This window comes from Oenanthe melanoleuca, chromosome Z (genome assembly GCF_029582105.1).
Source record: "Oenanthe melanoleuca isolate GR-GAL-2019-014 chromosome Z, OMel1.0, whole genome shotgun sequence".
Taxonomy (NCBI): domain Eukaryota; kingdom Metazoa; phylum Chordata; class Aves; order Passeriformes; family Muscicapidae; genus Oenanthe; species Oenanthe melanoleuca.
Window position 1 is genome coordinate 10,327,210 of NC_079362.1, and position 72,089 is coordinate 10,399,298.

General features: G+C 37.7%; 1 protein-coding gene across 1 annotated transcript; it reads right to left on the bottom strand.

Annotated features, from left to right (window-relative positions):
- Positions 1-392: 392 nt before the first annotated feature.
- On the bottom strand, positions 393-31,791 carry RORB (RAR related orphan receptor B). The gene is made up of 9 exons (XM_056513731.1): positions 31,712-31,791; positions 27,314-27,455; positions 23,931-24,332; positions 9,441-9,562; positions 8,066-8,198; positions 5,724-5,831; positions 4,525-4,635; positions 2,100-2,212; positions 393-1,581 (listed from the first exon to the last, which is right to left on the bottom strand). Exons 2-9 carry the CDS (start codon positions 27,324-27,326, stop codon positions 1,426-1,428), a joined length of 1,158 nt encoding a protein of 385 aa, XP_056369706.1. The 5' UTR covers positions 27,327-27,455; positions 31,712-31,791; the 3' UTR covers positions 393-1,425.
- Positions 31,792-72,089: the final 40,298 nt, after the last annotated feature.

Consider the following 72,089-nt stretch of genomic DNA (forward strand, 5'->3'; position numbering starts at 1 on the left):
GTTTGCAAGCAAATGCACGTACAGTCAATTCAGAGACAGACAAAAAGAAAGCTCCAATCCTTTGCTCCACTCCTGAAATGCATCCAAAATAAATCCTATATATGTATATATATATATACAGTTATATACATACAGATATATACATACATATATGCATGTGTTTAAAACATACACAGATGTATGAGTGTAATGGAAACCATCAGTGTCATCTAGATGATGACAATTATACTGTTCTTTGCAACCATGGACTTCACTCATTTTTGACTTTTCTCTTCCTTCCCTCCTTTCCTTCTTCTTCAGAGATAATGTTTTACACTTGCTATGGTTTTCACTGAGCTTGCTACCTTTCTAATGAGTTCAGCAAAAATAAACCAAGACTTGAAGCTACTTTTCAGAGAAGTATATATAAAACAAAATCATGTGTGAAATCAGAAAAATGTACATATGAGATTGTCTACATTTTTACTCATGTTTCAGATACTTTACTGAGATCAGGTTCTTCTATGTTCACTTTTATATGTTCTATCCCTATAACAGTGAGAAAATAAAAAAAAAAACCAATCCTATTTTTCTTTTCACTAAAACCATCCAGACAAGGCTTTTGCGCCATTGATACATTCCTGATGTTTGATTTACACACAGCACACATGCACTACATTACACACATCTCAGAAGTGATCCTGTCATTACACATTGGCAGCTGACAATTTAACGCTGGCAAAGCAAATCTTGATTGCTCAAAGTAAATCTAGTACATTACTTGGAGAGTAAGAAATACATGACAGCTGGGTTGAGCATCCTTTAAATGTAGGCATGTGATCTGAAGTTACAGCATGTATGCATATAATGCATACATACATATATACATACATACATACATATATATATATATGTATGTACATATATATGTGAGTGTGTGTGTCTTCCATAAATGCACCATAATTTCCAACACAGCTACAAATTTCCACATGCATTAAACTATCTAAAAACATAGAACTAGGCAGTCTAATAAGTGGAATTTTTCTTAAATTATATTTGAACAATAAACAGCAAGAGTAATACTGCAAAGTACTGCTCTATTATCTTGTATATCTACAATAAAATTCTAGGAACAGTTGTCTCCCAAAACATCCCCCAATAAAAGTAAATTAAAAAAAAAAAAGGTAACACCCAGTGTCCTATATTTGTATATTCATTGTCAGTTCAAAGATAAAAAAAAAAGTAAACAAAAGAGAAAAACGACATCCCCACTCAGAGTTGCATATTTACATTCTTCAAACTGTAGCGGTGAAAAATAATTCTATTAAGTGCAGGACATTCCTAGTGTTGCAGTAATGACATTTTTAATAATTTCTTCATGAAAACATTTCTTTTTGTCTTACTAGTGATGCATTCCATGACTACGTGAAAATTCTATTATCCCCTTCACTTGCAGCCAGTGGTTGAGTCTGGATTGAAAAGCTCCTTGTATAATGGAGGAAACAGTGTGTTCACTATGTCTGGATGAGATTGCTTAAATACCTGCAGTTTCTCTCCGTGCAAGTTGCAAAGTGCAGTAATTGTTGGTATCTTGGCTATTAACTGTAAGACATTGAAACAAAAAAAAAAAAAAAAAAAAAAAAAAAAAAAAAAAAAAAAAAAAAAGGAAGAAGGTGGAAGAAGCATATTGTGTATAAATTACACTTTCCAAAATTAACTATGTTAGTGTCTTGCTGAGTAACTGAAGTGATACTCTAAGCTCCATCAAAACCCATCCAAAGGTCTAGACATTGCTCTTTCTATAAGAGCCTAGGAACAGCTGCCCCCAAAGTTTTAGCTGAGGGCCCAAAATGCATTTAATAAGGAACAGCCTCAACAAGCACTTTTTAAAGGCAGTTGCATTCTTTACAGGGTATGGTTTAAAATTATTAGTAAATTGAACAAAAAAAGGGAGTAAGAGGCAACAGGGACAAGATTCAAATAAGCCTATCTTCTATGCATGGCAATCACATAGTGCATTTCTTTTAGCTTACATTAATGTGGCAATACAGACAAGAATGGCTGCAGAAAGAGAAGAGTCACGCTTGAGGATTGTTTGGTATTTTGTTTAAAGAACTCACCTTTGTCAATGTCTCCTCATCGAGGTGGTTCTTCTGAATAACATGTTGAAGTGCAAAGTAAATCTTTTCCTGAAGCTTCTGGACCTTCCTTGGCTCTATTAACCAGGCTCGATCTGAGAAAAAGGAAAACGAAAGTTAAAGAATACACAGATGTGGGACATGCTCATGGTGCACACAGATTACTGTGCTGGCAAGTATCCACAGGAAACATAATTCTCACAAGGAAGGACTGGATGGCAATTAAAGACGTGGTTTCAGAGTCAAAGTGTCCTAATCCATAAAAGGATCACCTGAGTGCTTAACTAACACATACAAAACATCCAGGAACACAGTGCTGGCTCTGCATCTCTTTGCTTAAAACAGGATGCTAGGCATAAAGATGGGAACAGAAATGAAACACAGCTCAACATTTTATTATTCTCTATTGGTGCAATCAGTGCTCTAATTTCACACTGGTTAGGTGATAATCATGTCATGTTATCTCAGTGTCTTAATACATAAATAATAAACTTGCTGATCAAAACACTTCTTTGAAAATAAGAGAATATAATATTCAAACATTAATATATCTCATTATTTACTAGGCTAAAATTATGAGACAAAATATATTCTAAATAAAAAGGAGTGGCTTTCTTCAAGAGAATTTCTTCAATAATTCAAAAGAATAGCAAAGTGCAAGTTTTTCATTATTAAAAAGTGTTCTCTTTTCAAACAACACAAAATGCAAGATTATCTGGAAGAATAACAGCTACACAGTTGTTTTAAAACCTGTATGGCTTCTACTGGACTCAAACCCCAGGCGCAGGAGGTTGCCCTTATGATCTATTTTTTCACAAGTCATAGATTCTGGAGACAAACACACAGAAAGATAAGCAGCAGACCCCAAGACAATCCAAATCCATTAATGCAGCATGCTTGCAGCACCACTGAACCTTCTGTTTTCCCACACTGCAAATTTTTTTTCCCCCCTTAATCCAGACCAATTCTTGGGTATAGATTTTAGCTTTGATATGGAAAATGAGAAAACTTTTATCACGGGCATGAATCTTCATGTACAAATTGAAAAAACTCAGAATGAACTCCTTTCACTTTTCTTTCACCCATTCCCCATATCTAAAATAAGTCCCAGAAATTATTTAAGTTAACCACTTCAATGAGCACACATGCCACACAGGCTGGGAACGCACAATATTTCATCACAGGAGTAGCACAATTACAATATTTGTCTTTATGTCTCTGGGGACGAGTGTATGAAAAGAGTTGATTGTTAGGTACTGTGACAAAGAGACAAAAACAAACCTCAGCTACTTATCAGATGATCAGGAAAAGAAAACAATATTTTGTAAATGTTAGAGAACTGTGTTCCCTGAAAGAAAGCCAATGGATCCCGTGCCATCAGTGGCCACAGAAATAGAATTAGCTGAGAACACAGTTGCAACACCTCTGAGATGAAAATCACTGTTTGGAGGGTTGTATGTGCAATGTTTTGGTGTAACCTCATGAAGAGTCATTGGCTCAACTGTTTCACTTCTGAGCAGACAATGGCAAGAATTGATCAAAGAGAAAAAAGAAAGGAGTAGAGTCCTTTCAGTAGCTGTTGTTAGAGATGAGAATAATTGTGTTGACACCATCTGTGATAGTCTAATTCTGACTAACATCATCTCCAACACAGATGTGCAAAAAGTGCAAGGTGATCTAGAAGAAGTCTTCAGCAGAAAAAGTTGGAAAAATAATTAATGGTGTGGATTTTTTGAAAGGCTATTCAAGAGGCTACCCTTAGATGAAACGGTGTGTCTACATTCCCTGAAGAATATTTAAAAATCCCACACAAAACTGTGAGCTTGTATACTAGATCCACCTTCTGAGTCAATAACAAAAGTCTCTTCTGTGGTCAGCCAGCCACCAATCCCTGAAATGCATGCTTGTCTGTGTAGAGAGAGCATGTTGTACTTCTAATCATTACCTCTCACCTGGAATGAGGTTCAGACAGGACTGCACACCAAATTTTACTGCTTATGTTCTCATTCCCAAGAAAAAAGCCCATCACAGTTATGGACTATATAACCTACTCAGGGTGGTGAGCTTTATGCTCCCTGAAAAAGCAAGGAGAAACATGCACCTCTTGAGTGACATGCCTCTCTTCATATGGCCTGGAGGAAGGCCAGCCTGCATTTCTTGTCTGTGAGATCCTGCTCCACGTCTGTTACACTTTGGATCTACCTCCAGCATATGTAATTCCTGATGGTATATTTGGGTAGTTCAAGTATTCTTCCACTGCTTAAAAATACATTGCTTCAAATTATTTATTTATTTAAATGACATTACTTAACATTATTATTTATTATTCATTAACAGCTATTTAAGTATGTAGAAACAGATGTGGATAAAGAGGGAAAAAAAATCAGTGTTTGGAATGAAAAATTACCTGGTGATATCAACACAGCAGATGAAAACAAGGCAATCTCCTCCTCAGTCAGCTGTAAGGAACATAAATTCTTTGCAAAGTCAAACGCTTCATTTACCAGATCATCAGAACCTGCAGACCAAAGAGGACAAAACTAATGCTAGAAATCAGCTCTTCAACCTACAGGGATGGTTTTGTGTCAGAAAAAATTGCTCCTGAATTTCTGTACTGCTAAAGCAAGTGCTTTTTCCACCTAAGCTGAAAACAGCACTAAAATGTATGCTGAAGTAAAAAAATTATCAAGAATTAGGGTCAAGTACAAAAATTGCACAAACATTTTAGAAGAGTGTACTCTTTTCCCAATGAGGCAAGAATTGGTATTTCTAAACAGATATTAAGCCTAAGGCTGAGGAAGGACCATCCCTAAATAAATATATATATTCATATAAAATTTTACTAATTAACAGTACAAATGTTTATGAAAATTTGCAAAAGCATCATAGAGATAAAAATAAATCAACCAATACACATTCATAAATGCTTTAAATTTGTAAATAAGTAGTATGCTTATGATAGACTAAGAAAAAGCTATATATGTGATAAATATGTACATTTGAATGCAATATCCGTCTTTGAGTTTGGTTCTGAATCAATTTCTGATAATATCAGTCTGATGGATGCACAAAATAAAAACATTTCACTATTAACATTTCAGGTAGCACTCAACATCATCAGTTGAGAAACTGATGAAAAATTAATTTTTAAGTACATTAATTTAAATGAACTTACTTTTAGGCAAAACAGTATTTTCAGCAAGTCCTTATCTATATTTTGTACCAGTACATTATTTTAGTATCCTCGTTTGCTGGGAGTAAAATTGCCTTCTGCAGGACACAATTAGTGGGAATGATTTGATATATCAAGTGTAATTGAACAGTAAAGATAAACAGCTTGGCTCCTGCCATAAACTCATGGTTCATCAAGACTTCAGAAGGCAAGTAATCTATTTTTAAAAACCCTCTTGCTGCTCTTTTTTTTATTAGATAAAAACACCTAACATTGTTAGCAGCTAATGAAGTCACCTTATTTTTTCTTTTTCTGTTCCAACCTAGTCATTTGGAGACTTGAGGATTCAACATTTACTGGAGATTTCCACTGCATAAAAAATTTCTTGCTTTGCAGCTCAATGCAATTGGTTGGAAAAAAGAAGAGCAACATACCTAAAGCTTTAAACATTTGCATTCCTCCATATTTTCCTTCAAACAGAACAGTATTGTTAAGTGGGTTGAAGGCACGGCACATTCTCACCAAAACCACTTCCAAGCAGCCTAGCAGACAGAAAAAAGGTACCAGGTATTATTGCCTAACAGCAGAGTAGAGGAAATCTCAAGAAGACATTTACAAAACCATCAGTCCTTAAAAACATCAGAAGGGACAGATACTCTCTGGAGACATCTAGATTATACATCTATGAATGTGAGAAAAAATATTTCTGTCTGCCTTGAGTATAGGAAGGGGTCATTTCTGGTCTTTTTCTACAGGTTGACTTTTTCACCCTTTGCAGAAAATTAGCAGCCTGGACTGAATGTGAATTTAGATCTTAAGCAAATAATTTCAGTTGAAAATACTTTATCCTGAAAAATAGGCATTTATTGAAACTCCTTTTAAATAATTAAACTTTTTTTTTTTTTTTTTTTTTTTTTAAGAACAAAAAGCATCCTTGTTCCAGGGATATAAAAATCACAGCTTATTTTGGCTGGAAAGGAAGATCATCACAAAGCATTTTTAGAGAGAAAGTACAAGTTGAAGCGCTGCCAAGAGCACCTGTAAAACAGATTTTACTTCTTGTTTGTTTTCCTTTTTCTTTTTTATTGGTTGTTGAATAGAGACAGAAGCACTTCTTTTTTACTCCTTATCTTTGCATATTATTTCCTAACTGCAAAAATATGAAATTGGAAAAGTGGAAGGAAAAATTTTAAGATTTCCTAACTAAATCCAGATCTTCTGTAAGAGGAACTTGAATCTGAGGATTCTTCCACAGAAATGCTTTTGAAAGAAAAGTTCTCATTTTCTAACTTTTGGTCTGCATTAACAGCAAAAGAGAAAATGAAACCTGACATATTTTTATCTGCTATAGCTTAACAATGTTTTCCAACAGTAGAGTGAAATAAATCCTTTCCTGAAGGTGCAGTTGTGTTGTTAGTTTTGCCAGTCAAATGAAGTTTCCTAGGGGTGCAATGGTACCTGCAGAATTTTCAAAATCAGTACCAGATTAAAAGAATATATTTTGTGGTACAACTCCCTTTATCCAGAAGGTTGCCTGTGTGTTCCCTGTGTCTCTGTCTCACTTCCCTTGGCAGCTGTGCCCATCATCACAGACCAGTTCCTCAACAAGACAGTCATAGTGCCATAATGCCAAGGTTATAGGTTTGATTCTCCTATGGGCCACTTCAGAGCCGGACTCGATGATCCTTGTTGGATCCCCTCCACCTTAGAATAGTCTGTGATTCTGGTTTTGCCACTGAGGTTAGCTCAGTCAGTTGGAGTGTGATGCTAATATTGCCAGGGTTGTGGCATTATTTGATCCCTGTTTGGGCCATTAACTGAAAAACCTGACTCTATGATCCCTGTGGGTCCCTTCCAACTCAGAACAGTTTGTGATTTCTGGGTATGGTGTGCTGAATCATACAGGCTTTCAGCCTCAGTGAAGAGATCTCACTTCAAATAGAAGCACTTCTTAAGTTTTAAAAAGCTGCTTCACATAGCATCCTACCTTTTGCACATGGAGGGAGCAAGAAACTCATAGGACAGGGCAAATGTAGCTAATTACCAGTTGTGGCTCTTGTGGTTCACTTAGTCGTGCCATTTTGTCCTCCTGGGCTTGGCAGTGTTACTGCACAGTCATGATAAATCTTGGTAAGTCAGGATTCTTTTGGAGGACAGAAATTACTGAGTCCCTTGATGAGAAAGGAAAGCCATTTCCCCCTTGCCCTTATGCACATACATGCAAACCCAGCTTGCAGAGAGAGCATGGCTGGAGCACACTGCCATAATCTGCTCTCATTTACTCTGACACCAACTGGCACCAGCAGGAATTTTTCCTCCTGCGCACTGGCTGTAGAGTATTTCTCTAGTCTCATTAAAAAGATTAAAGATGACCAGAGGCAGGCCCCAGTGAGCCTGCCTTCATTTCATTAATGACAAGTGGGGATTTTACAGGGTGGCAGATGACTGATTCAACCAGCTCAATTTGCAGGCTCCTTCCACCACATGTCAGGTTGGAGACAGCAGTTTTTGGAATGGTTGTGTGTGCATATGTGTGTGTGTGTGTGTGTGTGTGTGTGTGTGTGTACTTCATAACTACAACTGACTGTAGAGGGAAGGGGATCAGAAGGCAGTAACATCATTAATGTGGAAAAATACAGAATGGTTAATCCACGTAAAACAACAGACAGAAATTAGGGTTCCTTCAAGATTACAATGATTTGCAGGAAAAGACAGGAGAGCACATTTCTAGGGTGCTGGATGCTAAACCAGTCTCAAGCCTCTGGTGCTTACCTACCTGACTTAAGAAGGAGAATTTGGTCATTCTGGCAGAGCTCCATGAAGCCTGTTATGCGCTTTGCAAACTCCACCACATACTGGATAGCATGAGTGATCTGAATGGCACACTGCTGCCACAGAGCTTCTCTCGTCTTCCAGGAAAACACACATGGAAAAGCAAAGTGGTGAGCGAGCAGGTACACCAGTGCATTAAGTTCTTCAGGTGGCCTTGCAGACAGCAGCACTCCCCACACTCCACACCCATCAGAGCTAGCAGCATCTCTTTTCCTCTAGGTACCAAACACATCTCACCAGAAGGCTGTTTGCACAAGCCATTGCCCCACTCATCTGAACTGTGGCATTGCCTCTTCAAAGGAGCAGAATGCACTGACCAGTGTTAAAATGAAGTTCTAATGTTGGCTCTTGTGCAGGACAGACTAACAGTGGCACAAAAAATGTACATATTCCACAACACTCTTAGGCAAGAACTGGCACTATGCTATTAATTTATTCAAGGGAATACTTTTCCTAGTTTGAAACTTAAAATATATAATTGAAGTTTCTGAACACAGATCACATAAACATTTTGACTTTCTGGTAATAATTTTTTTTGCACACACATGTGTGTAAATGTAAATGGATGTTCTTGGTTTTATGTCACAGCTCAGCAAGCTGTGGCGTGTTTTTGTTCCTGTGAATTCTGCATAGCCTCTCAGATTTCAAACAAGAAGCTGAAGTCTCTCCTGTGTCTTACATGAGCAGCTAATGTGCCAACTGAAGTCTGACTCAAGACTCATTGCTAATGAAGCCAGTGCACGAGGCACAGAGGTTTCTGTTGACTAGACAACATCTGAAGAGGTGACAGTAGAAATAGACTGAACTTGACCTGAGAATCACAGAAGCCGAACAAAAATGTAGTGTAATGAGTGTAATTTTTTCCACCCAATACTGAACAGCTTCAATTTAAGGAGTACTTTCAGTTTGTTATTATCTACTGTCTTAAGTGACAGGTGTTTTTTGTTCACATAAAACACAGATGTGTTTTCAAAATTATAGGGAAAAAAGGTTATGTTGTCTTACTTTCTTAAAATCCTTCAACAGAGGATTCAATCATAATCACATTGAAGTTAACTGAATTTGTGCTTGAGGTTTAGATCTTTAATAAGAAGCACAGAAGGCTGGATTTCATGACCATACCTAAGCTTTAACAAACAGCCCAATATGCTTCTGCTGCTTTTTATGATGTGCCACTGCTTTGTTCTCAGTAACCAATTCCCGATAGATACTGAAAAACTGGATTTTGACCTGTACAAAACTCATCAGTGTATTCTTGTCAAATAAATTACTCTCTTAACAATTTTAAATAGAAGAAAATGTATATTACAGGACAGTACCTTGCTCTGGTAAACTTTTATTTCTTCATATGTGTGGGTCTGCCATGCTAGCTGATGTAATTCCTCCATTGTATATTGACATGTCTCCAAATGAGATTTAATGATATTCTGTGCAATTCGATCTGTGAAAAGGAGAATAAAAAATCGCTTGCATGAAACAGTGAACAGTGAACATCTGCAACAGCAAAATGTTGAAAACACTGAAGTTTCTGGAAAATGTACATTTAAGAAAATTAACATTTTCTTTTCAATGCTACTTTTCTCCTTTGTTTTAAATTCTGAAATTGATTATTGCAAAATGTTTCAGTATTCAGCCCAAAGCCAAATGATCTTGAGAACCAGTGGATCTGTAGATGAAAATAGCAATGATTTTCGTGAAACTATACAGAATTGTTATGCTAAAAATGATTTAATATGTTTAAATAAATATTACTTGAAGACCCTGTTTACCCCAATTTCTTTTGTCTGCCCCAAACCTAAGCAGTAACTGGTAGACTCTTCTAGCCTGGAGAAGAGAAGGAACTCTGTTGTTGATTATCACCCCAGCAGGGCACCTCCTGCTGTGTGTAGGTGTTTGCTTTCTTTCTTCATTGTCCATTTCTTTCTAGTTGTACTAAAATAACTAACCTACTGAACTCAGTGGTCAGCAGGTTTCAGAGCTTCCAGGTCTCTCAGAAATTGACTGACTGCTTGAACTTGCCATGAACATTTGGATTACCTTGGTGTGACTCATAAATAAGAGGAAACAGGTCTCTTTTTTCTCAAGTTAGCTTTAGGCTGGATAATTTTCTGATTGATTTGATGAGCAAGAACATGGAGACTGGTTTTAGCAAGGGGTGAAAGCTAAAAGTAGTATCCTGGGATTTAGAAGGAGAGATGGAGGACATATATCTCACATACAGTACTAAACTACTTTAAAGCTGTCCTGAAACTGCAGTCGTAGAAACTACTTCACAACATGGAATGCAGGATGTTGCCATGGAAACCCACAGAAACTATGAGTTAACTTCTTAGACAAGTATTTTAAAGCAGACTTTTTCCCTTAAAGCCACTTGCATGGATTAAAAAAATTTTCACAAAAGCTTCCAACATTAATTCACTAGCATTAGGAGTTGAAATATTGTGATTAAACATATTACAGAAAATGAATGATTTCCTATTTTGCAGCTTTGGGACCTACACATCTAATGAAGCTCACTGCTTCAGCCTGAAAACTGCTTTAAGCCAAAGGAACAACATAGAAGCTATGGAAGTGAATTGAAGGACTTGCAGCAGAACCAGCATTGAGCAGAAAAAATTTGTGATAAAAGGGAAAAGGACATTGACAAAGTGCTAGCCAAAAGTGAGCATGGGAAATGGAAAGAATTAGGTGCACCAAGTGAACACTTGTTCAGATCCTCAAGTTTGCATAGGGTGTAGGGATTTGGAGCCTGGAATTCCAAAATAAGTCTGCTTCCTTGGCCAAATACTGACTGAATTTAGAAACACCAGAAAGAAGGGAAGCTGGAAAAGGAATGTAGAAGTATATGTTCCCTGTAATGCTAGAGGAGTGCTACTAGAACAACAGATGCCCATGCTACTCTCACAGTTAATAAACTGAGACTCAGTAGAAAGGCGCTATCTGGTATAAGAAGGCGCAAGTTTGTATAGGAAAAATAAAACCTGCTTGATTGAATTTCTGCAGCTATCCTTTTATAGGTCAACATTATCTTTAGGCTTCGCTATGGAAGAACTGACTCCAGCCTAAAGATAACTAAATCTGTATTACTAGAGTGATCTACCCACTGTTCTTTCATGAGAGGTTAGATGAAGTCTTGACCTTTGACAGTAAGGTGTTGCATTTTATAATAAAAATCTTGGAGACAAGTGGGCATCTCTCTTACAACAAACGTCTCACATAACTTCATATTACTGCATAGATAGATTTCTAATCCAATAAAGTGATCTGATGTCAAAAATCTGAAAAGAAGACGTTTTGATTTCACAGACTTCAAAATACATTTGATTAGCAGTTTATACTACTGCAGAGCTCCTCAGCTCTCCTCCTTTTCCTAGCATTTATGTATTTCCCTGAGGAATGAAGAGCTGAGAAACTCTCCAGGGCTTTCTAGGGACAGCATCCTGTGTTTTACCCCATGCACCTTTTCCTTACGTACTTATGCTTATGTTGAGCTAACATTAAAACAAATTTAGATGTGAAAAGGCTGGGGGCAATGGCAGCAAGCAGCAGCACTGAATGCTGACATTCAAAGAGGAATCAGGTGCAAGAGAGACTCGAAACTCTCGTGCCGCAGGCTAGGCAAGGCTGAGTGTGTGACAGAAAGGGTACACTGGGTCTCTGAGGAGAAGGGAACTGCTCATTCAGCAGAGGAGCACTGCCTACATTCCATGCTGGAGTCCCTGGAAGGAGCTTTTTACAAATACAGCCTACAACTGGGTGGCAGAGCTGACAAGAAGCAAAAAGTAAAAGTAGTAGACACTGACTTCCCAGAGGGTCCAGCAACGTAAGATCCAACACAGACAGAGCAAAGAATGCCACTCTTAAAGGGTTTCACAGACCGCAGCCTTTTGTTTCTCCCCTGACATCTCCAGATCTTAGCATCCCTTTAATGAACTTGAAGTCAGTACACATCTTGGCAAATCCCAAGGAAAATAACATTCCTAAACCTAAATTGGCAACAATATAAATGACATCTGATGTAAACCTATCCTATCACAGGTGCAGTCCTGTACTCAAAATATATGAATTTCTGTGAGACCTGGCAGCTCTGAAATATGCTGACCACAAGTACAACAGATTAGTTATTTTAGTAAAACAAGAAAGAAATTGACAATGGGGAGCACAAGAGAATATCTACACACCACAGGAAGAGAGAAAATGCCTTGATGCAGAGGCCTAAAGTCTGTGGAGGTACCCTGCAGGGGTGAAAATCTAATAGATCTGTTCCTCCTATTCTCAGGCTAGAAAGAATCATTAACATTACTTCACATATCATGTCTTGACTTTCAGTTGATTTTGTTTTTGAAAATCTTGGACAACAGATTTCGAGAGTCCCCTATCTGCTTGTAACTGCATGTACACAACTAGAAATTCTGCTTGGATGGACTCCAAGGACCACAAAAGACAATTCTATTGCTGTGACTTCAAAGTGAACTGCATTTGTACTTGAAATATTTTATGTAAGTTACAGCAGGTTTGCTGTATGAAAAGGAAAACAAAAGAGATGATTCTAGCCACATGGGTGTGGGAATCAAAGTCTGCAATGTTTTATTTTCTAAGGACCAGCTGCTTGAACCATTGAGTGAAAATTAGTAATTCTAATGGAAGAATTCCTAAGCCTGGATGACAGTACACCACCAAACTGTAAACTGCAGGATTTGTAAAGCTTATCTGTCTGCCACAGTACATAAACATAAATGTAGACCAGGTGCTTAACTCCTCCCCTTTTGCCTACATACTGGGTTTATTACATTAGAGCTAAATCTCCTATCTTAATCACTTGATACATGAAAATCACTTCAGATCCTGGCAAATCAACTCTGTCTGGGAAACACGGTCCACGGAAAACCATGTTCCCAGTATCCAGACTCTGGTATACACTGGGATGTGCAAGCATTTGCATTAGGCAGTTTCATTCTAAATTTGAGGTTTTCTTAGTGTTGGTACCTTGAATTTTTTTCTTGAAAACCAGTCACCTTTTCTACAAATGCTTTGCTTCATTAAAAAAAAAATAAAAAATTTAGAAAGAAGTGCTTACTTCCAGAGAGAGAACCCAGAAATAATATGCTCAGTCGAGGAAACTGGCAATAATTCTAACAGTGGGTTACAAACAACCAGAAACGCTCAAATAAAGTGTGTCTTGGGGTGTCCACTTACATTTTGCTACTGTCCTGCATGTCTCTGACTGGCTTTCTATAGTGGCCCACTATTCTAGCTATAGAGACTCATCTCTCCTTAGGGGACAAGGAAATCCAGATGGTCTTTGCTGGCATGGCCAGAGAGCAGAAACCTGAGAGGTCAGGCAGGTCCCCACTCCATGCAGCACAGGGTGTGCTGCCCTTCCTGTAGCAGGACCTGGTGAGGCCTTGAGAGGTGCCAGACCAATGGGTAGGTAATTTAACTGGAATTTGCAATGCAGCAGTCAAAAAAATATAAAAGTTTAATGTATAGTAGGAAATGTCCAGAAGAAGCTGAAAATTGTACATCAGGAAGCTGAACAGGACCATGAGAGATCAATGCTGTTTCAGGAAAAGAAATGGGTTTTACATTTGTCCTGCTCTATCTAAAACAGAAGACAGAACCAAGCGACTTGACTCTGTGAGGATTTTCCAGTGAAGTAAGCTATACAGTGAAGTAGTGGAACAAACCTGGATCTCTACATATGCATCAAATATCACTTGCCACTCCCCCTCTGACCTCCCATCCCCAGGGTCTGGGTGGGTCGCAGGCATCATGCATGGGCACGAGGGACCAGTCTGCTCAGCTTGACTGATCATCTGCTGCTGCCTTCAGGGACTGTGGCTGTGGCTTCTGCCTTTCCCTTCTGCCTTTCTTTTGCCTATTGAGTAGTCACTTCTCCAAAACTTGTAGGAACTTAAGTGTCTGAGACTGCTCCTTCATTTCATTGAAGCTGGAGAGTAATTGAGGGGTCATTGCACAGCCCTGACAGAAGGACTGAGAAGACAGAAAGGTTGTAAAAGTCCTATTTCATCAACATAACAGGCCAAAAGCATATGTTGCAAGAGAAGAGCAACAGCACATAAACTTGGGACTACAGCTCATCGCTTCCAGAATGACCTTTTCTGTTTCCAGTTCTGTTTGCCCTGACAGGATCTTGCCCTCTTCCTCCCCTTCCCCCGCTTTCTTTTTCTTTCTCTCCTACTGCAGTTTCTAATTTTAGATTTCAAGAGTTACCTCACAAAAGGCACTCTCCAAAGACTACAATTGCTCAAACATTTATTGCATCAGTAGAGAAGAAATTGCTTAAATACAAGTACATACAGAAAACTGAACATTGCAATCTAGATAGCCATCAAAATCAGTGTACCACAGACCCACAGGGGCCTACCATAAACTGATAAACCAGTCCTGCCTTTTTCAGGCACTTCCTTGCAATATTCAGAGATCTCCAACTACAATAGTTGAGGCAAAACTCCCACTTGAGGTCAAGTGCAATGCTGGTGGGGATGGATGTAATCCACGGAGTGCACACAACATTCACCAGCTGTGAATTTGGCCTGCCAAGTGGAAATTATCCACAGCAGCATTTGTTTCCTACATGCTCCTTAGTTCTTTCAATTGTCTCTCTCTTCTCAGGAGAGACTCCAGTTTTCCTCAGCATTCCCTTCTTTTGCATAGGGAACTGAAAAACTTTGAAGTGTGTCTTCTAAAATACTGATAATCTTAAAATGAATAATGAATCTTTAATTTGCCACTTACCCTTAGGATCCAGCTGGGTAGCTAAGAGCTTATCTCAGCTTATATCCTAAGTTGAGCTCTTGCAGGGATCCACTTTGAATTAGTGCTGCAGTAACATCACAGCTTTGGCTGGCTGCTGTAAACATACATAATAAAACTCCAGCCAGGCATTCTAAATAAAATCTCTGTTCTAGGACCTAAAAACTTGGCAAGATAGCATTGGATCAGCACTTTTTTGTATGCTAATTCAAGGGTATTACGACTACAAAATGAAAATTTTTGAAAATTGAATCACTGAATTCATTGAATTGAGATTGTTCTTAAATTCCTTGACAGTTGTAGAGACAGTGACACAGCTAATAAAGCAAAAATACCTTTGTGGTTGCTGTAAAACACTAATAAATGAATAATAGGTCTCTATTTTTTACATGAACTGGATGAAAAGTCTTTTTTTTTTTTTTTCAGAAGAACAATGTTTCCTGAAAGTGTTCACAAAAAGCTCATTCCATTTTTCATCTGTCTATGGCATTCTCAATGCCATAATGCAAAAAGTATTTCCCTTTTAAAAATATACTAGTTTCATAATGCCTATTTGTTTAATACATTTGTAATACCACACACAATGCAGCCTAGGAAGATAGTATGAAACATAAAAACACTCATATGAAACTAGAAAAGCTAGAATTTAGCTCAGGAATAACTTTTTTTAATGTTTAAGTTATTGAATGCTTAATGTCAAAAACAGAGTGCACAAAGAGTAAATGTTATGTGTATGAATTCTCTGTTTCCTCTCTCTCTCCTTCAAAAGAAATCAGCGCTTCATTTGCCTTTCTAAAAAGTGCTAATAAATTAATAGAAATGGCAGTACAATGGAATGAAGTCCTTATCTTAAGGAACCTAGAGGATGGACCCAGAATACTGTTAGATTCTAGAGGATTTTTATAAATGCTTAATGGTCTCTACTTAGTAATATTTCTCCTGGGACTCAGCCAATTTAGCAAAAATTAGAAATCATTTAACTAGCAGAAAAAGCACTAACCAAGGAAATAGCTAGAATTCAAATGGACTCTAAAGACACCATATAAAATTACAAGAAGTTTATTGAGAGGAGCTGTTTCTTAGCTTTTTCCAGCATAGGCTTCACAAATAGGACTATATAGGAAAATGAGACTTTTCTGAAGCAAGAAAGTAGTTTCAGTTTTTACAATTAAGCATACATTACCTGAAGTGGACATTGTTCTCTATTAAACTGATAAATATATATGGAAGAATTAAAATATTACTTGTTTTAAACTATGTTTGTGAGGGTTTGCCCTGCCGTAGCCTGCAAAAAGCTGGGAGAGATTAACATCTTTTAGCACTTGTTTCACTGTCAAAGTCTTCAAATTAGCTTTCTATAAAGATCTTAAGCAATCTATCTACAGAAACACGTTAAAAAGTTATGATGAAACATTCTAGAATGGTTCTATTTTCCTGTAGTGTGGCAAATGAGTTGGATGAAAGTGATGTTAGTGTATAGTGTCAGAAAGTGGAATAACTTGGTTATCATAAGCGATGACAGAATCTTCACTGATCAAAAGAAAAGTTACCCATGCAGTCACAGGAAAAAGTAACACAAGACAGGACTTCTTGCCTCAATATCTTGTATTAACTATTCCCATTTACATGTGACTTGCATTTCTCAAATGTTATGGCACTATAAAATCTGCGTTCTGGTAATCAGTTTCAGCACTTGTCTGTGAGCCCTAAGTCTTGTCACATTGAATTTTTCCACTGTGCACATCTATGTTCCTCTCAAGCATTTCACTTCAATTCTTTCTCATATTTTTCCACTCTTGTACAAATGGAATTGTGGCTGTTCTGTGAAATAAAATACCAAAATCTGAATGGACTGATGAAAGACATCATTACCTATAAAAGCTGGAAATGGCATCAAAAATGCAAAACAAGCAGAATTACCTTATTCTCAGGAATGAAGTGGAAAGTAGTGAAAGGCATTAAGTGAGTGATGAAAGCTAGCAGACAGAAAGCAAAGAGTGTGAAAAACTGGACAAGTCAAACTTAGGATGCTGCATATGTAACCCCAAACTTCTGATGCCTTCCTTGTGCCTTAGGACTAAGGAATGATCAACCAGTGCAGTCCAGGATGACAAAGAAATATAACTGGGACCCCAGTTAAGCCCTCAGAAAATACAATTACCTTGTAAACAAAAACACTAATAGGAAAGCTGACACTAAGTCCACAAAGGGGTTACGCAGAAGAGGACAAAAGCAACAAGTAACCACTAGTTCAACCCATTGCAATTTTGGCAGATAGTATGTCATTTCCATATACTAAAGTGATTCCTAAAGCATCACTGCCTTGACCTCTCGATTCTCATCTGTAATTTGCCTCTTTGTGGGCTGTGTGTGAGTCACAACCCTGGAAGACAACATTCTTCATTCACACATCCCAGGCCCTCTGTGCTCTAGCACCTGCTTCAGTCTTTTTTTTTGAGCATTACTTGCAGAGCAAGTTTTTTTTAGCATTTCTTCTGCTATTGACATTGCTGCTCCAAAGCATATGACTGGGAACCAGCCAAAAGTAAATTCTTTCAACTGGCAGCAACAGCGTGCCTCAGTACTTACCACACCATTTGATAATCTGACAATATTCACAGCACAGTGTTATTTCTGAAAAGATTGCCATGATATATGGTAATATATGGGATATATGATACGGTATTTTACATATTTTGATTGCTAAAAATGGTTGATTTCTAACTGCTTTTCTTTGGAACCTCTGCAGAATAAACCTATTTTGCCAGGTTTGGACATGGAAGAAAATATTCTCGTCTTTGGAGAAAAGGAGCATTTGTATATTCTTTAAAGGATTAGAAATCTGGTCTCTTTAAATAACTATACTATGATGCGTTAAAAATGTAGGCTACAGATAAGGTTTTTAATACCATTCTACATATATTTATAGCTCATTTGTAAAACAAGCTGAAGTTTTAAGTGTTGTCACTTGAACAGAAATGAGTACAGAATTGAAATAGAAACGTATTCGAATTGTCATCTTTAAACAGGTAATGAAGATACATGCCCTGATGGCATGTGTGTAAAATGCACGTTGCATATTTTAAATGCTCACTAGATGGCAACATTGCTTCTCTTACATACAGCTGCCAGGGTGTAGACAGCAGTCCTGTAAAATTTTGATGTCATGTAGGTAGAAGGAATATTTAAACCATGGCCTGGAAAAAGAAGCTGAAGAACATTACACAGGACTACAAAAACATAATTTCTGTTTCACTGCAGAGTAGGTGGTGGCTATGTAAAGGGAACATAAACAGAGGTGCTATTGCCACCTTAGGTATGGGCTTTAATTAGTGAGCTCACTGCATTTTGAATGTGGTTTGGAGTGTCCCTTTAAATAGCATCTAATTGACCAATATATGTTCAGTAAGCTGTCTGTTAACACTTGATCTGGCACAGGGAACAAACCCTGGAGATAAAGAGAAGGGTGTTAAGGAATGAGAAATGCTTATCAAATTGGAGAAGTGCTTTTGCAAAGAGAATTACTTATCACATGGAGAAGTGCTTCCAAAACCAAAGGATAGTGTCTTTTAAGACAGCAGTCTGATGCTGATATATATTTATATATTGCATATCCAACATTAAGTCTTGTGGACATCCATGAAAAATATAGACATAGAGGAGTAAACTAAATTCTTCTAAAGTTAATGAGAAGATTTCTGCTGAAAGGTGAAAGGTGAGGCACCGGCTTTCAAATACATCTTCAGCAGAGGATTTCACCATGTTTACAGTTGAAGATCTTCCTTCAAGGAGAGAGAGGGAAATAACTCCTGCTTGTACAATACTGCGGCAATGTAAATTAAAGAGCTTTGCAGAATATAAAGCTGTTCACTGTGGTCCTGAGATGAATATATGAACCCAGCTAAATTATGACTAAGTTACAAATGCACAGAACGTCATTTGTGGTCACAAAGAGGACTTTTCTTTTACATACTTATCCTGAGTAAGTTTAAACAAAATGTAGGGTTTTCCTTTACTACCATTTTTCAGTCTATATGTCCAGGTCAAAAGAGTTGTGCCTTACAATATAAGGCAGGTGATGCCTCCAATCCACATTACGCATCTGTCCTAGGGACTTACTGCCCACCCTAAGATATACATAGCAGGGCAGGCTTAGAAGGACTGGGAAAAGGGAAGGTCAAACCTAAGCTCACCAACCTTACTTTAATTTTGTAGGAAGGTAGGCTCTCTAAGCCATTGGGTACCTTCCTAGAGGCCTGATGTTGAAGAAATGTCATGTAAATATATGTAAACAACAACTTCATCTGTAATTGTAGAGGCTGGGCTACATGGTCTCCTGTACACTCTAGAGGTGTCTTACTGACTACCTACATACACACAGCCACAGGGCACCCTTTAGTCTGACCTGCAGTGAATGCTTAACCAATTTGTTTTCTCCTCAACTGTGTTGGATAATAATTTTATCTTGTCCTTAAGGAACCACAGGCTGGCAATCTCAGCTGCAGTTAAGACAGGAAAGCTTTTCCATTAATTATTACTGACCAAGATTGGAGCCACATATTTAGTGACAAAAATGCAACATCCAGCTCAGTGGCAGATAATATAATGCACATATATTTAAACAAGATAGTATTTTAATTTCACCAAGTCTAAAAATAAGCCTTTAATGCCTCCTAATTTAAAATCACACTTGGGAGCAAGCACTGCCACCAGGAACTGAAGCTCCTTTCTCACTTCAGAATTTTCCACCCACCAGCTGTGTGAGGAGAAAGCCATTCTGCAAATGAACAAATCCTTGCTTTTGACATGGCAAGCAGATTTCACCCTATGGTTTGAGCTCCCACAGCATCATTTCTGCCTTCTCAGATGGCAGAGTGGTCATGGAGAAACAGGATCACTCTGCCAAAGTCCCTGGCACCATGAGTACACAGCATATGGGTGTCTCCCATGCTGGCTGATGGAACACATCTGGATCATGACAGAAAGACAGGCAGTGACAGAGCCTGCCTAACTCACCTGGTCACTGCACCCCACCTATTTTGTGTTCTGACCACCCAAATCCATATCAAGTGTCCAACAAGATGCTTTGAGTAAAGGAGAAAAATACATCCCTTTAAAGAAAAGGGATCTGCACTGGAAATGCACTTGATGCCAAGCTGAGGTTCTGATCCCATATGTGTATTTACGAGCTTTGGAGTGATGTCTTTATGCTTTGAGGTTTTCTTTTAAAACAGGAAGTGGAATATTGATGAGGGCTGTGCCTAATGGGGAACTAACTGATTTTGTACAACTTCTCTCCAGCATAAGCTCTGACAACTACATGAGAAATTTGTGGCTGTATCTGAAAAAAAGTACAACTTTTGTTGTACTTAACCCTCTCTTCTATAGGAGGCATTGCCTATCCTGCTTCTCCTAGACATCAGATAATGTGCAGTTGTGTCTTGGTACACTTAACTAATCTGGAGAAATATAATAATACTAAGTATGTGCAACAGAAACCTATATAATTTAATCTGTCAGCATGTTTTTCTCCTACACCTATTTGCTAGCACAGTATACAGATACCAGTAAGCATGCAATACAAGAAAGCTATATTTTCCTTGCCATTCCATTCTAATACTACGTGTCAAAACAGTTGCTATGTAAAAAAATTTTGCATTTCAAAACTGTAAAGTTGGACAATTTCCATTTCCACTACAAAGTCTTCTGTAGATGAATGTATTTTGTGAAAAAGAACACTTTCACATTCAAATGAAAGCATAGAACTGTAAAAGATCAAAGTAACTCTAACAATTTAGATTAGTTTTTGGTGAAACTAGAAAATTAACATGTGAAGAAGAGTATGTAAATGATGTGTAAATTATATCATAGAGTATCTTAGAAAATATTATTTTTATAACTGAATCAAACTGACAAGGAAAGTTACTTGGATTTTATAGAGAACTTACTGCTGAATAGCAAGCCAAATGTAAACACTATAGGAATATATGCAATTGCAGCAAGTATTTTAGTCAGGTGCAGCAGGGCCATTATTACTACTTGTTTTACAAGCATTTACCATTTTCTTAATAATCTGAAAGAGAAGGTTCATAGCATGGTAATTAAGAGATAATTCTAAACTGAAAGAAGTGACAAAGCATCAATGAAGACTGAGACAGAATGTCACAGGACTCCAAAGATTAGAAAACTAAGAAAGAGTAAATGAGATTCCAACTTGGAAATGTACAGTCAATTATATCTTAATAAAAAAATGCCCTACACAGGAGAGAAGTGAGTTTGAAACAAGCAAAAGCATTAACACCAAAGAAGTAAGTGAATTAGATTTCGGTTGACATGTAATGCAGAAACTGCATAGACTACTTTTGTTCTGAGTGCTTGTGATGAAGTCTGCTCCTTGGAGAGCTTACAGCAACTTCTAGGAACACAAGGATGAAAGAAGTTCCCACACATTCATTCATGAGGAAAAAAATAAGATGGCTGCACTCAAGATCAAGTTGAGGTTGTGCTTATATACATATACTTATTCAAAGAATGTAAGGGCAAGAAGAAAGCTAAATTTCTATCTAAATTTCTATCTGGTAGAAAATAATCAGTGCAGAAAAGAGCTAGACACTTAGTGGTTCACTAGATCACTAGACATGTTGGTACAAAGATATTTGTATCAGCCACAAGGATCAATGCAGTACAGCTTGTACAGCTTTTTTATCTCCTATATATTATGTATGATTTCATCTAACAGTTAAAAGCAGTAATGTCTACTTAGCACAAGCTGAGTTTATTCCTAAATGTCACTCGAGTGAGATGCAATTCTGCAATGAAATTTAAGCACGCTATAATACAGAATCAGTATATACCAGGACCGCAAGACTGCAGCTCTACAGATGGTCCAACAATCCACTGCAGCATTAAGAGGCATTTTCTACTTCTTTTTAAACACAGAAAACATAATTTGCCTGTGCACTAATCCAAATATTTTATGGTGCATCTATTCCAGTTGTGTCAGCTGATTTGTTATACTACATTATCTCTCACTCTCACCCTTATCCCTCTGCTGTAGGTGCCACAAATGACAGATGGCAGTACTTGTGTAAAATCATAGCAATTTAGGAGCCCTAGTTTCCATTTGGAAAGGAAGAGAGGTAAATCCCAGAGCCTCTGAATTTTGCTGTCAGGTCAGAGACAGGCCATTTGCTATGTAGCACTCCCTCTGCTCTAGGTTTTTTCCTCCTTTTTGTCAGAAGAAGATGAAAAATCTTGGAAATATGGGGTGCATTTAGGGCTGGATGATTTAGAGCTGGGAGAGAACAAAATGGGTGAAAAACTAAGAATGATGTATTATTTCTAAGGGAACCTGCAAGAGATAAAACAAAAATTGATTTAAGTTAAAAAGATAAAACTTTGATTCTCTGAAGTCAAAAGGTCCCATTGACTTTAGGGGGATTCTCTGCTAAGGATATAGTCTTATGGCCATATTCTGTCTTTGCACTCATTTTCTGCAACTGAGCACAAACCGGAATTCACGGACTATCAGAACTCCTGCATTTCTGGACGTCCTCTGAGTCTCTCTGGTAACACCTCCCTTTAGTACTGGGTCTGCAGGGAAACAGGACTATTTAAATTGCCTCTCAGCTGGTTTGCAGTAGTGTAATCCACTGTTGCAGGACTGAGGTATGCACAAGTCACACGTGAGTAATATTCCTATGGCCGTGAGAGCTGCGAGAGAAGCTGGATAAAATGTTCATCTCTAATCCTACACTGTGGGTGTATAGTTTCACTGGACAGTGGCCTAGACCAAATGTGATAAATAAACATGTCTTAATAACAGAGTGCCAGAAAAGTTGAACTCTCCCCTGGACAATTTGCAACTAAAACACACAATATGTTATAGAGCCCCTACACATGAGCACACATAGGCAGACAATATGTTATCAATTTTAGTTGCAACTTCATTTTTTAACAGACAGAGACTGCTATATATCCCACTACTGTAATCCGTATTGAGTGGAGGGCACATCTCCAGGGTCCTCAGTAGGTCTGAGCACACACATACCTTTACAGATCTCTGTAAGACAGAGATCTCTGAGAGACAGCAAAGTTAGGCCAGAACTATAGAGGTTTTTTCATGATTTGAAATGAATTAATTTGTTAGGAGTGCTCTTGAAGATGCCTTATTTTCCTTCTTCTTTCTTTTTAATTAAATTCCATTAACAAAGTGTTACCCTTTGATTAAGTTCTCAGCCACAACTGATTCAGCATATTTCACTTCTTCAGGTATACCTAATTAGAATGCCAATCTTTGTTCATATTATTTCTTTGTAATAGAAGTAGTACTTCCCGCGGCTTTGGTGAAATACAACTAGAAGCACTAGATGAACAGAAAAACTCCTTAGACAGGAATCACTGTTAGCCCCTGCGTTTCTAACACTCTCAACTCACAGAGAAGTCTCTGTCACTTGCCAAAGCTGAAATCAAGGGACAGGCTCTCCAAGACCTTCATGCAGAGAAGCAGGGATATCCACAGAAATACATTCAGAGTTTGTGCACTTCATGAATTTAGTGAACTTGCTCTGCATTGACATCTGTGCAGCCAAAGTATGAACTGGTACTTTTTCACAGTAAGTACCCTAGAATTAGCAGCCATGGTGATTCTGGGTGTTGACAAGAATACGGACGGTTGACTGAAGAGATCATTTAGCCTGCCAGTAATGAGCTCATTTGAAACAAGCCCCTTCCTAATTGTCACTTGGTTATGATCGATTCATCACCTGCTTTGATACTCCTATTTAATAAACAGAAATGAACTGCTGGGTTTAAGAACTGCATAATTTTTTAGTAAAAACAGAGCTGCCTTAATATTATGTCAATTAGTTCCAGACTAATTTTCTTTGCTTTACTTTCTGTATGTGTGTGTAACACATGTGTGAACATATAATTATTGCATACTAAATGCCTGTATGACATTTTAATGAAGACAGTACTGGAGCTTAGCTTACATAAACACATTGCACTACAGGAATAAGAATTTTCCTTACCAATTTCACTCATGGATATCCCTGGAGCTAACTGCCCGTTGTTGAAAGAGCTATAGGTAAACAAGTTTGGTACAGAGGTGAGGTCATAGATAGGTTCCTGCTTTATCTGTTTGATTCCAGTCATGTCTAACCCAGACTGGTCTGGGGAGGGCTGGGCAGAATCCACATTGTAATAGCCCTCAGACTTCGGTAGATCGATGACATGCCCATTTGAGTAGGTGCTGCCAGTTTCACTATTCAGATTGTTCAAACCATTGCTGATGCTGCTGCTGTAAACCCTGGCGAGGGCTTCTGCCTCACCACTCTGCTGCTGCCGCTGTTCCTGCAGTCGCTGCTGGTGCTTCTGCACTTCAGCGTACAAGCTATCCCTCTGCTTTTTGGACATTCTTCCAAATTTCACAGCTGAAAAGAAAAGCACAATGTGAACCACTGTTGTCTTTAAATTTTTCTTGATTCCCCTCAACCCTACCAATCTTTTAATATTAACATTCAGGGTTAATTTTGCTGTGGAAATATCTTTTTCTGTGGAAATTAGAAAGGATGCAAAGCTTTACATCACATACATCTCATAAAGGAAAAAATATTGCATATTTGAATTTACCAGGTGACAGCAATGACTCCTATTTGACAGGAGGGCCTCAGTCAAGCAATTCACTTCCCATTCTGAATGTTAAAAAGACCATGTGTCCTTTTATATCTCTGTGTTCACTGAACAACAACCCACAGCTGTATGAAATGTACAGTCTGTAAATTCATATCCATTTGCTAACTTTCCAAAAACCTTTATGCAGTACACTAACAAGATTAGTATTCTGGGCGAAAACAAGCCCTAAAGACTTATTGTCACATCCTTTAAATGGGGTGTTATCTTCCTACTTAAAAAAATAAAAAATCTTACAGGTTAGAACCTAGAGAAAAATAACAGATTTGAAGGTAAACAGCACAAATGAATGTCATCTTTTCCGCTGAGCAAAGTCTTAGGGATTTATGCAATCTCCATTTTAATAATCTCCATGCACAAATCCATGCACTCCTTCTGATGAGAAATGGAGGAAAATACAAGAGGGCAAACCATTTTCCCCAGAAACAGGGTTCATTACACTGAGACTGAAATTTTCAAAGATGACAGGCTGATTACTGTGGAACTAGGAGGAGTAAATTCACAGAGCTGATCACAGCTGATTATCACTCTCCACCCCCATCTCTCCATAAATTCTGGTCTTTTACTGGGGCTAGATCTTGGGATGTTAGAGCAGAGGCAGTTGTTGATTGTGCTCTAAAACAAATGAGCCACACATTCAGCAGAGTTCATCAGAACAGGTAAGCAGACATAGCTCCAGAAGTACAGACTTCTATGTATTATGAGGTGTATTACTGTGTATTTCCAGCCCATCTGAAATATGGGTCAATTCAGAATCATAGGACTCTCATTTAGCCCTTGAAATGAGTTTAAACCTATATGTGGATAAATGTGAAAATCTTCAATCAGGAAAAAGAACAGAAAAAGTAGAGCATAATATGAAAACACAGTGCCAGGACAGCAAGGTGACAGTTGCTTTATTTTCTCTTTTTTTTTTTTTTTTTTTTTTTTTTACACCAAGAAGGCTTTTTTTCTTGTTGCCAACATTAGTTTAGTTGTAGCCCTACACTCAGGCTATAAGCTACCTTATACAAACTCAGCCTGCCCCTGGAATCAGTGCATGGTATGCTGCATACTCTTATGGACAGTATACAAAGACTGTATTTTAAATAATTTTGAATAAAGCTACTGTGTATTTTCTTCAAATTTAGGGCCTCAGTAATAAAACCAAATATCCACTGTTTATCCTCATTATATATTCATTAATTGGATTCTCCAGCTGCCGTCAATTAGCATCCTGCCTCTGCATGATAAAAATGAATTTATTACATGGCTGAGGTAAAAATCAAATTAAAGTTTTCTGTCAAAATTCACACAGTCAATTTTGAATTTGCAAGAACTCTTAATATTCTTAATCCTAAAAAATCATAAAGATCCCTATATAAACTGTGAGAGAACAAAGTGATGCTGCTGGAAAAATCGCTAATTTTGTGTCTTTGCAATGGTCTCTGAATTACTGGTTGGAAAGATGGCACTGTCAGTCACATTAAAATACCCCTGTGATACCTTAAATCAGTGGGAGATACTACTCTCAGGAGGAAAGCATGTGCTGTTAAATTGCTGAAATGTTACTTCTTTAATCACCATGAAGAATTAGGAGGTAGGGTGTCAAGTAAACTGGATGCTAGGACCAAAAAGAATTCCTGGAATAAAGACCAGATTGCAAGGCCCTTCCCAGATTGGTGAGACTGGTAAACAAATAATTTCAGTGAGACATAAGACACACTGAGGTAGAAGAAGACCGTTACGGCCCAAATTTTAAATAAGTTTATAGTGTGTGGACCGTCTAAATAAATAGCTCTTGAAGTAAGTTCTCCATCAATAACTTAATTTCAAAACACACATTTTATATAAAGCTTTCAAGAGAGAAAATCAAACGAATATAAAATACTTTTAAAAATTGGAAGGTTTTCTTCCAATATTTTCTCACTCTATAAAACAAGTTTTTGAGCTGGAAATCCCCTGCACGAGGCGTGGCACCCGGGGTATGTCAGCTGTGGGCAACCTTGCCCAAGCCTCCTATTGTTTGCAGTTTGGTGTGGTGTGCGATGCATGTTCTCAGCCTGCTGGTCTTGGCTGATCACATTTTGGAAGGTGGCCAGAGCCCTAGCACAGGATCCTGAAATGGCATAGACTGTGGAGCTTTCCTCTGGCAGATGATCCATTTTCAGTGCTAAATTAGGAAATATTTTTCTTTAGACCCAGATAGGGACAGGAGGCAATGTGAAAGCAAAAGAAATGGGGTTTCTTCCAGTGCAAAATATTTGGTCAAGTGCTCTGAATAAAACAAACAGAAACCACTAATGTTGTGAAAGTGTAAGTTTGTCTAGGATTGTGCTTCCTTACTATCAGACCTTTAGAGATTTCAGGGAAATGGGTGCATTCACACATCAATATAAGATAAAGAAAAGATAAATGCTGATCCTTAATATAATGCTTAAACCCACCTCTCTAGAGGTAACCTTTCTGTGCTCTGTGCTTTTGATTAGAATAACGTATTTCACTTCTGACTCTTTCTGTTCTAAACTAATACTGCTCTCCATTTTTGATTTTCCCCATCCCCCACGAAAATAGCCTTCTTTTTTAACGGGATGGCAAAGATCTTCTCACAGTGCATGCATTACAAAGCATGGAGCTTCTCCTCTCTTTTTTTGCAGGAATTTACAGGGAGTTTTAGTAAGTCAGCAGTGAAGAAAAGTTTCACAGGGCTTAGAAGATGTGAAGCATGAATTTGACTCCCTACCATCTCGAGACATTCCCAGGGCAAGACATTTCTGCAGTCGGCAGTGTTGGCAACGATTTCTGTTGGTTCTGTCAATTAAACAGTTTCTCTGCCTTGGACAGGAGTAGGATGCATTGTTCTGCTGACTTCGCCGAAAGAATCCCTTGGGGAAAGAGAGCAGAAAAGACCAAGTATTACCACGAGCATATTTAGGTCCATGTGCACACATGAGGACACACACACAGATTTGCATGCAAACAACTACAGTAAACGCTTATTTAGTGCACTGCTGCTTACACTGTGGCTCTGCATATATGGTGATATTGTATGAAAGAACATTTAATTATATAAGGAGAACTGCATATTATTCTGTAAAGAATATAATTCTACTTTGTAGAAGTACCTAAATAATATTACAGAATGCATTTTTATTGTGCAGTAACAACTCTGTATCATCTAATACTTGCTCCTAATAGAGGAAAAACTTGTCAGCATTTATAAGAGATGACTTCAAAGTACGTGTTTTGACATTTCTCCCTTTAATGATGAGACTGGTAACTGTTTCTGGGTACACATAGCATGAGAAGCTGAAGTCTGCTGTTCACTTTAACTTGGCAAATGTTGATCTGATCTGGAGAGGCAGATAATTCAGGAGTGAAGTAATTAAAATTCAGTCTTCACAAAACCACTAGGATATAATGACTGTATCAAGTAAAGCCAACATACAAAGGAGAAAGCAACACCTTTAGATACTACCATGAGAATATAATGGCATTTTCCATGGGCTGCTTCTCTAGGGATCTGAGGGCTGGAGGGGAAGTATATACACCTAAGTCCCTATGAGCTTCCAGCTGCTATGGGGTGGTGCCAAGAGCAGCCTGAATAGGTATTATTATGGTAGAAGTGACACTAAGTAGCTGAGGTGACAAGAGGAATGAAACCAGGGGGTGAAGAGAAACAAAAAGAAATAGATCTATACTAAACGAATGAATAAATAAATAAATAAAATAAAGGTCAAGAGTATCTACATGGAGTATCTTTCCAGAGAGAAAAAAACAAAATAGAGAAGCTCCCTAACAAGTTTGGCAACTTTAAATGCAAGCAGATGAAGGTTGCTATGAGTAGTAAAACAGAAGAAATATCTGCAGTTTAGCAGAAATTACTGCAGTAACACCAGTGACCAGAAGTGACACCAAAGTAATTGTGCCGTTCGGGGGTGGCTTGCAAATACCTTACAAAGAAGCCAGAATGCAACAGCTGACATCATTTGTCAGGAAAAAATAGTGCATCTCTGCACAGGCTGATGGATACTAATACTGAGCAATGGATGAAATCACAAGGTGATAGTGCTACAGGCCTCAATTCATTTGCTACAGCTTATAGGTGAGTTCTCACTCAGGTCCTGGCCAGCTGAGTTATGGTTGTGTGGGTTGTCAGTAACAGTGACAGGCACGGTACTCCACCAAGGACACTGTCAGTGCTAGTTCTTGAAGTCAAGAATAGAGACTCACTTGAACTGGCTTGAGCTTGCTCTATCAATGATTTAAGTGTAAAATATAAATTAAATATAAATTAAATACATCTAAAATATAATATCTAAAATATAAATAAAATTTTATGATTTGTACATTTCAGAGAACAGATGTCCTTTGGGGCAACTCTCAGAAAAATTCTGGTGGAAACTGATCTTAGCAGATCAAAACTTTCCTGATATGGTAGAGGTGCCTTTAATTTAAGACTAAATGGTTGCTAATAGCAGATGTCTTTGTTGAACTTTATGGCCAAGTCTTTGTTTTGACTTCTGAAGAGTTTTCTGTTTTCAGTTTTAGATTTTAGCAGCATCTATGGATTCCAGAGAACAAATTAACTCAGCAATGTTAAAAACACGCACACAACCATTTAGCACTGACAGTGCCTTCTCCTGCAGTACTTTTTTGTTCCCTTTAAGGTTGATCTAATCTCAGAGGAATTTGTTTCATCTTTGCCCTCCTTAGGAAAAAAAGACCATATTATGTATCACGGGTTACATAAGAAAATTAATTTACAGCAAGTAATTAATTTTTCTGAGGAGAATTTTATGTTCTCATTTTCCTGCATAAGATCTAAATGTTGTCTTATAAAGTAGAGATAATACTTTCATTTTATTTTTATGGTATCTTTATATAGATTTGGCTACATTATTCTACATCAGAATAATTCCATTTTGTGTGAAGGAAGATGCATTTCATTACTGAGGAGCTAAAGAGTTAAAGACAGATTTCCAGTACTTCCAACACGGACAAGTCCTTCTGCACCTTGAACAAATCACTTCACCCATAGCCAGTCTGAGAAAGGAAACTAGTAAATGAACTACTTTCTAATTCATGACAAAACAGTGGTGGACAGTAGTTTACTTGGGGGTAGGCACAAGAAATTATAAAAGGCTTAGTGAAGAAGCAGCCACAGAGATAGATGTGATGTAGCTTTCAACCCTTCTGTAAGAATACCTGCAAACTTACTCAGTGGGTCCAGCAAGTCCACTGCATATGCATGCTCAGCATAAGGCAGGCAGGCATGCAAACCAACAGTAATATTTCAGATGACCCTTAAGCACTTAGAATATGGACTTGCAGCAGCATAGATAACGTAGGGAGACTGAGTTAAAGGATTTTCTGTTCCTTGAAGTTTGTAGCACTACCACTGGCACTATAATTCTTGGATGCTATGTACTGAAATGCTGTTGCTGTCTGGTGCCTGGCTCAACATGTGTGCATGCTTGTGGAGTGATTCTACCCTCTTTCTTTCACACACAGTTCCATTCTTAATCATTTCAGGTTTCCAACAAACTGAGAAAAAAAGAGCCAGAAATGACCAGTATGCAGGCTGAGGGAACAGCTATTTAAATGATGGGAACTTAAATGGATAGCAGAGCTGCACTGCCAAAAACAGTGCTTACCTTAACAGGGAGCTCTGACAGACTAAGATGCCTCCCAGTGGAACTGACGTGAAAAACCGACACCTTTTTTTTTCACACAGGCTCACAAAACAAGATTAAACTAATTGATCTGATACAGCAAAACTGGCACAAACCCAATAGGTTTAAAACTATTATAAGTGGAAGAGAATCTCTTTATCTCAATAAGCAGTCTACTCACAGAGCACGGTGGTATCATCTCCTCTTGAGGCACACACAAGGGCCAGCATTAACCCTAATTACTTCTACGGGAGACTATACCCCTAGACAGTCTATGGGCTCTGAGTACTGAGAGAAGATGTTTTTTCTGCTTAACATAATTTTCTTCCATAGCTTTTGTGCCAATTTTGAAGTATCAGATCAATTAGTTTAATCCTGTTTCATGTGATCGTCACAAGAAGATGTTTATTTCTAGTCCAGTGCCACAGTAAGATAAAGACACACCGCAAATTGTTCTGCTTACAATTGTTAATGCTCCTGAAAAAAACTCCTGATCTTTACCAGCTGGTTCTCAGTGTACTAGCACTAAAATATTTCTCTTGAAATAGGTACCCAAATTTTTACTTTGTAAAAAAGCATACAGACTTGTGATTTCACTCTACAAACAGGCCCCCATTTTCAAATGTCCCAGTTTGTGTGCTTCCACGTACAAGAAATTAGAGATGCTGCCTCTTCATTTTGCAATTTCCCTTTTACAATTAAAAGTGAAATACCAAAATGTGATGTGAAACTGCATGAGTAATATCATAATTCCTTAGATAATAAAATCGCAGACAATTTTTAAAATTGAAAATTGAAGCCTTTCTTCTCTTTGCTTGGATCAGATTTGTGTTATTTGAACTAATGCCTGAGACAGTATGTTGGCATGTCTAAGCAGCAAGTCTATGCATCTCCACCCTCCACCCTTTTTTTTAACCTCCAATTCCCAGCAACTGCCCCTGCACTAAAGCCTATGAAGAAGAAGAAGACAAAGAATCCTTTTACACTGCTCATAATGTGAGGCATTCCTTCTTTTGGAGATTACAATTTGGTCTGCCGATTGTGCAAAAGGAGATAAAAAAGGATCAAACTCACACCTGTAAGCTCTTAAAAAAGGCTGACCAGAAGTAACATGCCAACTGTAATGTTACATGGGTTTTACAGGAAACAACATAAGAAATCCACCTCTTTCAAAGCTGATTTAAGGTAGAGCAGGTGTGACTTACAGTTGCCAGCCTCTGTTGGTGTCAGCACTTACATTGCACCAGATGTAATTAATTAATGGTTCAAACAGGAGGTAGCTCTAAAGACTATTTGATAAAATGGAAAGCAACTGGGAAAATTAGGCATGAAATGCATCTTCATCAGCAGTAAGCTTTACTGCCTTTGGCACCACTTGTTTGGAAGCTTGTAAGAGTGTATCATTGTACACAGGTGCCTGAGGCTAATGCAAATGGTCATGACTATGCTGTATTAAAATCTCATACCTTGCAACCTTCACATGTGATGACTCCATAGTGTATTCCAGAGGATTTATCACCACAAATTTTGCATGGTATCACTTCAATTTGTGCTGAAAAATAAAACAAGACAGATATTTTGGGTTTATAATTATAGTTAATTTCTTTTTTTCTCAAAAGGAGATCTTTAGAAATATAGAGCAGATAACCCCAACAGTAGAAAAATGCTTTGAATTGTATGTCTATTTCTGAATACTTTGGTTTGGCAAATTTTAAATGCTTCACATCATATAGTTTCTGCCACATTCCACAAAACTCTTTAACATTTTACAATGTCTCACAATTAGTAAGTTTTTTTCATATTCCTTTTTTTAAGGTGGTTATTTTACTGGTTAGTTTTATAACTATTATTGCTAATGACAGTCATTAGGGGTCCTAAACAATAATATGGATTGTCCTTTCCTACATACTTCAAATATTTGTGACTTTCATTTTTCTGAGGTAGAATTACATGGTGAATTTCTACACCCTTTTAAAAGCATTGTAGAGATCATGAAGTTTTTAATGTTCTTCAAATTATGTTCAGGTCACGGAGGTACTACTATGTACTGTACTAACACTGTCAGAGATTGGCTGGTAAAAGCTTGCTTAACCTTCCTGTCTCTTCAAACTATTAGTTTCACCACTGGGTCACTGCCAGGCAAAACCCACAGATGGAGTTTAGGTAGCCAGTGGCTATGTACTGGGAAAGTCAGGTACAGTCTGAAAATGTTTAAATATGGATGTGCTTCAGATCCTTTTGTAAACATAGTGGTCATCTGATTCTCAGAAGAAAAACACATTTCATTATCTTTTTTTTGTTTGGTTGTTTATTTTTTTTTTTGAATCCCGTGTCCTTCCTTTGATGACGCTGTAAGAGCACATACTTAGAGATGTAAAGAAGAACTGTGTCAGTTGTTTTAGTCAGATGAACTGAGAAGAAATGTTAAACTTATTTTATCTCCCTTTAATTTGTTCTTATGCGTAGGATGCATGCGCCTCCCTGCTATTCTCCTCCTATTTGGAAGCAGCATCACATTATGAAAGTACTCCTGTGAGATGTTGCTTCTCCATGCTCACGGCAGGAACAGCAGCAGTTCTCTGCAACTCAAGTTGCATCAAATCCTTGAGCAGAAAAACTTTTTTAGTAGAGCTAGCCCAAGCACAAGGATAGGTAGCTGTTAGTGTTTTGACAAGACACATTTAACTCTAAAATCGATTGAGAAACAGAAACAAGATTATTGTCCAGATGTTAATCCTAAAAAGAGCATCCCATTTCAAACTTGCGAGCTGTTGAAAAGATTAAAAAATGTGGAAAAACCCCAAGCTTAAAAACGACTGCACATTGTAAGCTAAGCACTAAATAGGCTTGCACAGTGGATACAGTGAAAATATAATCATATAGCCTGGATTATGCCCCATTTAATCTGTTTCTTTAGCAGAAGTGAGAAGTTTCCTTCCTACCATGTCCTTCTTCCCACCACCTTACAGATAAACAACCAAAGCTCAATACTGTGTCCCAGCAAGCCACCACCACACTTTCCACTGAAAAGTGCATTGCATACCCTACTCCTTTATCCTCCTATTTAGTGTAGAGGGTAAACTGCACAGGGTGAACACTAGCAGGCCCTCTTCTTCGGAAAGTCAATCAACTCTTCCTTTGTGACAGCATATCCCAAGGAATCCAGATAAAAGGAACTTATATGGATGGCTGAAGAGACTTTAGCTCCCCACTGTGAGCTCATTTTCCTGACATACTCTTTCTGATCTAGCATAAGTTTAGACATTGCTCAGGAAAGCAAACTGGTTTTAAAATTGCTCCTAATCCATGTTATATAGAGGGAAGTCCTTAACAGAGAAGCACCTGCAGTTTTTTGGAAATTTTTCAAGGTTGATCCTGCTCAAAAATTCCTAAGCCTTCTGCCACTGGGATAATAAAAACATTTAAACATGTCTCCACGCACTGCTGTTTGTGAGGCTGCTTTTAGTAACTGCTCACAGGTCTCTGCTTGAGAGTCATGTGGATGGAAAAAGTCTCAGCTCTGGGACCATGTGGTGCTTTATATTTCAAAGACATATGTCAATGTCAGAGGCATTGACTACAATGAGAATGGAAAAAGATCTGCAGGAAAAGACAAGACAGAGAAAAAAAACCCACAAAAAAAAATCGAGATACTTTTAATGTCACTTACTTATACCATTTGTAACTCTGAAAGAAATAGAGAGAGAAGAATTGGTCCTATGACACTGATTGCATTTAGCACAGTACTTTTTTCTTTTCCTTCCTTACTTTATTGTTTGTAAGCAAACAATTATTTCAGGCCTGAGTTTCAATTATAAGCTCTACATTCACAGTATTTGTGGATCAAGTCCCTAAACGCCAAGGCTTTGGGTTTCAATTAATATGTAAAAAATATTTTAGACTTGCAACTCTTCAGTTAATTCAAACCTTTATTCAAAAATAATAATTTTATAAATTAGTAAATGCAGGTTTGTCTAGGAAATTGCTACCATTTCTCCTTAAGAGAACTCACAGAAAAGACATCCTTAGGACACAAAAGGCACTTGAATAAGTTTGGAAAACTGTCCCCAGGTATTTTTTTTTCATTATACAGCAGACCATTTTCAGGATTTCTAAAAGAAATCTTGATTGTACGGGCCAGATAAAAAAGAAGCCACTGTATTCCCAGAAGGGCTTTGAGATACTGTAATGAATATAGAGTGTACCATGTCTCCTTTGCAGTTATAATCACAGGTCACAGATTGCAAAATATTCTTGAAAGGGACCCACAAGAATCATCAAGTTCAGCTCTTAAATGAATGGCCTGTATGGGAATGAACACACAGCCTTGGTATTATTAGTTGACACAGGGTACTACACTTTTTGCACATTCTGTTTTTATTTGTCCACCTATGACTTTATGTTGTTTTTCTTACCCTCTTACCTATTAGACCAACTAACAGCTCCGGGAGCTGTATATCTGACTCTCTTCACAGCTATTAGAAAATAGCAGCTTTCTTCTGAACTCCTTAAAAATATAAAATCCATTGACCAAGGGCCACTTCCTAAATATTGAGGCAAAATTGAATGAACAAACAATAGTGGATTTGCCACAATGATAATTTTCACCAGCACAGGAACTTAACTTATTATCTCCCAATGTAGTAAACATGAGGAAGGAAGTAGAGCAAAACTACTTGGCTCTACTTTGAAAGTCTTTCCACTTGCCTTCTCACCCATTTTTATTTTGATACTATGAGCAAGAAAAATGGCTCCCACTTCTTCTCAAGCAAGCCTCAGCCCAAGCCCACTTGCCCAATTTTTCAGTAAGTACATTGAAATGTACCACTCAATAAAAGCCTGCAAAACCAGTATCACCCTGATGTCTATGAAAACATTTATAATGTTTAGATATATGCTGCAAAGGACTGCCCCGTACCACCAGTCATAGCATCTTTTCTCAGTTCCACAAAGTCATGACTCTGCAGTATTCATCTCTTATTTTATACTTAAGTTGAAAGTTCTTTAGGACAAGAAACTGCCCCCAGTTTTATGGGACAGTCTACACATTGTAATGCCACAATGGAAATTAATTAATTCTACATGACTAGTAATTATAATCCACAGATGATGGGATAACCACCTGGAACCTAATTCATTCTGCCATGACAACAGTAAGCAGGGAGGGATTATGTCAAAGAAGCAAATCCAAAATTGTTTCTTATATTTTAAATGAGCACTTATATATAACCAAATAGGTAATTAGAAACATCTCCAAACAAAATATTAGCTCAAATGCACCCCACAGAAAATCAGAAGTACACCGAGCTACTTTTTTATTTTATTTTATTTTTTTATTATTTTTTTTTTTGCCAATAGAACACTTACACATGGGCACTAAGTTCACTATCCCAAAGGCAGGAAAATAATCAGGTTTCAAAAGTTGTTATATGGGTGTAATTAGGAATGAATCTGTAATGACAGACAGTTAATTTTCTGAATTCCACTTGAAAGACAGGTAAGAGTCAACAAGGCATCTAGTGTGTCTGATGTGTATTTGTGGGAATTGTCACTCACATCCATATGATGCCTAGCAGAGAAACACAAAGCTCACATTTTATATAATTTCAATTTAATATCTGAAGAACTTCATTTGGGAAAGGATTATAATCTCACAGACCTATAGCTTTGGTTTAAGGGGGAAAAAAAGACTTGCGCTTTCAGTATTTAGTTCTAGATCAAAACATGTTAATAAAGCATGCCAGGCATAAACTTTGAAATGCAAGTCCTTTCTCCAGCTTGTAGATCCAGGAAGGGTTGCACTTGGAAGCATCAAGGCTACTCAGAGAACTCACAGTGAAAAAAAAGAGTTTCTTCACCTCTCAAGAATTCCCATCAGCCTTTTGTTGGAGTTCCTTGAAAATTGCTGATAGATTGGCCTAGTTCACTTCCATGTTGCTATTCCTAACCGATTTAAAATTAAGTACATTCAGCACTTTTATAACTTTCCAACTCTCTTTTTTGTCCTGACCTCTGTGAGCAGAAAATGCTTTTTCTCCTTACATGTTACTGTCAGTCGAAGTTTCCATGGTAAGTTAGGCTGCTAATGAGATCTTGGCATCCCCTTTGCTACTGGAATAGATGCTCTCTAGCTTCTCAGCAAGACTTGAGGCGCTTTGCATTTAATAGTCTGAAAATATACAGCTGAGGATACTACTTATGTTTACAGCCTCTGTCACACCTCATGCAGTGAGATTTACATAGTTACTAGCAGCTCAGCAAGTTAATTGTGTTGGTTTCACTTGGTAGGGCGGAGGGGCGGATTCGCCTCAGGGAAGGCTCCATGAGGCTGGGGAGTGGGAGGGACTCTCCTGTCTCTGGAGTTTCCCGTGTGAGCTGCTGGCACAAATCAGAGAGCTGATTCGGTGATGAACAGCTCGGGAAACCAATTAAAAGTTATTTCGCTTTCACAAATCACAGTGGATCAAGTTAACTAAGGTCTTTTGGTTTCCGGCTCCTGGGGGGTGAGGTGGCTCTGTCTCTGGGCTCGGCGAGGGAGCCCGGCCCGGCATGGCCCGGCACTGCCCGGCCGCATGGTCCCGGCCCCCACCCTGACCGCATGGCTTCGGGCAGCCCCAGCCCTGGCCTAGTGGCGCCCGGCTCTGCATGGCCTCGGCACTGGCCCCGTGGCAGAAGCGGCCCTCCAGCTGCCCATGTGGCTTCCTCACGATCTGGATACAATTTTAACTTCTTTATGCCTGGATAAGATTCTTGATCTCCTGAGATCCCCTGAATGAGAAGAAATGAAGCATGGAGACTACAGAGGTCAGGGGAATGAAGATAAAGTTCCTGGTGGGAAGAGATTGAAAAGATGCAACTGATAAGTAGCTGAAAATCTTTTTGTGGGCTAAGGGGATTGTGACTTCACTAAAATTCCTTTAAACTGTGAAATACACTTGGGGAGGTTTGGATGCTTGAGAAGAAGACTTTTTGCCTCGGGGAAGTGGAGCTTTCTCTGTTCTAGGATTGAAATATGAACAGAGACATTTGATAGAGAAGGAGATGAAGAGAATTTTGTTTTTCAGCAGCCTGCCTTTAAAAGTGGTACTCCAAGTGTCCATAACTAAACAAAGGAACTTTTCTCTCTTAAGTGAACTGAACTGATTATTTGGGTGGATAACTGACAGAAGTGTTCTCTGTATGTTGTTGGTAAGAAATGTGGAATGAAGGGAGGAGGGAATAATCTAGGAATCTTATTCTAAATTCTTTTTTTTCTTTTTGTTATTAATAAATTTCTTCGTGTACCTTTTTAAGTTTTAAGCCTGCGTTGTCTTTACTCCTAAATCCTATTTCTAAAAGAAATTAAATATATTAAAATTGGCAAACCCAAGTCACACCGTGACATTAATTAATTCCAGATAACGTTAATTAATGTCTGTAGATACATTAGCTGTCAATTCTACCCCAAATGAGCCATTAGACTAAACCGAAATGGTGAAGTCACCCATAAAAGTAATGCTTTCAAAAAACCATATCACTTTTACTTTTGCATAGAGATACATTAAACTCTGACTGTGGGTATGGCCCCTGGATTTGTTACAGCAACATAGACTCTCTGCAAAGCTGATGGTTCTCAAATATGCAGTCCTACATCTTATGAGCGCAGATATACAAATCTCAAGAAGCAGAAATTCTTGTATGTCTCTGTGTGTCACTGGGCACAGATATTAGATGTCATGATATACATGATATACAAAAATCTGTCATGAGTATTGAGGTAAGCAATAGCCCTAGAATTTCGATAGTAAAAAACCTGATGGATAATTGCTCAAAATAGAAATTGGATACATTAATGCAAAATTAGAAGGTTTTTCCTAAAAATGCATGCAATTGCCATGTCTGATTTCTTGCATTGTCTCATACTCTTAGCTGAAGTTCTTTCAGTTTATAAAACTAAATATAATATATATAACTATAATATAACCAATGTCACTTGTAAGGTTATTCGGTAATATGTTTTCTTTTTCTCCCTTCTCTTTCATAATTTTCCAGTGGGGAAAAAATGAACAAAAACACCCCCAAAACAAAAAACCAAACCAAAGCATGAGGAATTCTATACCTACTGTCCTTACAAATCAACTCTGCCTTTTATTGCATGTCTATTCTAAAGACTATTGGAAAAGAGCATTTTAAAACCTAAAGCTTTTTTAATGGCAAGTTTTTATGTAGTTACTCTGTGCATCCCTATTGTGTGCATTTAAAATCCATTGAAACAAAAGATCAAACCTTAGAAATATATGTGATAGTGCCTGTAGACTGAAAAAAAGTTTTAAAATTATGTGCTATTTACTAGCCTTTCACCATATGAAGAAATATGCTTATATCTGCACTGCAAATACATACTTTGGAAGATATCTTCATGAGTTCCATGGCCATAGTAATGTTTACTGAACATTGTCAAATGGTTTGAAATAGACGAATATGAGTTCAAACGATTACAGCTACCCCACAGCTAAAGGCAATATAAAACTGTTCATATCATCTCATCTTTTTGTATCTTATTGCTACACAGTAATATTGGCACAAGTCTGGAAAGAATGATACACATAGACTACTTGCCTTTATATTCAGCAGAGAAGGTGGAATTACAAGGAGAAAAAATTAGCACAGTATAACAACATTAAGCTCTGACAAGCACTGAAGTAAGAAAAAATGTTTTGTTCATATATTGTTTCTTTCCTTTCCTAAGTGTAACTACACTAGATCTAGCACTGTAATTTATTTACAAATACTAAAAAGTTGTTACATTTGTGATGGTCCAGGGTTACAGAGGAGATGAGATTTTCAGATAGATTTATTATCTTTTATTAGAGGAAGAGATACATTCTTTTTAAAAGAAACGCTTTTGGACCCCTAGCATTTTATCATACCTTACATAGGAGCAAAGGACTTGAAGCTCAGAACAGGTTAATGGTAACTGCTCCAAGCTGAATTTCATTATGGTGGTCAACTAGAAAAGCTGCAAGATCTGCAAGGTTGAATGTTTCTCTGTGAAGCAAAGGTAGTTGTGAGCAAAAAAAAGGTAACAATTATAAGTGCAGTGATATAATTTTGGAGATAATGGTATATTTTGGATCACAAGTATTACTATTTTCTGCAGACCTGATTATTTCAATTAATTAAAATAATTTGTAAATTAACAGAAAACCTGGATTTTCATGTTGTTATTATAAGACAGTAGTGGTGATGCAATTTCCTAGACTCCAGAAAAATACTGTACAGCTTTGTTGCCAAGAATGTTAGCCTAGCACTCAGTGAAATACTAAGAGATTAGGAATCTGACAAAGGTACACAAATTGCTACCCAGAAGCTTAATTTTGACAATAGAGTGGCTGAAGTGCATAACAAGCACAAGTGTTCAGGGCTTTCCCAGATTTTTTTGAATGGTTCACAGGTAAGGAAGACAGCAGTAGAAAAGCAGAACTGTCTGTCTTCTCTGTTGCACAGTGATGACTAACACAAAGTACAGCATGTTCAGATCCCAAAATACACTATTCAGGTGCCTTGTCAGAAGCTACAGCTCAAAATGTGATTCCTGAAAGTCTGTGCTCACAGAGGTCAGGAAGTGTCAAAGGATCAGTATACTCTCATGGCTCACTAGCACTGTGTAAATCTGTATAGAACCATTTTCATTGTCTCTCAATGTGGCCTTCTCTGTATCAGTTTATGAACTCTTTTCCTTACTAACTCATATTCATGGAAATTACATGTGTGACTTCAAAGGATGGTACTAGAGTAGCATGAGTTATTACACAACAAAACATGTTCCCAAACTGATGATTTGGCTCCTTAGGTGAGTTAATTCAGAGTTATTACACTAAATGATCAAGGCCTTATCCTGGGCCCCTGAAGAGCTCAGAAACTTGCCCTATTCAAATAGAAAGATGTAAGTATATAATATATGCTGAATTATTACTGTACAGTTCCTGCTTCCCTCAAAGACTGAAGCAATGGTTCTGCTGATACTGCACACTTTCCTAAAGAGATTATTATGCTAATCCCAAATATTATACTACCCAAGCTATCCTATATTTGACCTCATCAGATCCAATGTTCTGCAAATAATCTCTAGCAGCTTTAGCTAATGTTTATATAAGCTGGTCAGGATGACTGAGTAGTGGTGACCATGTTTTCAATGCAACACTCAAACAGTGAAAGTGAGCTCAGTCAAAAAATACCAACCTATACAGAAAATACGTTGCATATGCAAAAATCTTTCCTATGAGAATTATATTTAGTATTTACTGTTTGTCATAATTTTTGGATGTTTCACTTAAAATATTTTACAATATATCAGACACTTAGCAGAACATATTATTTTCCCTCCTTGCTTCTCCTTACTCAGAAAGCTACTCAGAGTGTGCCAGGTATTTCTATTGTTTTCTGAAGACAACAATCCATGGCTGCATTCTTTTCCCTTCTGAATAAACGGATTAATGAACTCTGTAAAGGAAGAGTTCAGATACCATGACAAATATTTACAGTCCATTTTGCCTGTTGAAGCTGGCTGAAATAGTCATTCAGTAGTCAGGACCTTAAAGGTAATTCTTTGTATTAGATATGCACAGATCTCTGTTGTACAGTTACAAAGCTGAGCAATACAGATAGAGATGCTGCAGGAACATGATGTGAAGACCTGTTTTCCAGACTGTGGGATCACATACAACCTTATCTTTCCTCACACCCACGAAGTGTTACTGCTTGCTGAAGTGAGATGGAAATGAACCTAAAACTTAATTAATCTCTTAGTGGAAGGAGGGTGTAGTGGTTATTCTTAGCTCTGTCAGTAGCAGCACCTTCTTCTCCAGCTCTTTGCTACTGGACTGCAGCTGCAGCACACTGACAGATTTTCATCCCCTCTCTTCTCCGTCCTTTACGTGCCCAGATTCATTTGAATGTTCACAAATCACTATACTTTCAGTAACAATCAAACCCAGAAGTCTACACCATGCAAAATCTTCAAGGGAAATGAGGACTGTTGCACTGTTACATTATAGCACTGCAGCAAAATGAGGATCTAACTTGCATTATCCGGGACTTTGTGTGGCTACTATCACAGTCAAAGGAATAACTTCCAATCCACTTTACTGGACCACTTTTCTTGCAATAACTTACTTTAAATACAATATAACTCCTACAAGGCAAAATTATGAGACACACAGACAATAAAAACCAAATAACAGTGATTTCAACCTGAAATGACTCTGAAATCATCCTGATGCTGTCTTTTTAAACTGAAATATGAACTTCTTCATATTTCCTCATATTTTTTATTATCACTATGGATTTTCACTTTTGCACATTCCTATTTAAATCTTTGCTCCATCTTTTGAAAAACATTTAAATCAGCTGGAGATATTCTTGGATTTGCATCTGTTTGAAAAAATGTTGTACTTACCAGCTGTCTACTTACCAATTTAATCTGCCATCTTTTAAAGACAGTAGAAAGAATTAATCTTAGTAAAACTCCAAGTACAGTTGTCTCAATGATAGATTTTTACAACATGTTTAATATTTCCCTCTTTATTTTTCACTATAATGTCCCATATTGTTAAGGAAGTGAAAAATAAAAATATTTCAACTCACCAGTTGCATCAGTTTTTATTTTGGTTTGAATATCACACATTTTGTTGTAAATAAATAAGACTTCCAGGAGCAGAACAGTAGTCTTCCTACTAGCCTACTTATTCACAGTTACACCTGTGCTGTTGCAAAAGTGGAGTCTTAACAGACTGCATTAACAAGATTAAATGGAAGAAGTAATAAGGCACAGACTGTTCCATTTCATTAAAGAAGGGAAGATGACTGCTGGAGGCACTAAGTAATGAAACAATATTTTCTTTTGATACTGTATTAATGTATGCATTTCCTATTTCAGTTCAATGATTTTAATTTTTTTTCCCCCTGGAAATTCTGAATAAATCTCAGCTTTCCTTTGTCATCAGTTTTTGTTTCAGATATATATAAAGACATGGAGGATTAGAGTGGCAGATATAAGATGCCAAATTATTACAGATAAAATCCCCATGTTGTGAAATGTTACCCACATCTTGCCTACTTTCAGCCAGAGCTAAAACGTAAGTTTTCTTCCAGTGTTTTTAGATGTCATATGACAGATCTGTCTGAATTGCCCTTGTTGAACATCCATTACATTAAAGCAATATTAACTGAATCCCAGTTGCCCTCAGGTTGTACAGAAAAGGGAAACTTAGGGGTAAGCTCTCAGTATGAACCTCTATCAGAGCTGCTCAGAGCCTGGAACTACTTTATTTTCCCCACTCCAGGCTTCCATAATGGCTAGAATTGGATCCTGTTTCATAGGTTACACTTGAGAAGGCATGCAGTGACAGTTATGCACCAAATGTGGTGCAGCTGAGCACAAAACAAGATTTACACAGGCTTCCTGTCAAAAATAAAGCATAACAGTACATCAGAAGAGAGCATTTCTACAAGACAGCTAATGCATTACATGCATGTCCTTCTACTAATTCACTTTTCCTTTTTGAGTCTTCGTGGATTTCCCGTGCTTTGAAAGAATTCCTCTCACCTCCCTGTTACATACTCCCAGGCTTTTCTGTGGCACTGTTACTTCACTTCCAGGTAACCTTTCCCTTTTAATCCAGTTTCTCTAACCTTTTGCATAAAGAAGCTGTTGGAATAAGGGATGATTCAGATTCTAACAGTTCTTTCTTTCTAACCCTGCATATTAATTTCCTTGGAATTCATGCCAAAGATAAAACGGAGAGAACTTAACTTTCAAGATTCAGTTAGCCTGATACATACAGAAGACAGTTAATCATACATACTACTGGAAAAAAAAAAAATTCAAAATTGTCATCTCAGCCATCTTTGCTTTGAATGCTTGCTTGGTTTAGATAAAACAGCTGAAGAATTTTCAAATAAAGAAACTAATGCAAGAGGAAATATTAGGGGAGAATTCTGAAGTTATGAAAATAAACAGACTTATTGGAGATTGGGAAAAGTACAGAAAACAAACAAATACATGAGCTGGGAATAGTCAGGCTGAAAATATATTTTCCCAGTAATACAGAAAACATTATTTGAAGGAAAGAAGGATGAGTTAATTATTTGCAAAAACCCATTTAAATTTGCTTAAGTGTTACACAGCTATTTTGTTCATGTTTGCTCCTAGAACCAGTCACACAGAGTCACATATGTGTGCTGGTCTGGGTTTATAATCTTAAATAGAATCTCAGACTCTTGGCCTGTAGCAATTTGATGCATAAACATCTCCTGGTTTGGTAAAAACCAGTTCACTCTCTATTATTTCATTAATTGAAGTCCTTTGATGTTATGGAGAATAATTTTTCCTGACTGGGTAAATAATTGGTGTATAATTGTCCTTCTGTTGCAACAGTGTTTCATTCTGCTGAAGTACTGATTGCCTAAGAAGATCGTTCAGTCTCACTGTTTCATGAAATATTTGAGTTTCCCATTAGACACACTACTTTCCTCTCAGATAAAAAACATGGATCAAAGAAATGGCCAAAAGAAATGAACAATATTTAAGTGGGTTTTTTTCCTCCTCTTTTCCTCTTTGTGTAACTGAAAATTAGTTCTGCATGAGTCAGAAAGAAATCAATAGATTGCTGCCAAATACTGCATATCCTTCTCAGGCATGATTTGGTATCAAACTGGTACTAAGCAACGACTCCAGACACACCAGCTTTCAAATCAAGAACTATCATTGACTAGTAGCCTAATAAATCCCGCTGTAAGTCCTGCTGGATGTGCTCTGCCTCTACAAGGATTAGGGAACAGGGACTTCAACAACCCAATGAACTGCCTCAAACACCGTCAAAGAAGGAAGATCTTAGAAGATAAGCCACCACAACAGGAACTTAAAAAAAGCACAGATGGCAAACAGGGAGGCCTTAATACCAGACCTAAATGGAGGAGAAGGTTTGGAATTAGCACATTGGGCAAATTCCACTGTGCAGACTGTGGGAAGAGTGCAGATGGAAACAACAGGAAGATGCCAGGCCTGGTGAGGCACATCTGGGTAACCTATCCAGACAAAAACTCCCACCATGGCAAACTGCAAGGAAGGAAACAGCTCCTTACATGCCATTCCAAGTTATGGCAACAGCATCTATGCCTCATGGATAGTGGGAACCTGGACGTGGAAAGAGTGGTACCTTCAGAAGAACATTTTGGGACCCTCAGCACTGAACGAACCAGTTTGAAGAACACCAAGCAGGTTTCCAGAAAAATCCATGTGCTGGTATCTTTTGCTGAATCTCTCATTCTCTTTGTATTCCCCCTCTTCCTCCTATTCTTATTTCTGTCTCTACCCCACATCTGCAATTAAATAAAATCCGTACTATTGATTTTGGTGTGTGGTCTTGGTCATACCTTAGTTCAGACAGAGGCATCTCTTAACAATTGGTCCCTAACACAGAACAGGCAGAACTTGGATGCAGAAGTCTATGCAATATTTTTGAAATATTTTTGAATACTGTTTGAAATGAGACCTGAGTTCCAGAAGAAAATGGAAGAATTTTAACTCTTACAGAAATATAATGATATTACATAATTTATATATAACATATATTACATAATTTATATATAAGATATAATTTTCGGTTTGTATTTCTAGAAATGTACCCCACTGACTCTCTGAAAATACCCCTATACTAAAAAATAATTTCAAGAGCCAAACAAATACAAAATGAATACTCCCTTCATCTACAGTACAGGTTACAGCAAACTCTGAAATCCTTGCCTTATAAGCTCCCTTTTGACCATGAATCAGCCCTATGAGCTTGCTTAATAGCCTGAACCAACAGACAATCTCAATAAAAGGCATCACCATGCACGTAGCATTCTTTTTAACTGTTTGAACACGAAGAGATCATAAAATCATAGAATAGTTTGGGTTGGAAGGGATCTTCAAAGGTCATCTCATTACAGCCTTCCTGCAATGAGCACAGAAAAGTCATATTTGCACATTCATGAGAAAATATTGCCCAACTGTGTTCAACAGGAAAGAGATTTCTTTTTTTATGTGATTAATATTTTTGAGGTAAGGGGTTTAGATAAATGGGGTGGAGTTTCTAGTGCTATTTAATTCTGTACCACCCATATTGTGGGGGGGGATGTGGTTTCAGGAGGGAGCCAGCGCCACCAGCAGCAGGGTTGCCTTCTCTTCGTGGGCTCAAGGGAGGAGGTATGCAAGTTTTGGGATCAGCCTGGCACAGCCAGCCCCTCTCTGCCACTGGCAGTCTTTTCTCCATTCCTCTGAGAGGCATCTTTTCTGGTTTGGTGCTAAAAGACACAAAAGAAAGAGAGCAGCAGCAGTGTGCAGTGGAGCTCAGCCCACCTGCGTGGGGGCTAAGCTGTGGGCACAGCAGCTGCAGCCACAACTGCTCCCACAGCGTCAGGCCCAGGAGAAAGGTCCCCTGACCTGCTTCAGAGCCCTCTTAGGTCACACCAGGTTTTGTCTTATCCAAGTTCTTCCAGTGCTTTTGTGCTGGGGAAGTTAAGCTGTGACTGTCCCTGACAATATCCCAAAACCCATGTGGCCCAGCATAGCACCAGCCACCATTTTTGCCTTTGCCTGAGAAAACCACATTGGGCACTGCTATGGGCAGTGTTTTTGTTTGTTCAGTGATGAACACCCTTTATTTATTTATTTTTTTTTAATTTTTTTTTTTTTTTGGTGCAAAACACATTCTCTTTTCTATGCTCTTTTATTAATATTTTTGCGGTTATTGTGATTTTTCATTAAAGTGTGACTCCAGTTCATAATCTTCCCTCAACTGCCAGAAGTGGGGGGGTGAGGGGGAGAAGGGAGTAGCTTGAGTGGGTTTAATTTTCCTGCTGTGCTTTAAACTACCACATTAAGAAAGGAAGGAATTTGACGCCACTGAACACTATATAATATAGCCTTACTCCTAAATGAGTTAATTCTCTCATCAGTCTAATCTGCTGAGCAGTTAATAGCATCCTATAACACCCACAATCACAGAATGAACTATGGAAACGAGGAATGTAAGCAGTTTATTGCAGTAATTTAGAAAGAAAATAAACTATAGAAATTTTTGCTAAGAAACTGATTATCAAAGCACAGTAAAAAACTCCAACAAAAAGAAAAACATTCTCCTGAAAGACAAATATATTAAAATTCAAAAACTGACTGGGTATTACTTTTTTTGGTAAAAACTACAAACACTCAGCAGCATGGCCTGCTGAAGCCACCCTGTGCAATTCTATAGCTCAGGGAGTCCTTCAGCTTCTTGTAGATAAAAATCAGGTTTGGTTGATAACAGAGGTAAAAATTATTTAGCTAAAGCAAAGAAAACCTGGCCATCACTTTAGAGATAATTAATGTGGAGAGCAGGATAGAGGTTCAGGGGAATTCACTTCCACCTAGTACCTTTACTCTTGTTAAGAGCAGACACAAGATGCACCCTGTCTTGGTTCTGGGCAAATTGTTACTTCTTTCATTAGAAAAGAGCTGCCATGGGTCTGACATGGAGGTTATTCTCTATGAACTCACTGGTGGCAACTACTGTTTTTGGGGGAGGAGTACAGGGAGTCTCATCTGGGAAGAAGGGGCTCCTTCTGGTTGAGTAAGTGCGGCAGAAAGAGCAGTCAGGTAATGCTGGCTCTAACTGGAATGTGCAATTGGGAAACACTATTTCCAAGTAATCACATGTGAATCCTTAGCCTATCTTGTACACTTTGTTATTAATATTGATCTCATTGCTCTTTCCAGTAAATTGCTCTTATCCCACTCTGCTCTGCACTGAGGCAGCCTCACTCAAAGCATTATGAGTAGTTTTGGGCATTAAGCTGTTAGAGAGTATCCAAAAAAAAGGACACAGGAATGGTGAAGGGCCTTGAGGGCAAACTGGATGAGGAGCAGCTGAGATGCCTTGCCTCACTGCAGTCTTCAACATCCTCATGAGAGGAAATGGAGGGTCAGGCACTGATCTCTTCACTCTTGTGGCCAATGAGAGACTCAGGGAAACAGCATGAAGCTAAGTCAGAGGAGGTTTAGGTTAGATATAAGGAAAAATGCACAGTATTGAAGGGGTTTATCATATTTCTTATCATACACCAGCCTCTGGGAAAGTTGAAAAATATAATGGATTGCTAAAAAGCACATTGAAAGCAATGGGTGGGGGGACCTTCACCATACTGGGACCTTCATTTAGCGAATGCCACCTGGTTAGTTACCACTAGAGGCTCCACCAATAGAGTTAAGCTGGTCCTGCCCAATTCAAATCTTAGACTGTAAAAGGGATAAAGTCCCTGTGTGGTGCATCTGATGAATGTGTTAGGGAAGACAGTTTGGATTAGTCCACCTTTAAGTAAATGCAAACCCATCTGTGGGACTGTTTGTGCTCAAGGACTTGGGTGCACTTGTTGCATAATGCAGATGGATGGGGAAATACAATGTTTACATGAAGGGGATTTGATTTTTACAGAGAGCACTCTGTAATGTTTCCTTGTATGATATTAGTAGCTGAATGACCCTGCCACTGTGTGCCATAAATACTATGGTCAGTGAGTATGGGCTGCTCCAGATACACCAGTCATGAGCTCGTGATGCAGCTTGCAACCACTCGACAGCACACCAGCCCTCCTGTCCTGGAAGACATCTAGGACAGACAGAACCCATAGCCACAGACTCAGTGAACTCAAGAAGTATCTTGGAGGGACAGATACTGACTATGGAAATTGTGCCTGTGTATATTACTTCTACATATATATATATATATATATATATATATATATATATATATATATATATATATATGTATATCTGGAAGGTGTAGGGTGAAGGCACAATATTGATGGTATAGGATAAGGGCTAGATAATGTCTTAGTTACACTCAGGACAGGGTTCATTATTTGCAGTAGCCAGGAGGGGCCATGGCTAGGACCCAGAAGTTATTCTATTCCACTTCAAGTCATTGCCAGGGGCACGAGTAAGGAAGTCTCTTCTGAGGAGAATGTCTTTCTTCCAATCAGGTAAATGGGGTAGAGGGTGTGGTCCTGTAACTCTGGTTCTGAGGCTGAGAACAGTTGGGTAATGTGCTTTCTGAGCAATCCTTTGAATTAAAAGCCTGCCTTTTATACTATTTTTGAATTATTGTTGCTGTTACTGTTCATTTTCTTATCACATTGCTGTTTCCAGTAAATTGTTCTCATCTCAAGCTGTGGTCTTTACTTTTTGTGCCTTCAATTCTCCTCTCCATCCTGAGATGGAAGAGTGAGTGGCACATACAGAGTCTCAGTGGGAGCACTAAATTGGGGAGTACATTCCTAAACCATGCCACACCCATACATAGAACTCTTTTTTTTCTGTTGTTCTTGGTAATTTTATCAAAAAATATCCAGCTGTCTGGATAGCTGTCTGGGTAGTGAGAGAAATGAAAAGAAAAAAAAAAAAGAAAAAAAAGTGTTTATCTGTGCATAGGCAAGATTACTGGTTCAGAACCTCATCTGGCATAGACTGATGCAGGGTCACTAAAGTCAGTGAAGCTGTACCAAAGGATACTAATTACACTGACTGTAGGTCAGCTCCTCTTTTCATTTATTCTGATATCACATAATAGTTGAAAAATAAAGTAGAGTGTTATAAAAAGGCTGTAAGTAATTGTATGATTCTCCTTCTGAAAGCTGCCTATGATATATCCACCCGGTCTTAACTGTCAGAAATGTAGAAAATGGAGCAGCAGCTTCTAGATCGCGGCCCTGCACAATTATAAAGAAGGTATTTCTGTTCATTTATTTTAGGAAGTAGGTATTGTCCTTGGGGAATGTGATCATATGAACCTTGCTCTGTCTTTTGCTTTATATATTTTTCAGCCATGTAAGCTCTGATCAACCTTGCAAGTGCCCTTTCGGAAGTTGGCTTTCCTCCTTTGCAGATACAGAACAGAAAGAAAAGTCTTACTGTATCCTGAAATCCTTGTGATCTGTAAATCTAAGTCTCTGCAGCCCTAGGGACATTTCAACAATGTGAATCAAGTTCCACTTGCAAGCTAAAGATACAAAAATGGTGATGCTACTTTCTGTTTAAAGAAAAATCAATAGAAACTTAGCAAGAATGCTAATGGTACTTTAATCAGAGCTGCTATGTATGATAGAATATGGATGGTTTAATATGTATGTGGCTCTCCAATCACAGCAAAAGGATCAGCACAAGAAATTGGTAGCAGGATTCCCTGTCAGCTCTTTTTTTCCTCTATTTTATGTTTTCCGGTGAAAAGTGATCCCAGAAGACCGCGTGAAGGGGAGTCATGAATGAAAGGCAGCATGCTCTAAAGGTCTATTAGTCCACTGTGCAGTACATTTTAAGTTAAAAGACTTCAGAAATGATAAGAGAGGCTATACCTCTATGTACAGAAAATAAGTATCTTTGGACAACCTTATAACATTGAGGTGACAGGCTTCCTCTGTTGATATGAACTCTTTAGGTCTTTGAAAAACACTGAATGACTGTTAAGAACTAGGGACCAGAGTACACTCCATGGAAAAACTAGAAAAGAAATTATGGACATATATGAAATAATATCTCTGAATGGCAGTGGAAGTGGTGAGCTAATAATAAGGTGGTCTAATATTATACTTTCCCATTTAAACTTGCAAGATTTATGTGACTTGTTTTGACTGACTTTGTCTCACCACTTGCTTGTTGTTTTATCTCCCAAGGAGTGACCAACCACTCTTGATAAAAAAGTCTCTTCCCTAAAAAGGATGACACATGTCCCTGACATGTGTAAACAGAAATTCACAGCTAAATACATTCAGGAGCAAATCAGGTATTTTAGACTCCTACAGTCCAGATGTTCACACATCAGCTAATCAGGCTACCAAACCTTTGCTGTGGGAAACCACTGACTTTCCAGAAAAATTGTTACTGTTTTCATTATTTCAAACCTCATGTGTCACATGTTGTGTGTGTCAGTATCTTGCTACTGGATGACAGTATTGGAGGAAATTATTTGTAATGGGCTATTGCCTGGGAAACTATTGATTATTTCTGTAGGTCAGTTTAGGTTTTTCTAGTGGCCAATACTCTTTGCTCCACTCTTCACTGGTTATACAATTTATTGATATTTTTACTACAATTTAAAAATATAGTACATTTTTAAATTGCGAGTCACCTTTTGAGAAAGAATACTTTGATGGCTGCTTCCAAGCTGAAAGCACTGATCTATATGACACGCTTTCTGCTTGATAGTCTGAATATGAATACCACAGTTTGGACATGTAGAAGTACATTTATTTGCCTGCACAGGATAAATAGCTACATGCCCCAAATGTTGAACATTAAGGGAAATTATGGCATTACGTAGTTTTTTTCTAAACCAGAAAATCAGCAACCTGAATATTTTTCTGCAGTTACTGAAGTGATGTATCAAGAAGCATAGTGGCTACACATAAATAAAAATTTAAAAAACCCAAAACAAACCAAGCCAAAAAAACCCCAAACCAAACCAGAAAGATTTGTACAAGTTTGGTAATTAAATAAATTAAATATTAAATGCAAGCTTTTTCAAGAGTTTTCTAGTATCTAAATGTAAGCCTTACTAATTTATAGTTTAATTAAAGTATGAAATTAAGCCTTTTTATTCAGGTTTTATTCCTATAAACTGCTGTAACCACATTTTGCCTCCTATAACATGTTCCAGTTTAAACTCTAGACTCCCTGTAATGTCTTGTTGGAAACTTAATAAAGTGAAACAATTTATCTGTCAATGATGACAATCACCGGATAATTCAGTGTGAGACCACAGTATTTCCACTTTACTGTAAGGAAACAGTAAATTCTCTCTGGGACCTCTTCATTATATGCATTAGCAAAGGGTATTTGATTGGCAGTAATGCTGCTTCTGAATTGTACTCATACCATGCCACTTCAGTCTGCTAAGCACAAACACTGGAAACAGAGAGGTGAATTTACAAACACATCAGAAATATTTCAGTGGGCATCCTGAACCTAATGAATTTGTGCTCTGTCTGGCTGGGAGAGAATGGGAATCTTGTGTCTTACGTAAAACTCATATAGTTTTCACGAACAAGAACATTGCCTGCCATATTGTAAGGTCAGTCACAAAGAAAGCATCATTACTGGGTGTCTAATAATGAATCTCATGCTCATTAATAATACACAACAGAACATAAAACCCTTCTAAAACAACAAGCCCAGAGCTTTGCTGTAATACCTCTGCCAGCACTTCTCTGCACTCCTGAAGACACATATTGTGCTTTTGACATAAAGAGTGCATGCTTTTAAGTAACTCTTCTAAATACTACCACAGGCTTGCTTCCAAGCACAACATGTGAATAATAGACGCAGAATTTAACAAATTTAAAAATAGTGAAAAAAATTATTAACTAAGATCATTATTGCAGGCAGAAGAGAGGTGATGGAGTGAGCATGAGACACACAATGTACAGTGCTGCTGTTTTAGTTATGTTCAACAGAATCTCCAAGTGCATGACAAATTGTGTGGCATTGTCCTTCCTTCAAAGTCCTCCATGAAGGTATGAAATGGAGAGAAACTCCAATCAGTATGACAGCTTTATTCAGACTGGTGACATGAAAAAGATATTCATCCACATTGAGATACATTAGGGTCAGAACAAAAAAAGCCCCAAAGAATAGAGACCCTTAAGAATTTGGTACTCAGACACCTGCCTCTTGAGACACTTAAAGAGGGATTAGTAAAACTCTATGTGCTTAAATGCTTCTGCAGGGTACAGGCAATCCAGTGATTTGCCATTGGGTCTGGGTTTGTGAACTGCTAATACACAGCATTACCTGGAGAAGAAAAGACTATCTTAGGTGCCTTGGGCAACATATCTAGGGATGCACTGAAAATCTGCCTAATTTCCCTCTCAACAGCAACTAACTAATAAAACTGTACCAGTGATATTAGAATATAAGGGAAGTAGTGAACGACCTATTTTTATACAATCACCAAATGTAAGCATTTGCTTACAGTGTTATTTTTGCCACTTTGCCTGAAGTACCTGACATTTTTTTTCCTGACAAAACTTTAATGAATAGCTGTAACTTCATTAAGGCTAAATGGAACACAGCTTTGTGATCCCAGCTGTATAAAACATACTGGGTGTGGGTTTTTTGGTTTTTTTGGTTTTTTAAAATTCCTTTTCTTATTGCTACAGGACGAAGAATAACCTAGAAGTCTCCGGGATGTTGCCATATCTGAGGCAAAGCACTATGGCTTGTAGACCCTGAACACTGATGCAGTACAAGAAGTGTAAAATGCTTGAGTCACATGGAACTTCAGGGACATTAGGTGATTAGGCAAATGTGTACTAGTACACTAGAAGCAATGTATCAGAACACTTTCACAGGACGTGGTGAGAGGCCTCAGTAAGAGCCTCCTTTTCAGCAACTGATAAAGCCTATCACTAGCTACAGAACAGAGGGAAGGTGCAGTATCAAATGAATCACAAATACAGCTTCCTGCCCTGCTAGTGAAATAATACATTCTTGTCAGAAGCCTTTCATCCAGACATTTTAAAAGAAATGAGAGCAAGCTGTAAGAAGAGAAGAGACCACTGGAACAGTGGTGTTACTGTAACTTTTTATCGATGTCACACTACTCCTTCATTATATTGGGTATACTTTTCTGGCTTCCCCTTCCAAGAGCTGCCAATGAATTTAGAGAAGTGAAATATAAACTTTATTATCTACCTCTTAGATTAAAAAACCCTCAAAATAACCAAAGGTAAGGACAGAATCTAGTTGACTAGCAGTGTTAGTCATCTTCATAAACACAAAAGTGTACAGCAAAAGGATTCTGATTCATGGTTTCCTAGGCCATGAAATATAACCCTTTTTCACTGGTTTATATCGATTGTTCTTGGAAACAATACAGGTTATAACTTCTTAATGAGGTAGACTAGCTGATGAAATCTAAGAAACAAGTAAAAAAAAGTACAATAAAAATAATTTTATTGGCATTTTTTATTCTGATATGTATCCAGAAAAGATGTACCTACTTCAAAATGAAAGATTTCCCACTCTCTGCTGAGATGGAGAACTTAATATGCTTAAAAAAGTTAAGTGAAAGGTACAGCAGGACAATCATATTTATCAATGTTACACACTACAATACTGTCTATTGCATTCTTAAAAATGGAAGTACAGTCATGTTACAGATGCCAAAAATGGAACTACTATTAAAAATATCTTAATTGTACCCTACTCTCAGGTCTGCCCCTAATCACTTTTCTGCCCATTTTTCTTCTCCACACAAATGCTATTTATGGGGAAAGAAAAGTGTGTTGCATCAACCCCTCTGCACAGGAGTCATGCACAATGCAATTCCTATGATTTTCTGCAACAATTTCCCATAAATCCAGAGAGGAAGAAAATGACCCTAACTCAAATTACTGTACAAGACACAGTTCTATACTAATATAGCTCTTGTTATTGAAGATGACATTGGATGGCATTAGTATTTTCAATTCAGGTGGTTCTACACTCAATTATTAAACAGCTCTACCTCATGTTCCCTTGGACACTAATTATTTCTGATCATGTGACTCAGGAAATCTGAGCAAAACTGTAATACTGTTCCTACTGAGAACTAGCTACTTAGGTAATGGGGGAAAAAATAAGCCAGGGATATATTCCATAAGTGCAGGCAATGCTAACATCTTACTCACTCTAGCCTTAGTTAGAACCAAGGAGACAAAAGAAATAAAGTTCTGTAGTATTTGGAGGTTTACCTCATACTGTCTTAACAGGCATTACTAAGCAAATCTGGCATTCAAATTAAAATGTATTGATTTGCAGAAAAATGCTGAAAAAAACATTATGAAGAATCCCATGTAGATTGTTTCATCTGGTAACAATCATAAACATTAAAAAAGTAAGAAAAGTAATTCAAACAAGATGTTTTCAATATGTCTACATGAAACATTCTGTAAAAAATTTCTCTCTCCACACCATAGGTCTAAAGTCCAATGGGAAAATAACAGTCTTAAAATACCTAGGAATGAAAAGCAAATTGAGTTATCACACTGTAAAAATGCAAGTAATTATCCAATGCCAATCCTGTTTTACACTGTTTTTAGTTTAGTCTTTAAACAACACATCTAGGAGAAAATATGAATCTACTTTCTTCAAGTGATTCATGCTCTTTTTCCAAAAAGTAGTTAGGGCTATTACATGTAACAACAGGATCTTTGCTTAAGCATTTCTCACTTGTGGATGATGCTAACAGTTAATGTGCAACTATGCACAACTTCCTCTCATCAGATCCAAGTATCAGTAACTGGCTATGAGAGAACAAGCCTTCACTGGCAAAATGCTCCCACAAGGAGACATAAAAGACCGATTGAAGTCTCAACAATATGTACTATGCAACTGTATATTTTCATTGATACATTTAATATTCTGCTGAAATGCAACTAGATCTATGAGAAGAAACAAAAAAGGAGTTTTAGATGGCTTGTGTCACAGCTCCTGACTGGTATAATTTCCTAATTTCCCATATCTGCCATTTCTGTAGCACCATTTGTCCTTATGACACGCACACTTCAGCTGCATGTCATGTCGCAGACTCAACATCAGAGAAGGCTTCTACAGAGTGGGCAAGACAGGAAGCCAGAACTTTCTCTCTACACCTACCTCACTCTAGGACACTGCAGTCAGCTGTGAGTCAGCCTCCTCCCCAGGCAGCCACTGAAGGGAGGAGAGGACAAGGTGCACGCGGGCTGGACATCTGGAGGAATTTCTTTATGCAAAGGGTTGTTAAATTAATCATTAGAACAGATTCTTCTGGAGTGGGTGGAGTCAGCATCCCTAGACATGTTCAAGAAACAACTGTATGCAGCACTTACTGCTGTGGTCTAGTTGATAAAATGATGATTATTTAAAGGCTGGACTCAATGACCTCAGGGGTATTTCAAAATCTAAGTGATTCTGTAGCTCAGTGTCAGAGAAAAGCTTTTTTTCTAAGCAAGATGAAACATGTGATACGGTAAGGATTCTAGGAAATACTGCCTATTAATTTAACTTTGACTAATTTGTGCTTATAAACTTTTACCTTATATCATTCCAAGTGCAAAAATTACCCAATAGCAAACACTCATCTCCATTCTGTGTAGGAAAGACAGATGATCTTGCTCCACAGTGGTACAGTTGAGCAAACTCAGATTATCTGTGAAGACATGGCACCCAAGACCTTCGAGTAAGTAATGCACCAAAATATATTCTTGGTAGGATCATAGACACTGAGCTCATAAAACAGTTACTGAGAACAGCTATTATGAGTATTATTATCTTTTTTTACAGACCTTCACTCTTACCCCTAGCAGGGTACATGCATTTACATTATAATGTACTGGATATTACAAAAGATGATAATCTTTCTCCAAAAAGGGATGGATTACATGTTTCCCCAGTTTAGGTTGATGGTGAATTTGAATATTTTCTTCTGTCAGGATACCTACAAGCATCTGGGAAACAGCATTTGGGGCTTCTTTTGCTTTTTCTTTCTCCTCTTCAGAAGAAGTGAAATCAGTACCGTTGCTCGGTGTCAGTCTCCCTTCCCACAAACCAGGTTAAGATGTCTCCCTGCTAGCTCCCTGCTAGCTCTTTAACTACCCATTTTATGCTCAAATCCTACTTGCTAACTTCTTTCCTGAAAGCACTCATGGATTTTTATACAGCCATTTCAATAACATAGTTCCCCTCTGCTTTCCAGTAGAAGTTTCATGAATGAATTCTTTCTTTCAATTTCCTTTTTCTTCCCTAGAGCCAGAATAGACAAATAAGAGACTATCTCCGTTTGCCTTTGTTAGTGCCACTTCTGGCTCCACATACAATGTGCAGTTTAGAAATGGGATGGTATGATTTTACTGCAAGGATCACCTGACTGCCTACCCACCACTATGCCAATGACTCATTCACCTGCCCTACCCACTGGTCACTCGTTGCACGTATGCTACATCGCACGCTGGGATTTTTTCTGTACTTTTTTTCTCAAGTGTTCAAAAAGTTCTCTAAGTTCCAATATTTATTTGTGCACAGCAAATAACCACAGTACCAGGGCCCAGATCTTGCCATGTGGAACTGGCACAGAAAGAGTCCTTGGTAAATATTTCCAAATGAAAATGACCCAGCCACCGCCAGTTAGAAGAAAAACAACAGGCTATTGGAAGATATCAGAATTGCAAAATTATTAGCATCCAGCCATGGTGCTTTAGTAGTCAAAACATATATTACAGATGCTTGTAATAAAACCCTCTATAACAATTGCTTCAGACTTCAAACACAATTTATTTTGAATCAAAACTAATAATGAAAATCACATAAAGTGCAAAAAAGGCATAAATGTCACGTGTTGTGAAAGAAATTTTCATCAATCACCTGGAAGAGAGTATCTTGTTACACAGACTCAAATGAAGAGTTAACTAGGGATTTTGAAGCAGCAATCATATTACATTTGATAATTATGTTTTTGTAGACCGTAAATACTTAAAAGGATTTCTTGTCTGAGGCTAATACATTAGTTATAGCTTTTCTCTGCAGAAACTTCAAAACAATGCAGATCAATCAACTTTTGGAGCAGAACTATATTTACATGGTATTTAAGCAGTAGTTACTGACATGTTCAAGAAAAATATCCTGACTCACGAATACCTGAACTGTCATGTAATCACTAATTATTTCAACTCTGTGTGTGTCCAGAGTTTCTGAAGTGTGTTGACATAATGTAAGACATGCATGTTTCTTCTGATAAAGACATTTCGACTGTAGAAAAGCATACCTATTATAGATAGGAGAGCACTGAGAACTAAAGAGTTTGCAGTTTAGACAACTTTCCCTGGTACATAATCAAAACCATATTATTAGCAGTACTAGCCTTTCATTAAGTGAACAAAATGTGATTTATTCTACTTCAGGGTTCTTGTTTACTTGATGTTTGTTTACTATAAGAAATCTGTTCTGGAACTATAAGCAATTACTCCCTCTTAGGAAAGACTGTTTATCAGAAAGTAAAAGAATCAGAAAGGAAATGGAGATGCTGACACTTTCTTTTACCTAACAGATCAGTTAATGACTGTGGCAGGCTAAGCATTTCTTGTTGCCCAAGGGATTTGAAGGCACATCTCTTTTGTAAACTACTTAAAATGCCTCAGCAAAGTCTAAAATGGGATTTCTATGTCACTCAGAACTGAAGTGTATAAATTCTGGAGCTGAAAAAGCTTCCTTCTATTCCAGGACCTGGGAATTTTACAGTATATGAGAAGTTTCACATGACCAAAACCACCAGGCGTGGGAACAGTCATTTACTTGTATCTTCTGTAAGGAGATTTCAGTTCAGAAGACGCAAGTACAGAATCTAGTATAACAGACTGCCCTTGAGTGCAGAGTGCCTTTAATGAGTCAGACAGTGTGGGAATCGTGTCTGAGTCACTCCTACCTGCACTCCATACGTTAAAAGAGAAGTTGCAATCAGCGTTCAGACAATGCTTCAGTTTTGAAAATTTAGGGAAAGAACCTTTTTTTTTTTTAAAGGACATTGCTAGGTTTAGCCATTTTGAGGTTAACAAAGAACAAGTTCATTCAGGGATCTTAGCAAATCAGTCCAAATTGTTACTGTTGTCATTAAACAGGGAGCTAGATAAAGGTAACAAGATTGAGCTCTTTCTGACATGAGTAGTCAGAATGAAGTTCAGAGGGATAAAGTCCCTGGAGAGTAGAAAGGTGGTGCTTGGTAGAAGAAGGACTTGTTTTTATTTTAGGGATTATGCTAATACACAAGAATAAACATTTTTCCTGAGAAAATATCTTATTCAAGCATACTTTTCCATTTAATCCTTCTGTATTACATTGCCATTAATCTCCACATGACGCAATAGATTCAGCTTTTTCTTTAACATGTACATTTTTCTTTAACATGTACTCCATTAACAGAGGCTTCTATGAACTTTCTGATTTACAGGTAAGCTTATGAGGTGCTATAGCTCTATGAGCTCTGTCTCTCCTTTGCTGGCCATGGCTCAGCAGGAAGCGTAGCACAGCAAGCAGCAATAACTGAGAAATCCTTCTGTAGGATTAATGGAAAAATCTTACTTGTGCCTTCAAATCTATGTTACATATGTGTACAGGTCATGACCAGAAAGATAACTCCTTAGATCTGTTGCTAGTATTTCTATTTATTTTACTCCAGAGGATGACTTCATAAGGACAATAGATTTATGAACTATAAATGAAAAAGAAATTGTCAGAAATAGTGTAATATTCCAAGCTGTGTCCCATCCAGTTGAATGTAGGAGAGGGGACTAGTCGGATGTTGGGAATATTTAGATTTAGTATTTTATATACCCGATAAAAGGCCTTTATGAAACTGTAGAAAAGCCCACAAACCCTGCATTAAAAATTCCCTCTTTTCTTTTCCATTGCAGACAGACTTTTGTTTCCATTTCTTCTAACTGTAGGTCCTGAAATCGCAGCACCTGAGAATCCAGCAGATTCGTTTTTATTCCATAAACAGTAAACAGTTTATCTAGAAAAATAATCTTTATTTCTGGCTTCTCTGTCTTGTGGTTAGTCTTTGGTGACATAGAAAGTGCAAGCTCCTTACCTGAGTGGCTGTAACTATTTGAAATTTAACCATCAACCTGCTGAAACACAAAAACAAGTAGAACATAGTCAACACCCTCTCACTTGGTTTGGAACTTACAAGTTTAGCAAAAGTATAAAGGCTTAAAACATTTCAAACTAAACACATCTTTTGGACTAAAGTTGCTATAAAATTTGAATACATGAATTTCAGTCCAAAATTTTCATTACACAGGCTCCAGTGTAATGGTACTATAAACAAACAAACAAAAATTACAATGAAGAATTTATTACAAAAAAGAAATAAAAATTCGGAACACAAATAGGTCCCTCTCAAAACTGTAAAAAGTTTACCTAGCTTCATACATTACCTAAATCTATTTGATTCTCTTTTTACCTACAGTGAACCAAAAATAAATTTTCTCTAGGTTTAGCCTGCTGAGTAAACCAATTGTCTGTTTTAATCTTGATACAACTATGAAATAATTTATACAACCACAATCTAAAAAATGTGTTTTCTGTTTCAGGAGCAAGTTGATCTCTCTAAAACTCACTATTTAGAAGTAGCAAATCCCAAGTTAATGTTGTTGTTTTCTTAAAATATATCCCTCCCATAACACTAATTAACTGTGCTGAAAAGCACTGGTGATTATTTTGATCACAAGTGGCTGATGTCAGTCCACCCAGAGAGCTTTTTCGCAGTTGTGTTGTCCCGTCACCTTCAGAAGGATTCAAGATGTTTAAGTTTCTGAGTCCAAGCCTCATTTGAGCAATACAGCCCTGTAACAATTTAACAGTGTCACTTCAGGCAATACAGTTGAAAGCTGGCATTAGTCAATCAGATACTAATGATGTGCAAGGCTGGACACTCCTTGTGACAGGTAAGTTTTTCACCACTGTTTCCTCTTCTCTGATTTCTAAAGTTCTAGTGGGAGGTGTCACTGCCCATGGCAGAGGGAATTGGGACTAGCTGATCTTTACAGTCCCTTCCAACCTTAACATTCTATGAGTCTATAATTCTCTACACAAAATAGGCGTAGCTGTTGCAATCCCTCCTCACAGAAGAGATACCCCAGACCTCTCATCATCTTCGTAGCCCTCTGCTGGACCCTGTCCAATAGCTCCTTGTCTCGTCATCTCCCTAGCTACTGAAGAGCCCAGAAATGGACTCCAGACGTGCAGTAGTCCAGATATGGCCTTACTAGGGCTGAGAGGGAGGATCATCTCCCTTGACCTGCTGGTCGCACTCTTTCCAATGCACCTCAAGATACCACTGGCCCTCCTGGCTGCAAGGCACACTGCTGGCTCACAAGCAACTTGTCATCCAAGTCAACCTGTCATCCACTAAAACTCCCTTTTTCTGCAGAGCTACTCTAATAACGCTCTCCCTGATCGGCACCGGTACTTGGGGTTACTGCACCCCAGGAGCAGCACTTGCCCTTGTTTAAGCTTATTAGGTTTCTCTCCAGACAATTTTCCAGCCTGTCAAGATCCTGCTGAATGGCAGCACAGCATTCTGGTGTATCAGCCACTCCTCCTGGCTTTGTATCATCAGATTATATGCATCTTTCATCCATTGAGGAGAATGGTTCCAAGATATAATGGTAGTTTGTGAGTGTCCAAAGTTCTTTGGACCCATAAATGGACGAATTCTGTATGTTCACATCTGTTTATCCTCCTTGACATATGTAGAAGGACAACTTTAAAGAGGTAATTCAAATAGTGTCCAATGTGAGTAACTTACGTAAATTAGAAACATTACATATGGAAAATTTCAGCTTCTGATATACCTTTATTCCGCAACAACAGGTACACCTTGTGTCTCTCTGGACATCCTAAGTGTCAAATTCTCAATTAGACAGAACATCAAGCTTACAGTAATTTTTGAGTACACAACTCATGAAAAAAAACAAGCAATGAAAGTGAAACAAGTATTATCATTTGAAGGTTGTGGTGTCACACTAAAATAATATACTTCTACTTGAATTACATATTCACTTTGCTAAAATTTATCAGCCCTGATGAACTGAAATAACATACACCTTAAGGGCTGTTTGCACAAGCTAGCAACAAAAATTAATTATATTAACAGGATAATCTTTCATCTCTATGTACCTGAACAGTTATGTTTTCTTCCAAGCATTTTGAAATAAACACCAAGTGCATTTGGACAATAACTTGTGTTGTGATTTTGAAATGGTATTATCCAGTTCAGTAAACTCACTAAAACTACATACTGCTCTCCTTCTTCCCTCCACCCTGACTGCACCAGGTAGGTACAAAAGGTAAAAATTGAGCATTAACGTAAGAACAATTTACTAGAAACAGCAACAACATAAGAAAACAAACAGTAGCTGCAACAGTACGAATGACAGAAAGTACAAGAAAAGTAACTTTTCACAAGAATCCCCCAACCCCACAATGGACAATAGAGGATGGCTCTCTGACATGTTTACTTGTCTGGAAGAAGCCCCTTCTGCTTGGGAGACAGTCCCTTTCCCCAGCCCCTGGAAATGTTGTGAAGTGGTTCACAATAACCTCCATGTCCAAGCCATGTCCTCTCCTGGCTACTGCAAAAATTAATCCTGTTCTGGCCAGAACCAGGAGAACTTTTCACTGATATTGTTAGGGGATGAGGCAAATTCATCACCCAACATGGTATACTGTGTGAGAAATGTACGCATCTCATGGCAAGAAATAGCTAGGACCCAGCTAATTCACTTTTTAATTTAAGTAAAGACTGTGACATAAGTTTGTTGGGGTGCAGTGACCAAGACAAAAACAGGAGGAACGGCACTTTTTAAGTTTCAGCTGTTTTTCTTGGACAAAACAACAGAGCATAAGGAAATCTTAATAGCAATTAAAAAAAAAAAAAAAAAATTGTGCTGGGGTGGTCTGCTCAACACCAGAGTACATATATGGAGCACAAATGAACAGCATTTGCACAAGGAATATGTACCAAATATTTACCATGGCAACCTGGCATTGGACCAGAATGGAAAATTGATCCTAAGGGAACAAGTCCACAGAGATGCTCTTCTGTTATCAGGGACAGCATTGTGTGACTGGAATTGGTATTACACAAAGCTGGCAAGTAAATGTTTTAAAAATATGCATGTATAGCATGTAATAGAATGCACCTAGCATGAATGTTTTCTGCAATATCATGCAGAGACATCTACTTAAAAGCCCTGCATGGCATATTTCGATCTCTACCCTTAAAGACAGACTTCACAAATAAACTATCTTTCCAAAGAATGGGTGGCTAGTGACAAAACTTTATTTACAGAGAATAAGGATAAAGCAATAGGTAATCCAACTCGCATAAAATACCTCAGTGGAAACCACATGATATATTTTATCTTCCCCCCTTATTCAGAATTAATTTTTAATTTAATAATTAATTAAATTATTCAGAAATCATTTTCTTTTACTTTGCTTTGCCATTTTGCAAAAACAGCAAAAGCAACAATGGTACTCTTCATGATAAAAACCAAAGCAAACGAACCTAAAAAATTCCACAGTATAGTTATACAGAGTAGTAATAGTAACTGCACAGATTTCAAAATATTCATCAGCAAAACCTGGCCCAAAGGAAAGTAGATTGATCTGAAAGAACAAAAGGAAAAAATGGTAATTAAAATCATCGCTGCATAAAATCAGCTTGTCAGGGAGAGACTGAAAAGTTCATGCTAATGTTGACCTGAAAAGGGACCACAGTTTATTGATTTTTGTCTTACAAAAAGGCTCAAATAAAATATATTATAAATTTTATTAATTATATATATAAATTTTCATTACCTTATAGCTAAACAAATGGCAAAAAAAAGTCCTTCTGGTGGTGTTTAGCCACTCTACTTAGAAACATCAAAAAAATCAGAAAGTTCAACACAGCTGAACAGCAGAGGAAACACATCAAATGTCTTTTTTAATTATTTTTTTCAAAAGACCTCTTAAAAGGCTTCATTGACAGTGGATGCTTCTCCTAGCATAAGCAGTCTATTGTAAGTTGCTTTGAAATGCTGTCTATATAAACAAATAATAATTTAGTTTTCTGTGATTTTGTATAAAATCTTATTTTGAGTAAAACAGACATTTCATAGAGAAATATTTTTGTGAAAAGAAGCTTAAGAGTTTCGAAGAACAATCTATAGATTAGGAAAAAATGCTACAAGATCCACAACAGGGGATAAATATGATGAAGAACAACCTTAAAAAAAATATAACCCATAATCCAGACAAAAATGAACTAAAAAGACCCTACCAATTAAAAAACAATACCAATGGTCTGTGAGATTTCAGCCCTAAAAAAACGAGTTCTAACTACTAGAGACTTTCTTTGAGTGAAACAGAAAGGATCAAGAGAAGATTTGAGAGAAGGCTCAAACAATTTACTCTGGTAAACAATTTACTCTAGTTTGATATAATCTACAAATATATTTATGCTGTTTATTTCAAAGGACTTCTGAGAAAAATGGGACCTTTGCAAAAATTGCAAGCTGCTATTAAAATGCTTTTCAGGAACAAACGCAGCTATTTATATTCAATGCTATCTTAACAAAAAATTCTGTCATAGTTACTTCTCAAAGAGCTAGAGCAGACATATTTCTGTAGCAAGCAGACAAAAATATGTATTTCAATATAGGTATTGAAATATTACATTATTGTATGTATATATGTTTGACATGAGAATTATGCACTACCAGTACTAAAGTGTACTGACTGCTAAAAATGGTTGCCCAGGGAAGCTGTGGATGCTCCATCCCTGGAAGTGTTCATGGCCAGGCTTGACAGGGTGTTGACACTCCTGGTGTGGTGGAAGGTGTCCCATCCTGTGGTGGCAGGGGGATGGAATTAGATGATCTTTAGGGTTCCTTCCAACCCAAAGCACTCAGTGATTCTATGAATTCACTTGAGACAATGCATGCTTTGGTCATAGTATGGCCAATGGGTTTACAGCATGGGTTTACAAGGGAAAGTCCAGTTTAGTTTCCTTTCAGCTTTAAAATTCAGAGTAAAAGTAAAAGCTGTGCTCCAATTTTATTGTTTAAATGTATTAAAAATGCATAGATATCTATAAAAGTATATAGCAATGAAAAATCCTGTCCATTGACAACACTACATGGAAACATGTTAATTGACTATGGTATGTATTTACCCCAGTGCAAAACCAAAGGAGTGATGGAAGTCAAACAGATCACAATGAGCCTGGCTGAACAATCTTACAAATTTTAAAATTTTATTCCAAGTGTCAGTACTCCAGGGAGAGAAATACAGCAAATGTGAATAAAATGATAATGACAATAATATATATTCTTTACAGCTTTATACTTTGACAGTTTTAGATAACCTTAAAGGATTGCATGATCAAATGTTCACTGTTAAATTACAAAATACCACCTTCACTTATGTTCAGTCTTTGATAATGTCTATTCTGTCATTGCTGTAGTCACATTCAAGGTGATCTGAGTAAGATCCTTTCAGACAGTATATTGATGTCATTCCCTACAATGTTTTTAGGCACCTTTAAGCACGAGTAAAGAATAAACACAAATACTAGTCACATCAAGCCTTTTAGAAAGTAATTTTTTTTTTTCTCTGCTCTGCATGGCAGAGCAGTATCTGCCTACAATACTCTTCTGTTATGAACTTGGCACTCAGCTTTTGTTGGGATTCCCCCCACACTCCAACCTTTCTTCTGGCTAGCTCTAGGTCAGAGATGGAGGGAGTTCGACATAGACAAAGCAAAAGACAAGGGAGGCTCTTCTTCCTGGGATAATCCAAGCTTATTCCTGAAGGCTTCCAAGGGAAAAAGAGGGGAATCTTAAACTTCAGGTCAGGGGTGGAGGAACCCCGGACCATGGCCAATCAGGTCTGGCCAGGGAAAAGGGGAGGGGGAAGGGTTAAACCAGATACCAGACCCTGGGGGGAATCACAGGAGGAACCATTTCAGTGTAAAATGTAAACCAAATCAGTGAAATACAACAAGCTATGATATTCATTCATGGATAAATGTCATCCCCAGATATTTTAAGTAATATTTTCTCCTTTATATTTTCTTCCAATGAAGAAAATCTTCACAGGATGTAAATATTTTCTTTATAACTACAGCATGAAACTGAAGCTGGTTTTAATAATTGTGTCAATGAAATTCTGCTTAGCAGTTACAGAGATCTTATTTCCCCAGTGCAGTATCCAATATTGCCTTCAGACTGCCTAGCAAAGGAGGAGTTCTGACTGTGCAAATATGAATTTTTACAAGAGGCCCATATTGTAGGCTGCTGTTTTTAAGCGAGGCCAAATTTAAGAGACCTGAACTTCACTGGAATATCTAAAAGAGCTTATTAAAGATTTTTAACTGACTGGCTTAGACTGCACTACAGTGGATACATTAATCACTCAGAGAGCAAAAAGCAACCATCTTTATTGTCTATTGTTCAGCTATTTCATAACAGGTGGGTGGAATGATGAGAGTTTGGGTTTGCGAAACATTAACGGCGAGATGCCTTATCCTCCCTTCCACCCATAAACGTTATTTCCATAATCAGAAACAATCTGTAGATACTCTATTTAGCATGCCTTCCTTTGCTACTGGACAGCTCCTGCCACCCTTAATCTTCTTTCACAACAAACCTTAGTAGCATTGGCTATACTTGCCAGTGTTCATTTATAAAACTTCTTGAAGTTCAGCTTTTCTCTGCAAAAGCTCACTAAAGATAGCATTGTGAAGCTCCACAGGCACTCCTTCTCTCAACAATTACCATTCTAGATGCACTCAGTTTAAAGTAAAGTTTGTTTGTCACTTTTTAGCTTTGTAAACACAAACACCTACAGTGTCCCAATAGATCCTTTTTGTATGGTATACTATCAGCTGGATAGAGCCTTTAAAACAGGAGTTTTTAAAGCCCTGGTGACATCTGTTACAGTCATATCATGTGTCCCATGTCTCCCTCATCTTGTTCTGTCCAACCCCTGTAGGTGACAACAGAGATCAAGAAACTGCCCCCCAGTTAATGAAATTAGCCACAAAATATCTAGCTCTCAGATTTTTCTTGACAGCAACTGTAGGCCTGACCGTCAGTGTGGTTTTTAACATAAGAATTTTAAGTATCAGTTGCAGAATGTGACATACTTTTCACTCAGGCAGGTGAAATGTGGCTAGCACTACATAAGCAATTCTGCTCTTATCTCTGGGAAGATTTTCTTTTCTTTAAAAATTGTAGCTGTAGCATTTGCTAACAAAATGCCTTGCATTTGAGCAGTGACAAAAATAAAATCTGGAATTCTGAAATTCAGTAACAGCAGTGACAACCAGAATAGCCTTTTCTACATCTCCTCAGTCCTCACTAGACGGTTGCTTTTTTACCACTTTGTCCGTAGGTCCACAATGAGCAGAGACCTCATTAAAGCTCACAGTGCTTAGCAGAAACCCCATGTTGGTGGGCATAATCTGATTTTTATAAAAAATACATCACAATCAGTAGTTAAAGTACTAAATGATAAAATTTGAGGTTTTTCTTCATGCAGTGTTAAGTCCTGTGGAGAATTTAAAACACGGAAAACGCTTATAGAATCAGCTTTTCAAACATAGATAGTTTTTTATTTATTTCCTTCTGAAATGAGGTAAAATCCAATATCTAAAAAAAAGGAAAAAAACAAACTTCTCTTATGCCCACCACCGAAAAACAGCTAATAAAATGTTAAAAGAAGTCATGGTAGAGTGCCAGCTGTACAAGGACATGTGCATTTTTATTTTGTGTAACCAGTTTGATGCACAGTGACAGATTTTTACCCTACAAAATAGGCAAGCCATGACAACTAATCATACACTTGTTGGTGAGTTGCTATCAGACATCATGAGTTGTATACTGAACCCCAGTGATGCAGAATCCATTCCCAATGATACTAGTGCTGGATTTCCACTTGTACCCAGGTTTCCCCCCTTATACAGGGTACATTTGTACATATGAAAGTGTAAATACACACTGTATTTACAGTTTTGGTATTTGTCTGTATATCCCTGTGACCACAAATTCAATTCTAGCAACCAATGATTATTGGTCAATAATCCAATGACTATTCCTTTGCACGGTAGTTTCTTATGCTACCATGTATGCAAAATGAATATGTAAAATGAAATTCTATCATATGAAAGGGTAGTGGGATGCAAAAAGGATCTTTATCCACCTGACCTATGGACCCTCAAGTACACATTTCTTTACAGCAGTTTCACATTACCTGTTTATTTTAGAAATTCACTGAGTTACTATCAGGTAATACAAACAAAATTAAATATCCAATCACTGAACCTACTTTATTTTGAACTGACATAGTGACTGAGCACAGGAATTTAATAAATTAATTGTTTGAGGGCTTATCACATACAAATAATTACATAAATAAAAGTCATCCAAAAAAGAAAAAGGTTTAAGAAAGAACAGGAGAAAAAGATGATAATGATGTAGCATATTACAGATTTCTGGCGATATTTCAATCCATCCAATACTGCTTAACAATATAGTATCATTCAGTAAAAAAATTTAGACCCTGCATTTCATAAAGAACAGGCATACAGCTCACTTTTGAATATTTCTTACCACATTTTCAGTATCTTAAGAAAAAAGATTTAAGAATAACTCAGTGATCTAATTTTGAAAAGAGTTCACAACATTCAGGGCTTCCTGTCATGCTGCAGAAAAAATACACCCAGATCCACTCTCTAAAATAGAGTGAACTTTGAGGATTCATAGTATTTGTACAATTAATATTTTATAGGTGATAAATTTTAATAATTCCCAGAGATATGATGGCACTGAACACTAACCAGAGGGTGGGTTCAGCCATGCCTACAGTAGTAGACAAATGGGGTCAAGCTGCCATTCCGTATTTCATCACATTTGACTTTCTCAACTCAGATTCAGTTTTAAAGCATCTCAAAATGCTAATTAACTTTTCTAGCTAAGGAAGAACACTCTGATTTTGAAAAGACCTGTAAATATGAATTTGATCGTCATGTTCACCTAAACATCTCTGTCCTAACAGGGATCTCCTGTACAGAAAGGAGAGGACACTCTAGATTCATCCCTAGCTCTAGGAGCACTCTCATTCTCTTTTGGCAATTTTTTTACTAAGCATCCAGGAATCTGATGTATCAGGTTTTCAAGACCCATTTGTGGCACTGGAGTCATAGTAGTCTTCCCAATGTCAACTAAACAAGTGGATGTAAAAACTGTAGAATGGGCAGCACCTAAAATCTCTCTCATCATTCCAGTATTGATTTTGAATACAGAATAACACTTGGAGTGTCTAAAGCAAATGGCAGAGCTTGATAACTGACAGGGAAGGTCTGATCTGTTCCACCCCACAGGCCTAGCATAACTGCCATGCAAGACAGAACCTAGGAGATCTGCACTTGCATCTTCCCTCTAACAACCGTGATCCAGTCATAACTTACCTACCTATTTTTACTACACCTCAGTAGATTGCTTCAGCTTGAACTGCCTGGAGAGAGCCTCCTGCCCTATCTTCCCTCCAGACTCCATGTTATATTGGTATTCAGCCGTGCAGTCTCCGAGGACGTGGGAAGTCTCCCTTTCCCATTTGCAGTCTTGTGTGGATTCAACCATAAAAAAGCAAAATTCTAGTGCCATCTAGTCATCACCAGTACTAATAAAACAAATCTATTGACCAATGAGTTTTAAATACTTCCACAGCTCCCCACTCACAGTGTTCACAGATCAAAGCCTTTATTTAGAGATGCAACCTTTCTTCCATAGAAAAGTAGGTCAAGTAGCTAACAGAAAGAGATTAACATCTGAAAATGCTGAACAGTGAAGTCAACAAGTCAAAATTCAATTTTGGAATATTGACCAAGTCTGAATTTGTGATTTTCCTCATGGACTGATCATAATACAGAAAAACTTCAAATGTGTTTTCACTTAAGCAAGAAACTACACTCTCTCAGATAGCTTGTCAATTCTACCTCATTATAAACAAACAAACCCGCTTTGAATTTGTTTCACACAGGGTGTCTACCTGTTACTAGCATTTTAGGTAAAGAGAAGCAAAGCAGGTAAGGAAAAGGGATTACATGGCTTGTATGAAACTCCAGTTCCACTTTAATTCTGGGTAAGGAAAGAAAAAGTGCTTTATTACTGGTATTCACACTGCTGACTACCTAAGATCTGGTTAACTACTACTACTACCTTAAACCTCCAATGTAAGAGGATTTAACAGTAAGAAAAATTCTCTCTAATTCTCTTACCTCTGTAAATGGCTCCAATGTGCTTACCAAAGAAGGAGCTTCCATCTTTTAACCATGGGTATGCTGTAATCACATTAATTGCTCCACCTTCTTTCTGCCTTCTCTCACATTGTTACAGCTTTAGACTCACTCCAAGTCTTTCTACTGTAATTAAAACTTTCTGCAGGGCCATGTACTTTGTACATACCTATCACTGTTCTAAACAGACTGGCTAAAACAGGCCATTAATTAATTATTTAATTAATTTATTATCTGGACCTTTTATCACCACTGGGGCAGAGATGTAGCTAGATCTGGAAACAGAACACCAAAATGTAGAATGGTTTGCCACTTGAATGGTTACATCATTTTAAGTGTTAATTGTCAACTAGACGCATTTTACTCCTTCAGGAAAACCACGGGACTTGTTGCAGCCATTTCACAGATGGCAGGCTCCACTGTACACTGACCATAATCCCACGTTACAATCCACCTTTCCACACAGTCTAAAGTAATCCTACATGAAAACAAAATGCAGAACTTGGGCTCCAATGCAGTATGTTCAGGGATGGCAGGATGCTATGATTTAATTGTTTGGAATACAGCAATTCCACATAGTGCAAATAATTCTCTCAGTGGAACAGACAATATTGGAGAGATCATCTTTGAAAAACGGTTGCAACAGGAAGGAAAATACTCCCTTCCCCTCCAGAACTATTCATTTATTCATTATGCCATCTTGTAGAAGCTCTAGGAAAAAAAAAAAATGTTAAAGCATAAAAATAAATAGAGAAATTGTGTGAGGACAGTAATAAATTGGTATTTTCAGTAAAATAAGATATAATATTTACATCTCCTCTAGCTCTTACATGGTACTTTCAGAGACAGATTTTGGTAATAAAAAAATTGAGTTCTCTTGTGGTCATAAAAATTGAGTTCAACTCTTGGTTTTGGATTGAAATGCTTCAGGCTTACCAGCATAACCAAGATCAGAGGCAGAAGAAGAGGCCCTACCAAAAGCAATCATGAATACAAAACAACAGAGAAGGAATCAAATCTCTGCAAGTCCTGTCTCCTCTTACATTAGTCGTCATTAATGGAAAATGCAGAATATCATCTGATTCACTGATGAAGCAAACTACTGTGTTTTCAAAGTGTTCCTGACATAACATTTGGACACACTGAACCGTCTCATGGTCCGGCAGTGTAATCACTCGTGCTACAAAATGTGCATAGCACACAAGAAGAAGGTTGAAGCTATCTGAAGATAGGAATTACCAGAAACAATTTTCCTCTCTGGTGTGCATGCATTATGATACAGCTGTGAATTACAAGACTCAATTATTGTTCTCCACAAAACTCTACCTCACGTAATACACAGGGTGAGCAATGTTCACTGAAAAACAATGGATCAATAGCTTGTTTTCTGCTAGTTCAATGTTTAGCCTGGAGTCTTATTTACTGTACATACTACACAATACTGCTCTAAAAACAGAATTCTTAATTTTCTCATTAGCTTTTTTGAGATTTTTTTAAAAAAATATTCACTGGTATCTAATATTTAAAATTATGAATATACTTATATTACAGTATATTAATTAGATAAGCATATGCAAATTTTAGAAAGTAGCAGCCGAGGAATAGGGAAACTAAAATAAAAGAAGTATACTTCTTCAGAAGCTTCCTTAATCAGATAGCTTACCTTCTAAGATGCTGATTTGTCAGCTGTTTATGAAAACAATTATGAAACCAGAAGGTTGTGTTAATTTTAAGATGTTTGTCATTTCCTGACCATGAAAAGCTACAGAAAAGTTCATTATCAGGGAAGAATGACACTCAGCTATAAAAAAAGAAATTAATCTTTCAATTCTCTCATAGACCTCAGGCAGGCAACACCAACTGCTGACCAAAAATTCCAAGCAACTAGCCATCTACTAGCCATGAAGCAGTTGTCTCTACAGCACATGTGCAAAATATATTGCCCTTGGAGTGAACCTCCATGATAATGGAAAGATACGTATGCCTGTGAATCAGAGAACTCTTATAGAACCATCAGTGCTTCACAGCATATATCAAGTTGGAAGGGACCTATAAGGATCATCAAGTCCAAGAAAATTAAACCACAGCTAAGAATCAATCAGAGGCTCCATGAACTTTGGCAGTCTTGGTGCCATGTTCAGTGGCTGATCATGGTCTCAGTGAAGAACTTTTTATTTCCATCGCATCTGAACTTCCCCTGACTCAGTTTCACTCCTTTGCCTTGTGTCCTGTTGCTGGTTCCCAGAGAGAGAAGACCAGTGCCTGCCTTTTACCTGCCCTGAAAAGATGTGGATGGTGATGGGGTCACCCCTCAATCCCCTTCTCCAAAGGGAACAAAACAAGTGACAACAGCTACTCCTCATGTGTCTGGCCCTCGAAGCCTTTCACTGTCTCAGTCACTTGTCTGGACATGCTCAAGGTGTCTGATGTCCTTCTAGGAACCCTTACACAGTATCTAGGCTAAGGCTGCACCAGTGCATTGTAGTTTGCTCCAAAAGATGATGCTAAGGGTTAAAGCACATTTCTCCCTCTCACCCCTGTTATGTTAACATGTCTGATGAGTTGGACAACTTGCTGTACAGCACAGTTCTTAAAAGCAAGTCAGGACATGGTGATTTGCAGCATAGGGGCATTAATTCCTTGGTCAGCTCTGTCTTAGAAGAAAATGCCAGCTGAGAAGACTGAAACTGTATATTACTATATTTGGTTCCAGATTTACTTTGGAACCCCTTCTAAGCTGCCATAAACAACGTGTTACATGCACTTGCTAACATGACAGGCATATCTACACTCAAGGGCAAACCAGAGCAAACCTGAAGAACTCAGTTACTAGGGTTAGCAGTAACACAGTTCAGTTTTAGCCATGACTTCAGGTTGAACAATATGATATACTGTTCTCAAACCTTCATTCTGTAAGTGAAATTCTTTA

Coding starts and splice junctions, on each gene's coding strand:
- RORB (XM_056513731.1), bottom strand. Junction 8,199..9,440: donor TAAAAGTTTACCAGAGCAAG/GTACTGTCCTGT, acceptor TTTTCCTGGAAG/ACGAGAGAAGCTCTGTGGCA. Junction 5,832..8,065: donor AATTCTCCTTCTTAAGTCAG/GTAGGTAAGCAC, acceptor TCTGTCTGCTAG/GCTGCTTGGAAGTGGTTTTG.